The sequence below is a fragment of the Chanos chanos genome, chromosome 5 (assembly GCF_902362185.1).
Source record: "Chanos chanos chromosome 5, fChaCha1.1, whole genome shotgun sequence".
Lineage (NCBI taxonomy): Eukaryota > Metazoa > Chordata > Actinopteri > Gonorynchiformes > Chanidae > Chanos > Chanos chanos.
The window spans coordinates 6,509,337-6,581,425 of record NC_044499.1 but is presented as its reverse complement, the minus strand read 5'-3'; the positions used below and the strand labels follow the sequence as shown (position 1 = coordinate 6,581,425).

At 39.8% G+C, this 72,089-nt stretch overlaps 1 protein-coding gene across 1 annotated transcript; it reads right to left on the bottom strand.

The window, feature by feature from the left end:
- Positions 1-14,714: 14,714 nt before the first annotated feature.
- brinp2 (bone morphogenetic protein/retinoic acid inducible neural-specific 2) lies at positions 14,715-59,340 on the bottom strand. Its single transcript, XM_030775265.1, has 7 exons — positions 59,069-59,340; positions 51,784-51,974; positions 50,074-50,255; positions 43,334-43,439; positions 39,567-39,803; positions 18,242-18,464; positions 14,715-15,834 (listed from the first exon to the last, which is right to left on the bottom strand). Exons 1-7 carry the CDS (start codon positions 59,338-59,340, stop codon positions 14,715-14,717), a joined length of 2,331 nt encoding a protein of 776 aa, XP_030631125.1.
- Positions 59,341-72,089: the final 12,749 nt, after the last annotated feature.

Sequence of the window (72,089 nt, the reverse complement as noted above, 5' to 3'; positions counted from 1 at the left end):
CCAATTAAGGTATATGCCTTCACATACTGCAGTGAAAACTATCTCAGGGGCTGGTGATAATTACCCTGGGGGGCTAGCTTTTCCAATACCCCCCCCCCCCCCCGCCCCCCCACCCCAAACACACACACACACACACACACACACACACACACACACTCACACACGCCTCAATCTTTGACAGGCGCCATATAGCAGCTTCTCTCCAGCAGCATTCTGTCAATTTGTGACCTCGTGGGCCGGGCGGGGGGGGGGGGGGGGGGGGGGGGGGGGGTGTCGAAGGGTGGAAAGTGTGCCGTGGCAAGTCCTTACTGATGCATTGCAGACAAGGAAATGCAAATCAATAAACAAGCTTGCCACTTTTGATTGAAATGTTATGTATGTCTAAGCATTCACATGTGTATACATCAGACGTTTATGTGTGTGTGTGTGTGTGTGTATGTGTGTGTGTTGTGTGTGCTGACATGAAGCTGTTTCAGGAAGGCATGTTGAATCATATGTATTCAATAGATCAGTGAATACATATGGGCCAGAACAAATTAATCGTAATGTAAGATTTGAATAACATACACACTATTTTCAGTTACTCAGGCATGTTCTGTTAGGTAAAGAAACTAATAGCTAAATATACAAATGTCAGCAATGACATTGCTTTAAAAAATTCCAAAATGAATTCTGGGAATTCTGGCCACTGTGTGACAATCAAGTTAGCTGGATGGGACTTAAATAAAACATCTTATCTCAATAATTTCTGACGACGGACTCTTTGAATGCTGTGCAGTACTGTCCTGTCGTTAGGCTTCGGCGGTTCACGCTGCTTCTTTTGACATGCTAAGAGATGCATGGTAGGCCTTTATATCTTAGGTGACTTCTTACAGATGTAGCCAAAATGACTTTCTCCACACACTATCAAAGACTTGTTTCTTTACCCCTCAAGAGCGATTTCCCTGTTATTTAAATATTTCTGCCAGATGGCAACGTGGCTTTCCCTGGGATAAAAAAAAAAATCTTGAACCTTGCTTGCTCCATTTGTCTGCTTTTGGAGGGTGAGGTGATTCTGGCATGGGGAGAAGTCTTCTGGCAATCACAAACTGGGAGGTGCCAGAAAATTGGTTTTTTGAGAGGATAAGCAGTCTTCCATGAAGCCTGGCTAGAAGGTCAACTGATTCAAGGCGATCTAAGGCCACTGCAGTGTTGTGGGCTCAATTCTGTCTATGCACTTCTCAAGACCTCACCTACTTTGACTCTGCTAGCTCTCAGGACAAGCCTGTTGAGCACCGGCTTCCATCTGATTACCTACAATAGCAGCACTGACCATGAAACCAGAAGTCAGTGCGAAAAGAGTGACATCGGTGGATGTCAGCAGTCTCTGCCGCATTGCTCCACTTGTCTGTACAAAAGGACCTTTTTTTTGCGATCAATCTTTTTATTGAATAAAGCAATCATAAAAGAAAGACAGTCTTAAAGCAAAGTGAAAAAAACCCCACAATGCTCCCTAATAGAAGGACAACCAATAGTAGTGATCATTCATATATGCCCAGGTGTAGATACAAAAGTCAATATGTACAGATACCTAAATATACGTTCAAGCAAATATCAAGGCACTATGACAGCATTATTTCTGTAAGATCATCTGAAATTGTGGACCAAGCTCAAATAATATTTCTTAATTTGTTTGACGTTAATTCTTTTTTTGCTCTTTTTATTCCAGCAGTTGAGCATTCCAGCAATACAATACATTACACTCATAGTGCCAAAGAGTGTGCATTAGGAATAATAGGTATCCAACTTTTAACACGAACAATGCTCCAGGCATAGAGTCCTGCCATAGACGGAGATCGATGCCGATTGGTAGGATGCAGAGTTATAGTCATGCTCTCGTCCACTTGTACTCTATGTGGTGTCTCAAAGAGCTTTGTTCATCCCACAGGGCCACAAGCTTCTACTGCCAGGACTGAATGACATGGCACTGTACCCTTTTGGTCGGAGCTGAAAAACCTCTCCATCTGTCCGAGCCAGAAGTTCCATTTTGCTATCAGTCAAAAATATCTGTCTGACGGAGTGCAAGACTCATCTAATGGTGTGTCTGATTCAACCCGTCTGAATTTCAGTGGGAAAATATTTGGACCTGTGCCACCTTCTGTTTGAGAAGTGAGAGTTGGTAGAATTAGAGAGAAAGAGAGAGAGAGAGAGAGAGAGAGAGAGCATGAGTTTACTGTACATGAGTAATAACACCCCCTAACACCCACACACACATAATAGCACAGCTGTGACTCAAGTGTATGTTCACAAAAACGTTCTAAGCTTCTAAAATGTATTTTTCAATTTTTTTTTTTGTCATATATTGATCTGACCTTCAGAAAATCTCAATTAAAACAATCAAGTTTGCTTGAAAACATGTTTGAAAAGAGATGGAGCAAGGAGTCGTTACGTTCAAAGGATTCCACCTATATTTGGACTTACTTCAATTTAAACTGATTTTAAATAAGCTTTGTCGTTCTGAATACGGTTCTGTCCCTGTTCTTCTTACAGCGACGATAATGTCATTAACGGTTGTTTTACTTCAGCTTAACCCCCTCTCACATCCTATTGTTATTTGTTGTGCTGTTGCGAAAAAGCAAGACTGTTCACAAAGACTCAATTTTCTTTCGTTATTAGCCTTCCAAATCCAAATATTTTGTTGTGTTACCGCTCAGATCTGAAGAATAGAAGAGTGAAAGAGAATATTGGAGGGTTTTGTGATTGGCATGTAAATACGATTTTTAATTGAACGTTAACATACGAAAGGTTCTCCAGCGTGTTTTTTCTTTATGGTCTCGAACCCTGACAAACCAAATAATACCTGTCTCTGATAAGGGCTCAGAAAAAAAAAATAATAGGTTAGACAACATTGTAATTCTAAAATTATTTTTAAGAGCCATGTGTATAACAGGGGTGGACAGGAGAGACTGTCGATAACTACAACCGAGTGCATTTTAGAAGGACTGCACCGGTTTGTATTTGTCTTCTAAATAGCTTTGGCTGTCAAATGGGGGTAATGAAGCTGGCATAACAGTAGCAGCCCATCTCCATTCTCATATAAGTGTTAAAGATGTTCCTCTGTCATCTTCTGTCAATATCCTGCCACCCCCCACGGTGACACCGAACCGATTCACTGTCCTAGAAGTTTGCATGTGAACCCTCTTTTAATCTGATCTCCCTAGAGACTATATCTCACGCGGCTGGATATGCGCCAGAAATTCCACAACATCTCTCTATCTCTCTCCCTCTTTCTCTCTCCCTCTCTCTCTCTCTCTCTCTCTCTCACTCTCTCTCTCCCTCTCTCTCTCTCTCTCTGTCTCCCTCCCTGTCTCTGTCTTTCACTCTCACAGAGGAAGAGAGAAAAGGAGAAGAGAGAAAAAAAGACAGGGAAAAGAAAAGAGAGCAGGCGAGAGATGAGAGAAAGAGAGAGAGAGAGCGGAGGAGAAGAGAAGAGACTGAGCTTCAGCGCACTTTCATATGAATTCACATGAGCACTCAGGGCAGCAGCTCATTAAGTATTAATTATCAGAATATTGGGCACACATAGATCACTGAAACTTTTGGCTCTCTCTGGAAATGGTCTCTTGCTGTGTATTCTACAGTATTCAATTACACTTTTAGAAGGTAGCTCTTTTAAATCTCACAATAGACAGTTTATTGCCCGGCTGTAAAAATGTGAATGTGTTATATCACACACTTAAAAATTTTTTTAAGGAGGATCTTCATGGCTTAAGAATGTCATTAGAAGTTTCCTTCGAGTCCTCAGACATACGCTCTCCCGTGCGAAGGGGAACACTCTGAAGATTTAAACGAATTTAATGCTCAGCTGCTGGGAAAGAGATCTGTGGCTCTGATACTCGGAGCGCTCCCACGTTTCTGGAAGCGTCTAATTCTTATTCAGAGGTCTTCTCTGCTGGCCTTTAATTTCAGGCAAAAAAAAAAAAAAAAGAAAAAAAAATGCTTGAGACTTTGTACTGTTTGTTCTTGTAGCGTAGTGTAATGAAAGCGAAAGAAATTGGGTCGGTAAACGATTGATCGTGTGTACATGCCAAAGGCTGGTCTCTCATGGTCCAAAGCTCTTCAGCAACAGGTGCACATAAATTAATAATCTCACTAAATACTTTTGACTTCAGGCATATTAATTCACTCTGTTCTAAGGGACTTATTTCATTAAACTCCACCCCTCCCCCGTCACCCCCACTGGCCCCAGCTCAAAGTGCAAAGCCAGGTAAAGTGGGACCAGTTTGAGAGTTAGCAAGAGAAAGATCGAAATGCTTTTATCCTAAAACTCTGTGAAGAGAGGCAGTGCTGAGAATATTAACCGGGAGGAAGGCTTGGAAAACACGAAACATCAGGGCAACAGAACAGGATAAACAAGAATCAAACAAGAGCTTGGAGCCATGCCAAAAAAACACAATGCAGTCACTTTGAGAAAATGTAGAGAATTATGTGGTTATCTCTCACTGTTTGGACACTATTTAAGCACTCCATGTCCTTCACACGGTTTTTGGATCTGATGAGACATCCTTCTACTTGTATTGTAGATTTTTTTTTTTTATGCAGATGATCCAGTCTACGGTCCAGAAATGTGAGAATCTTCTCAAATTCTGTATTAAAAAAAAACAAAAAAACATTTGATTTCTTATTATTTTTTGAAATCCCATGATGTGGGAATAGCATACGGGAATGGAAAAGCATTCGCGACCACATACAATCACCAGTATAGCTGTATGTAATATTAGTGTTTGATACAGGGTGACTCATGGAGCCACCTAAAGTGGGATAACAGTAACAGCCCCCTGTGTTGTGAAATTTTAATTTGTGTCATATTAGTCTTAAATATGTGGATCTTCTTTTAATTTAATCAGCCAGGAGTGAATACTGAAAGTCTATTAATATGGCCGCCCATCCATCCTAAACCCACTATCGGACTTTCTGCCAAAATGATGTTTGCTGGTTGTATGGTTTCATTTCCTCCTATCAGTATAGAATTCCGTACCGTTGCCTACGGCTCTGCACAGAAGCACAGAAATGTGAACTACAGAAAATGAACAAATATATCCACTTAAATATTAGAGATTAGTCTTTGATCCTATCCTTTCCGATTCATTCAGGAGGAGGAGGAGGAGGAGTGAGAAGGAAATTCACATCTGTTTGATCATCTAGAGATCGCCCACAACGCTTTGTCGCCTTTTGGGCAGTGCGGTTCTCCTTTCATCTCATTTTGTTCACCTTTAAAACCTTCTGTTAACTGGCAATATCTATCACGGCTGCCCTGCCCTCGCTCCCCATTTTGAAATCCTCTGTGATGCTATTGGGGAAGGTGCCGTACCCTTTATGACTCTGTGAAACCCCTCCCCGTTCAACCTTTTGTGTCATCTGTGAGACTAGTGAAACTGGCAGCTCACCCCCGGCCAGTCAGCCTTTATCTGTGTCCGCGTCTCCCTCGTCTCCCCTGCCTGTGCTCGCTAACTCACGTTATGCTGAAACCATCATACGACTGCGCATTCTGTCTATCTGGCTACTCTTCGCCTCGCGGGACAGTCATAATGGTAGAATGGATCCGCTTCTTAGATCTCGTTTATGGGTGTCCTTGGTACTCTTGCTGACACCTCAGATTTAGTGGGACCTTCTCTTGCGTCCACTTGAGGGACAGTGAGACTTCTGAGACATCTTACGTCACTTCATCCCAGGGTGCTCTTTCTGACAGACCTGTCCTTGACAAACACCTCCACCTCTTTGCTTTCTTTCTAATGTGCACTTTTTCCTTTTTTGTTTCCGAGGCATTTCATAAAGCGAACTTACAATAGTGGAGCTGTCTGTCACTTTTGTACTCTCGTTTCAAACTCATGTCTCGATTCTCTGTTTTCTTTTTGTTTCCAACTTTTGTTAACTGCAACCCCCCCCCCCCCCCCCCCCCCACCCCAAAAAACCAATGAGGTAAAACCTTGGAACGTATCCAATTGACTTCTCATTCAAAGGCTGATGTCTCGAATGTACTTGTGTTATATTGCTCAGAGACCAGTATCTGATTAAGTGTACCTTTATGCTCATGGAATGTACATTGTACATGTAGATTCTTGGTTAATTTAACAGGGTTATCAGAACAACCCTGTGCAAACATTTTATGGTTGCAAAAACAAATCATTGTAGCATTTTCCACTGTATGTAGTGGAAGTAATCGTGTAAGTACTGCCTTGAAAGAATGGCTTTTCTTTTAAAAACTGACTCCACAGCTCGGTTTATAAAGGCCTCAATCAGCATTCGATGTGTTGACGCTTCTTCAGCCAGATGTCTGCTGTCAACCTGTCGGCTCACTGGTAAAAAATTAAGTTCCAGCAGTGTTGAATATACAAACACCCTTAACTTACAAATCATCTAATGGACCAACAAATTAATTAAGTCTTTGCTTTTCAACCATCATCAAACACCAGGAAATTTTTTAAAAAAAAAAGGAAAAAATTGAAGGCCGTTTGCACAGAGGGGATTTCCCGTGTGTATTTATTTATTTATTTATTTATTTATTTATTTTTTGCTAACCAGGTTGCTGTAAATGAGCCTCAACCATTAAGGATACCTTTTTTTTTTTTTTTTAACCCTTTTATGGTTTCCTAGCCTGGAGCAAAAGAAGAAAAGACCAAGAGGCTTTCCATTCTATCAAGATTTTCTTTCTTTTTCTTTTCTTTTTCTTTTCTTTTTTTTTTTTTTGTATGGTGCCAGTAACTGTCACGTTCAATACTCCTGAGGACACAGTGAATCAGTGGCCTTGTGGCATAGTGCTTACTGTCTTCTAGTATGGCTGTGGCAGCCTCTATTCTTCCCCCAAAAAGACGAGAGGGCCTGAACTTTAACACCAGGTTAATGCTAGGGAGGATTGCTTCTATTGCATGACACAGGGTCAGAAGAGTATCAGAGGCTCCTTCTTGATATATATCAAGATTTTATTGGTGACACACACACACACACACACACACACACATATATATATATATATATATATATATATGATGTTACTATCAGGTTTACTTATGAAACTGACTCTAAAATGACACTAAAATGTCTTTGATTTAATGCCTTTACATCTGGAAAATTGAGGAAATCTGGTTAATCCAGGGAGTCAGTCCTTTACCTTTTTTTTTTTTTTTTTTTTTTTCCTTTTGATAACTTCAAATCAGACAGCCTCTCTTTAGCCTAGGTAAGCAGTCCCTTCGAGTTTGTCTCTGGTGAGAAGCAGATTTATTGAGCACTGCGAGTTTTTCCTCCATCCAATGCTGCAACTTCCTTTTGAGAAATAATTACTATTCATTAAAGGCAGCTGTCAGATTCTCTGGAACACCCCTCCACTGCTTTCCTCCCTTTGCTTATGTCCTTCAGCACTCTCAGTACCCGTCATTCTGTCAACCTTCTGTCAGCTTATCGATTCACACATCTCTGCTGGTGCAGAGAAAGCCTGCATGCCAATTTCTCCAGCTTCTCTCCCCCCCCCCCCTCCCTTTTTTTCCCCCTGTGTTGACCTTTTTCTTCTTTAAAAAGAGGGGGTTGGGTAAGAAATAAACAAACCGTTTTAAACTATTTACTCAGTTTGAATATTTCTTTTCCTTTCTTTCTTTCTTTCTTTCTTTCTTTTTTTTTGTTTTGAATTCCGTTTTTTGGGTTGATTTGATCTGTTATTTTAATTGCTTTGACTTTGTTTTCTTTGGTTTTTGTCTCTGACTCTCTTTCCATAGTCAAATGGAGAAACTGCTTTTACCGCATTTGAGAAGAAGGATGAAGGTTGTAGGATTGTGGTCTTGTATAACCAGACACAAAATACTCAGTGTCTTCAATAAGACCTTGATTTTAATATAAAATGTACCCAGTAGGCAATTTGTTATTTTTTAACAGGGGGGAATGGCCCAATGGGCAATGCAGGGATGGCCCAATGGTCACTGACACTACTTTATAAATTATACAGGGGGAGAGTGTGTGAGCAAGGGGGATCCACTTTGGGCATTCTGCTAATGGGGGGTTGGCATCCCCCCCTCATCCCACTACAAATCGCCTACTGAATGCATCATTCGATGCCATAACCGACTGGCATACACACCAATAGTTCACTATGATGTAATACCAGCAGTGCTCCAAGAGAAAAACTCATCAAATCTTGAATCACAATAGCAGAATGAAGTCTACATAATACTGAAAGAACAGTCTTCAAAAATAAAATTTTGTTCAAAATCAGCCTCTATGAGTAATTCTTTGAGAAATGATCACAACAATTAGGGGATTCACCAACAAAAGGTTGCTATTACAATAACTTGGATGGCGAAGTGAAGAAATGCAAAATATCTAGCTCATTCATTCTCTAATATAGTTATGCTAGCTTTAAACAACAGTGGTAACAGTGGTAATATTAGTTTGTGTGTTTTGATATAAAAGCCTAAAAATTTCAGAGATTTAAAATGTCAATATACAGTAGAAACACACCTGTTTTCAATAGCAGCACACCTGCTGCCACGGCTAGTTTGCAGTGATTCAAGCAGAAAACAATTAGCTGTCCTCAGTCTGTCATCTAAAAGTGTTATACGCTGGTTAAGACAGCATGGTTGTCTTTTCCAGTCACGAGCTAAAATCCAAAACTTATAGCCCTGCAAATGAACAGAAAAGGCTTTGCCTTTACCTATTGGTTATCATTATATTGTTCGTGTAGCCTGACTACATGAGTATACCAACAAGAAGTGACAGCTAGTCCATAATTAATGAATAAAAACAACAGTTAATTAGCTAGTGCACCATTCAGGTGGCAGCTTGTTTGCTATAGTGTTACTTCAACATTTTTCTTATGTCATCATTTGTTTGTGTAATTAAATATAGAAGAAGGCGACAGAAGGGGAGGAAAAAAAATAACCAGCTGGTTCTAGACAGCAGGTCAAATGACTGTCACTTTGTGGATAGTGCCAATACATAGAGCAACATTTGAACTCCTACTGCTTCTGACTAGGATTATGTGGCCAGCAAACTAGATAACATTGTTATTTGTCTTTGGTGTTATCATGATTATCGTGAAGACACATCATTCTGTTTTGTAGCTTTAAAATAACTGACATTTCCCCCTTTTTTCTAGCATATGTGAGAATGTAATTAACTGTCACTGGAATATTGCTAATAACTTTCATTACAAAACAACCCCTAGGTTAAAGGATTAAACTAACTGTATGATTTACCTTGGGCTGCTGCTGTAATATCTCCGTGCTACTTTCTCATTGTTTTTATTGGTTTGTATGTTCTTTTAGTGTTTGTGGAATGTGAGATCCTACTGCTTCACAAAATGTCTGACAACAATGCTCATACAAAACATATAAAAAAGATTATCCCTAAACAGAACATTGCAAGCTGCAAAGACACATTGGACACGTTTGATTTCAAGTTGGCAGCAGGGCAGTGTTCGAATTATGAGGGGGATTGGGGGGGGTTTGACCCCCCATAATAAAGACTTGGATCCTCCCAAAAGAGGTAAAAACAACAGTTCAGGGGGTCGAAACATTTATATATACTATGCCATACAGCCCTGGAGAAAAAGTTGACCCCCCCCCCCCCCACCGACTGTCATTGTATGACTCACACTCTGCAGCGGAGGACGTTGCAGCACTGAAAAAAAGGAGAAAATAAAGTGTTACCTGGTAGCCTATAGGCTACATTTGATACCATGTAGGCCTAGCCTTTTTTTTAAAAACAGGCTACAGATGTTACAGGTTACAGATGTTTTGTAATATTCTACATTTGAGCAGCTGATGCTTAATCATTACTGTTCATTAAAAAGTCAAACTGATTTGAGGTCTTTGTCATTCTTTCATCAACCTAGGTGTACATTATATTTGCATTTGAAACATAGACTGTTATTGAAACGTGACTGGTAAATTTAAAATTTATCCGGAAAAATAAACTCTTTCCGGAAACTGGATTGGCAAGGAAAAATCCTAGGGGAAGCCTTGATATCTATATATCTATATCTGTATATCTATATCTATATCTATCTATCTATCTATCTATCTATCTATCTATCTATCTATCTATATATGTACATACATACACACACACACACATATACTGCATATAAAGTCCAACATCATTAATCCAGTTTGTAGCCCGGTTTATAGCCATGGTTGCACTTCAGGAGACAGAAGACACAGAAGACAAGTTTAATGAGAGTATGTAAAAATATAAATTGCAATATAACATTGTGTCCTACATCCAGTCTGTGTCTCCTATATGACTGTATATGGGCAGCTGAGATCTTTTTGTCCTGTCTTGTTTACCCACTTTATTATGCTCTGATGTTCCATGTAAAGGGGACTCTGTTCAGCTGCAATAAACAAATAATATCGAGGCTCCCACTGTAAAACAGAAGAGATAACACACTTTTCCTGAATATTATTTTTTCTTCAGAGACAGGGTAAGGGAAATGATTTTACTCGCCATTTTATTATGTAATATAAGAACATTTACACATTTCTTTTTTAACCATTGAGAGAAACAAATCATTTGTTTGAACAACGATTGTATAAATTTCTCTGTTAAATGCCACAGTCAGTCAACTGGCCTGTTAGTTTACATCTGTATGTACAGTATTGTGTGTGTGTTTCCGAAGACATAATTTCTTTTTGTCGTATCAGCAAAAAAGAACCCACTCAATTGGAGTCCATGCTGATGTTACATGCTCTTAAATGAGCCATTTTGTCTGTCATAGAAATGAATGAAATCACCCGAAGAATATTTACATTCAGCACTTTGGTAATGGACAAGTATACATTTCAGAGGCAAACCTAAATTTCATTCAGTCAATGCACATGAGTTGAAGGCATTTGAGAAACTTCCATTTCCACTTTAAATTAAGACTCTCTTGTTTGCAATTTACATATTTCATGCTCATCCCTGCATCATGGCACAAAGTCAAGGCATCTATTTCATGTGTTTGACTGCTTCATTGGAGAAATAAAAAAAAAGATCAAGCCTCTACTAACAAGATTTTGAAACATTTTTTTAAAAAGTTGTCTGAAATATATAGATCATTCAAATACACAAAACACAGCTCTGAAGAGAATTCTCATTATTGAAGTGACTCTTTCATGAGATTCATCTTGGGAAATCTACACGTTCAAAAGATTTCCCAAAACAATATACAAATGTTTGTTTGTTTGTTTTTTTCTATAAAGACACAATTGCATCATCTTCTTTGCATGACTCTAGAGCATTCTGGGATGTTGTCTCATTGTTCATACAATGACTGCTTCATTACCTTTGTGTTATGTTTAATCCCTGTACCTTTTACAGAACCAGGATAAAAAACATAAACATGTTCAAAACCAGACTGGCTGAACCACCTTAAACATTTATGGACTCCACCTGACAAATCATGCAATGACAAAATAGTGAGGCTGTTGATGAAAAGTGACTCTTGGTTGATTGGGTTTCAGTAGGATTGCTAACACACTTTTCCTAAGTATCATTTGATATAATGTTGTAAAGTTCAAAAACACTGTTATTTGTCTTTGTCGCTATCATGACTTTGGTGAAGGTACATCATTCTGTTGTGTTTTGTACCTTTAGAGGGACTGACCCCCCCCCCCCCCCCCCTTTTTCTTGCAAATGTGACGGTGTAATTAATTGTTACTGGAATATTACTAATAACTTTCATTATATATAAAATAACCCCTTGGTGAAAGGACCAGATCAACTGTATAACTTACCTTGAGTTGCTGCTGTAATATCTCTGTGGCTCTCTCTCATTGTTTTTCTTTCTCTTTTTCTTTCTTTTCTTTTCTCTTTTTTTTGTTTGCTGGAATGTGTAGTTTTTCATTGTTCAACCCTCATCAAAGTAATGCTATTCATCTGTGTCTACCTATACCTAATACTATTCATCTGTGTCTACCTATACCTAATGCTCTTCATCTGTGTCTGCCTATACCTAATGCTCTTCATCTGTGTCTGCCTATACCTAATGCTCTTCATCTGTGTCTACCATTTGTCAGCCTATACCATAACTAACAAAAAGTCTTTCATTTATAACATTAAGGCTGTCCTCTGTGAAGATTTTTAGAGACCCAAATGAGAAAACCCCTGAAATTAATATAACATAATCCTCAATCCACTTGACATGTAACCTTATCTATCATGGACGTATTTGCTGTAGGGTGTCTGTGTGACATATGTAACACCATGCAACATTATAGCAAATCGGAGCAAGTTACTGCCATGTCTGCATTTGTTTCTGTATGTTTATATGAATGGTACAAAAAAATAACACATATTTATTCAGGTAAACCTTGCAACTCTGTAATTTCACATCAAAAATATTCCAGAACATTTTTTAGTGCTATTTTTTGAGCTGTATTAATCTAACTTGTTGGATTACAATCCACGGGGAAAAATAACGATGCTAGGACATGAACGTTACTGTATATTTTATGACGTCATTACATAAATACAGTTATACTGCCGATGATTTAACCAACATGAATCAATAAACACAGAAATGTTCAGACTCATCAAAGAGCTTTCTGGAGGAGACCCTGAAAAAGTTTATGCAACACCCTTTGATTGAATGTCCTTCACTGGTTTAATGATTAGCTGGAGACTGAAAACTGATTTTTTAGTCATGAAATTCTCATATTTATAAATCCAGTATGGGTTATATATGGGGTACTCCAATATATCTGGCCAAATGTTCCTTGGAGTATGGACACAACAAGATGAATTGTAACAGTGTGTGCCTTGGTTCTGCAGCTCTCAATTTTAGACTTGTCAAATATTTTCTAACTTTGTAAATGTCAGTCACTGTATTGCACAAAGATCTTTTTTAGGGATGGAATACCAGTTATGGCAAATATCCATAAGGTCTACGTCCGCATTCTTAAGTTTGATACAGAGGATGTTTATATTATGTTCTCTTTTCAAAACCGAAATATTCTGCTCCCTCATAAAGCATGCAACTCATAAATGTTTAGAGGATAGAAAATATTCAGGCGAGAACCTTATGAATACCTTAGTACAGGACTTTTTTTTTTTTTTTATAAAGTTCTCAAGCTCATTTTTACAGTAGCTTTACTTTCTATCCTGCGGCATTCCTCTCTCACCCCTCTGAAAATGCTGTCGCTTTCTTGACGTATCGTGCAGTTTTATGTCTAAAGTCCAACGTCTTCCAAAAACTGAACTTAAGGGTGCTCAAAACTTGAACTGTTTTTGAGTAAAATGCAAGTACTGTAAAATGTACTCAAGTACTTTTTTTTTTTTTTTTAAACGCTTACTTCAGTACTTATACAGCACGAATATTAATATAGATGTTGTATTGAGAGACTGAACAGCATATCTGCTAGCTGCACACGTTTTTAACTAAACAGGCTTTGTAAATATATAAAAAAAGAAAAACTGTCTTCAATGGATGAGTATACGTAGAAATATTTTAATGTTATGAAACACAAAATAATTCAACTGCATTTTTAAATCGAGATAGCGTTTTTACAGAGCCATCAAATGAAGCCTTTCTCCTATCAGTTCATTTATGAACTGATATTATAGATAAGGATTAATAGCTGTTTTTAATTGAAATTGAACTGAGCATGTTGTGGAAAAAATGTATATGAGTTAATGTAAAACATTAAGAAGAAAAAAAAAAACCAAAAAAACCAAAAACAAGTTTTCAGAAGAATACAGTCAAGCAAGTGTGCTTTGAAATCAGAACGTAGACTCCACTGTATAAGGCATTAGATACTTTTTTTTGTAAAGTAAGAAATGTTTTTGGTCTTTGCACTTTTCAAAAAGTACAAATACAGAAGAATTTTTTTTTTCTTTTCTTATCAGATATCCAAGGAGCAATGTGCAGCTTTCACATTTTAAATGGAATGGAGCTATATTTACAAAGCTGTCCACAAACCATGTCAAAACAGTGTTAGAATATAGATATATATATTTATATACTTTTTTTTTTTTATAACATTATCACCTCAAAAGAGATCAATAAACATTTAAAAACAGACATTTTGCCATTTGATTTACTTTCATATTTACCTTTTGGTTCAGCCATGTCTCTGAATAAAAAGCTTCTTTTAAGAGCATTTCAATCCAATGTTAAGTACAGATATACATCTCACAATACAGGATTTGTGACTCCAGATAAAATAGAAAAAAAAGCGTAGATTTAAACCATAGCGTAGATTGTTATCATGGTTTGACCATTTATGCTCCTGTTTTATGTAGAGTAGAATCCTTATCTTTTATTTTCCCCTTTCAGATGAAGCACTGACATCGGCAGAGAGTACCTACATTGGCAGAACAAGAGTGTTTAGAAAGAGTTGGAAATGTTCTTTTTTCTCTCCTCCAGGAACTAGGAGATGGTTCCTTTTTTCAGTCCAGTTTCAATCAAAAGTTCTGATTAAGAATCAGTAATAGCCAGAGTTTAACTCAGTGTCCCATTAACTTTCCACATCCCACACATGTGCCAAAAAAAAAAAAAAAGTTCTCCTTGGATGTGAATATTTAGACAGTTCAGAAATATCCATTTTCAAAACTTAGTTTCCTGTACTTACCACGGCAGGCTTAACACACACACACACACACACACACACACACACATACACACACACACACACACACACACACACACATACTCTCTCTCTCTCTCTCTTTTTTTTTTTCTTTTTCTCTCAAGTGAGTCATCCGAGCTAGCTGCACAACTGGCTTAGCTCTGGTTCTGAGGAGTTGGGCAGCTTGGCACTGAAGCTCTGGAGAGAGTCCCGGATTCTCACCACCTCGCTGGTGGAGAGCTTTAACCGATGCCTCAGCATGCAGGAGAAGAGATCCAGAGGTTGCGCCCCCGGTGGAGAAAGCCTGTTAATTCGGTCCCTCATCTCCAGCAACATTAAGAATGCAGCGTCCTGAGAGCCCTGCGTATAAGGGTAGTCCAACTGCAGGATCAGATCCTTGATTCCCTCTGGATCAAAGTGCATGCTGTAGCCAAACACTTTCAGGCTGTTGATCTTCATGTATCCCAGGTTGGACGAATGGTCATCCAAGTCCAAGGGCTCGTAAAAAAGGGTCTCGTTGACAGTGGGGTCGTCTGTGATCACGCGACTGCGCAAGTAAATGTGTACCGTCTCAAAGAAGGACTTCCACTTGCTACCAAGATTAAGGGTCCAATTGTAGCATTGAAGTGAGGCATCCAGTTTAGTTCTTTCCCAATCTGGGAAGTCCAGTTGATTGACTGGCATGAACCAGCTCTCCGAATGACTTCCCCCGAAGGGGTTGACGTAAATTGCAGGCACGGGCTCGAGGGTACTGTTCTTGGTCGAACAGATCTGGAAAGAAATCCCCATCAGCATGTGGATGAGGTTGGACTTGTTCTTGTTGCTCTTTAGGGTGAGCAGCATGCGTTTCCTCCAGGCCGGGTTAAACCAGCTTCCCAGACGCACGTCGTTGCTGATGTAGATGGCGTGGACCTCCATGCGACTGTCTAGCCTGTGCAGGAGGTACCTCATTTCGGCGTCTGGCATGTCGAAGTCGAAATTGACATAATGGTCCAAGGAGTTGGCTATGTTGGGGCGGCAGTAACCCAGGTGAAGGATACTGCCAGGTTGGCACGTCCCACAGCGGGTAATGTTGTCCTGGGCGCAGGAAGAGCAGGATGTCCCCTCGCCCACTAAGCATGGCACCGTCCCCTGGCAGGCGGCGCTCTGTTCCGTGCCACATATGCATCCCTGCACCTCTTCCGAGAAGGTTCCCAGGATGCCGTGTTCATTGCAGTAAAGCAGGGACTGAGCTCTGTTCAGCCAAAACCCCAGCGTCCTGAATGGTAGAGGACATAAATGAATGCAAATGCAATTAGTCACTGCGGAACACCTGACCGGGCTTTGCTTAAAAAAAACAAAAAAAACAACAACAAAAAAAAACAATGATGTGAATTCACAGACATCGGCGCTCCAATGACATGAAAAATCATTCGGCCTCTAATCTCTGAAAACATTCAATCAGGACCTGACATTGGCCTTATTTTCATTTTAGCAAATGAGGTGTTCATTTTCCTTTTATTGATTGATAAGATTATTAATTGCCTTCAGAGGAGCTGTCCTTTAACAAAGGCAAGCTGTGCTTAACCAGAATAAAATACGACAACTAAGGGCACAGAGGAGAGGATCCAAGCAAAAAAAAAAAAAAAAGACAGCATTTTATTTTCATTTACCATCATCCAATTTAGAAAGTATCAAGAGCATTTAATAAATGGTTTTGACTCCAAAGGCTTTTCATTATCCCGTGACTTACTGCATAGGACTTGAAGGATATCAGCGGCCCCGCACACATAAATTAGATCCCTCAGTCTGCACTTCAATTTTTTTTATTTCCGCCCCCCCCGGGAGGGCCTGTTTTCCTCAGGCCATGTACAGCTCATCGAGTCCTTAACATTTTCATCGTCTGATAATCTAACATGCATACGTGTATACGATGTCCACCAGATGCTTTGATGTCAATTCAAACAGTCCTACATTTGAGATAATCTGTCTGGCATCACGTTATGTAATTCAAGTATTACAACACTGACTCATACCGACAGACAGGGGGTGAAAGAATCTGCCTCAAGTTATGTTATACTTTATGTCATGTAATATATTCTCATATTCAGTGGCTAATAGCATCAGACGTATTCAAGGAATCCTTACTTGCTCTTGCCAAACTGTTTTACTCATGTTTCAGTATGACAACAGAGAATATAGAAAGAGATATGTTCTCTACAGAATTATAGGAAAAGGGTCAGTTAGAAAAAAAAAAAGCGAGTTCTGTTTTGGGGTTGCAAAATTTGAGGTAACTGAAAGATTCGGTATTGGATTTGGATGACATCTATTTCTGTTGGAGGAAACAGAGGTAGATATCTCACATGTTGCCACGGTGATGAATCTGAATTGTAGTGCTTTTTTGTGCGCTGTAGGTTTACCAGTGTACATCTTGAGATTAGAAACAGAAAAATGCACACGTTTTGGCTACAAGCTTCTTTTAACATCTCCTTTAAAGTCCTGAACATAATTATCCCCTCTGTCACACACAGATGTCCAGCCGGGATCTTCTTAATGATCACATCACCAGTTGTGTTAGGGCCAAGGATCTCTCTGAGCTTGTGTTACGTGAACAGTATTGCTCTGGAAACGGGTGATGGTGGTGGTGGTGGTGATGGTGGGGAGGGGGAGATGTGGTTGTCAGAGAGACTGAAAGTCTTCAAAGTGAGGGACGTTAACTACAACCTGCCACACTCTCGGACTGCTTGATTACAGTGTGCAAACACTGACCACTCTTCACGCGGGTCCATTCAGTCTCCGGGAGAGGCTAAACATCTCTCTCTCTCTCTCTCTCTGTCTCTCACTTGCTCACTCTCTTTCTCTCTCTCTCTTTCCCTCGCTCACTTGCTCACTCTCTCTCTCTCTCTCTCTCTCTCACTTGCTCACTCTCTTTCTCTCTCTCTCTCTCCCTCGCTCACTTGCTCTCTCTCTCTCTCTCTCTCTCTCTCTCTCTGTCTCTCACTTGCTCACTCTCTCTCTCTCTCTCTCTATGGCCTTGATTTAGCCCACTTAGCTTAAGCTTTTTTTCTCACAGGATCAAATACCAATTGCCTTCAAATAATGAACAATTCAACCATGTAAAAGTACTGCTTTAATGCCTTTCAGGCAAGCTGTAAATAAACTATGGGACATGGCATATATTGAGTGGTGACGATCTGTAAAGCTCTTTGCTATTTTGGGGCACAGTGCATAATTGAAAGCCGTTAAAAGGATGCTGGAGCAAGCATTGCATCCAATACTGCTTCTAAAAACTTTCACTGTCCATCAATCACCTCTTCTCTTTAGTGCTACAAGTGAAGTGATGTTCATTTATTATCTAAAAGGCCAAACTGCTTTTTGTCAAGATTTTGGAGGTCGATGGATAAAGTACTTAAATTATTTGTCATTGCTAACAACTGAAATTTGATGGGTTATTCACCAAACAAAATGCTTATAGAATCTCTGGTTCAATTCATTTGATATATCAGCACATACATCTTACTGATGGAAAAGTGTGAAAAGTATCAGATACTAACAGTTCAGAAAGTTGAAATAGCATGTATTCCTTCAGTGAAGTTTAGGAGCGGTTATTGCCTTGTAACAGAATACACAAACTTCAGTTCCTAATTACTCATCTTGCATTATGAAGTAAATACCTGTTACAATACCTCTCTCTTGGCAGGCTTATCTTAGGCTGTTTCGGGCAGCGTTTGCTCAAGGTGAACAGTTTGCGGACGATCTTGTGAGCTTTCCCCAGGATGAGTTTAGAGCTCGTCTCCAGCTGGCTGTACCTCCTCTGCAGAGCCAAATCTGACGTCCAGAATTTAAGGATAGCCGAAGTGTTTAAAAAACGATCGGTGGGCAGTTTCTTCAGGAAGGCCTTGAACTCGTCTGAAACAAGCAACCAAAAAAGAAAAAAAGAAAAAGAAAGAAAGATAAATACCGCATAAGCAGCCTTTCATTGTTTGCTCAGCTGGAGTCAAATGAACTTGTCTAGAGGACATTTTAAATGCTGCAGGAGGGAACAACAGGGATGAAGGGTGATAGTTACAGATAGGTATTTATCATAGGAAGTCTACCTAAGAGTCACTGGAACACTGTGTCTGGCTGGTTTGTGCAAATAGAGAGTTATTGACAATGCAGAAAACAACCTGCCAAAGCACCATGAAAATGTGCACAGTTTTAAGTTCAAAGGTCCTAAAAGAGAGGGAGAGAGAGAGAGGGAGAGAGAGAGAGAGAGTGAGGCGGAGAGATAGTGTGTGTATGTGTGGGAGTGTGTGTGTGGGGGGAGAGAGAGAGAGAGAGAGAGAGAGAGAGAGAGAGAGAGGGGGAAAGGTTGCACATGGAACTCTCATAACAAGCATATGAGATGTAATTTCATATAGAACAGCTTTTGACTCCTCACTTGAAATAATGACAGAAGGTTATGATTCATTTGTAGTGGGAGAAAAAAAAAAGAAGACAGACAGTGGGAAGAAAAGCAGACGGATCTTGACCACTTGAGAATTGTTCTTTTCTCTCTCTCTCTCTCTCTCCCTCTCTTTCTCTCTCTCTCTTTCTTTTTGAAATTCGGATTTAAATTCCATCTCGGGTCTCATTGGTAATGTTCTCTTCTCTTAAAAGTTGGTATTAACAATCCATTAAAATGACTTAAACGCGCACGAGTCCTGACACACAGAGAGATGTGCAGTAGCTGGAAAAAAGCAAGTCCCTGGTGTTTCTGCTGGCGAGCGGACGTGGGTGGGTGTGAGGTTCCAGTGAGCAAACTTATGTCCCAGGCCATTACAATGCTCAATGATGCTGAGAGTACTGTACCCGCAGGCTTCCCCCAGATAGCACTAAATGAGAACGATGACATTAGTGCTTGGACAGAGTGTCACTTTGGTCCGTTTTAAAAGCTGCTCTGCTCTCACACATCCCGCTTTGTTCTTCAAGGCTTCCCCCCATTAAGTTAGCGGCTATACGGACACGTCAAGAGACTCAGAACGAGGTCGGAGAAAGCCGCATCGCGCAACGTCTCTCTCGGATCACTCAGTTACATGTGCGACGTATTGTTACTGAAGCGTTTTGGGTTAAAACCGTTTAGTATGCTTGACTGGCATAAGGAGAGATCATGTAAAACACTGCTGTTCCAGATGTGGATGGGTATGTTTGTACTCTACACTGAAATGGCTGTTTGTCTGAAAAAAACACCATGTCACCTTCTTTTCAAGTCTACCGGTGAGATAAAGAATGTCTGGGCTAAGGAACGGTCTGTATACCGTTAAGTGCTGACCGATACCGTTGAGTGGTCATGTCATGTAATGAAAGCTCATTCTGCCATGTTGCTATAGAAGGCGTAGCTTGAACTAGTCTGTCAACTTCACCCATGCAGCAGAGTGAAACACCAGCGTGATATAGCTTCATCCAAAATCATTTAATTATTTCTTTGGGGATGACTTGTCCTTTTCCTATTCATTCTCCTTTAGTCTTTTGTCTTCGTTTTTCTCCTTGCTATGCACATCTTTCTCTTCCTGCTATGCTCTCTCTCTCTCTCTCTCTCTCTCTCTTGCCCTCTTTCATTTTCTCTCTCTATCTCTCCCTCTCTTTATCCCTCTGTTGTCCCGGTGGTAAAGACAGCTCATTGGTATTCATATCACACAGTGGGAATTTTGTCTGTCTATTCTGCTTCTTTCTCTGGCATTTATGACTTTATGTCCAAATTTATGGACAATTTAGCCCTTTCAAAATCTGTCAGACGGAGGGATAGGGTTATTTTCGTTAATAGACAAAGCACATTCTCGTTCTTTTTTGAGGTAAATTAGTATTTCAGATAACCGTGAGCCACACAGAGGAACAGAAAACTGTCTGCAGTCTAAGCATGTTCAATTAGTCGCACAACAAGGAGCCTGCATAACTTGTCTTCCTATGCCTTACAGAAGGGTGCCTGTACGTAATCTCCAGAGACTTGCCTTTAATGCCCACAAAATAAGTCCACAGCACACATTTCTCTTCAGTAACCTGGTTTGTTGCATCACTGAATCCTAATATGTGAAACTTTGGCCGCTGTTCAAATCCTCCCTGTGTGTACACACGACTTTGTGTAGAGCAGTGGGAAATTCTTGATGTGTTGGTACTGAATAAAGTCTTTTTAATGAGTCAGGTAGCAGACTTCACACAATGGGTTTAACACAGCAATTAACCTCACAGTGCCCTCCACAGACAGGTGCATGGGGCTGTAACAAAAAGGTTGCCATTAAAAGCAAAAGAAAAGTTTTATGTGACTTCCGCTGTTTCCGCAAAAAATTACATAGCAACAATCTAACTAAAGGCTCTTTTTTCACGCATTATGCACACTCAATTTCATTTCATGTTTGTAACCCTGTTTCTCATCGGCAAAATCATCTTCATATTTATCTTACTTCTTAAATTTCAATTGCTGCCCTAAACAAAAAAGCCAAAAGAAACAGCCCCGAAGCCTTAAAACCGAAGAAAAAGGATGATTAAACCAATGCTGGCATAACGTATTTATAAGTTAGGAATTTAATCTGGATAGCTTCCCAGTTTCTGGTACAAACAGCAACAAGCAACCATTACTAACTGTCCACACAGAACAATAAGATCACAATTTGTGGAATGGGTTTTGCATAAAGCCGGACTCGAACCCCTGACCTCAGGGTAAGTGGTCAGTTGCTCTTGCACTATGACTGACCATGCCATTGCCTAGCTGCAAACACATCTTTTCAGGTTCAGAGAGAGGCTGAGGTTTTCCCACGACACAGCTCTTAACTGGCTCACTTCCGTTATAAACACACACAATACAAAAAAATCTCAATGACACTAACAAGAACCATACAGGCAAAATCTCAGCACAACTAAACTAAACTGGTGATGTTTGAGAAACTGACTACCAATAGGTGCAGTAGAGAACAGTAGAGATTGACTGCAGACATGCCTTAACCAGTAGATGAATCTGAGAAGAAGTCAAACACAATTTCCACGATTATCTTCGGTTGACATGCACTCCACCTCTACGACTAGGAGGCAGTTCTCCAAATCCAACACACTAATCATTTTTACAGTCACCCCCTCAAATCTGTCACTCAAATCAGACCACTGCAAATGGCCAACTAATCATAAGTAGTTTCTTGGTGCAGCACTGGCAGTGGGACAAGATGGACAACGGACACTCTGTAAATCCTCTCACTGTCTTCGACTTCAGGGTTTTGTGCTCAGCTTTATGCTGGAGGTATGACCTTCGTTACCATGCCAACCTGCCCAAACACCCCTGGGAATTTTTGATCTACAATCATCTTGACGGTTCCAACAGCCGGAACCTCTGTTTCCCTCCAGGTTCGTAAGGCAGGCAGTTAGACTTGCATTACATGCCGCCACAAGTTATCTGTGAGAACCTGACGGGGCTTCGATCCCTTATGACTAGGAAGCTTTAACATGGGACATGCTGCTTGCATTAATGAGAAGTCTAGTCGCCCCATGTCTGAGAGAACTGGGACTGCTACAGTCTGAAACTCCAATGTCTGAGAAAGGTGTTTTCTTCCTAAGCAAGCAAGGTTCTCAGAATGTTCTCTAACACTGTTTATAATTCAGCACATGTGCAGAGTAAAGATTAATGGTATTGTAACGACTGCTTTACAATTTAAATTGTTTTTAGGTTGTGGATAATTTGTTCTACCCACACACGACAAACAGGTGCAACGTTGGTTTGAATCACATCAGCAGCTCTAAATAAGATAAACTTAAAACTGAACTCAAACTGAACTCAGTAAACTCACTAACAATGGTTGAGAAAGTAACCACCAGCTGCTACTATTCTCTGTACCTGCTTGGACACCATTATCTTTAAAAGCAATTAGCAGAGAGATGGTCCTTTATTAGTTTTAAATTTTCCCCTTACTAGAAGTTGCATCTGAGCAAAAAAAAGTTGTATGCAGTTCACACCATCATCTTTCCTAGATTTGCGTGTACACTGGCTGTAATGTCAAATTCATCCAGGAGATGATGCAGAGAGGCCAACATGCTAGCTCTTTTTTTTTTCCTATATAATATTTACTGAACTTGCTAATCTATAATTGAGATCAAGGCAACTGCGGCTCATTGGCGGTAATGGATAAGTAGTACAGCATAGAACTGAAACACAGCAGAGGGAAAAACATAGATAATATTTTCAAAAGCTAGTGTTACGGGGAACCACATTTCATACGTTCTGTGATTATATTTTGTCCCTGTGAACGTTCACGAGGTGCTGCTTTAAAAACGGGGGGAGAGTATGTGAGTGTGTGTGTGGCATTTCTGGTCCTGGATAATTGGCTGGGCTCGCTTTTCCTGTGTGCCGTCGACGGAGGTGGCTGATTGGCCAGATGTACTGCTCAGCAAGCAATTTACGAAACTCCGGCACGCTGTTTTTGTCTGTGAGTGTTAGGCCACATAGCATGATGAACTGAGACACAGAGAAACTAATTAGGATACAGTGTATTCTTGTTCATGCATTGTTTCTAATAGTCCCTTCTCTTGGCTTAAAGCTACCTGCTGTACAGCAAGTGCTCCATCTTAATACTGTGAATACTCTGTGTGTGTATATATAGCGTATATAGACTAATTGTGCACTGAATCATTGCTAAGCCTTTGTCAATTTTTTTTTGTTTCGTGTTTTGAAACACCAGACAGCAGTGCAGCAGACAATCGCTGAGGGCCATTTTGAGGAAGAATCCTCTGCACCATTAGGGTTTTGGTTTAGAGCTCTTCATCTATTTATTTTTTTAATTGTATTGCTGGCTGTTTGACCATTCTTAGATCTTTCTTTCTTTCTTTCTTTCTTTCTTTCATTCTTTCTTTACAAAACTTTGGGATGCTTTAACAAGAAAGAACAAACACTGGCACTAGTACCTATTTGATCAGAAAAGATGAAGGTAAAAGAACGAGTGATGGGTCAAACCTGAAGGGGTTAAAGAAGCTAAGAGCAGGAATGTTGTGATCGATATCATGAAAGCACAGCAGGTTTTCCCACAAGATCTGAAAGCTGCGGCTATGTGACCGGATGAGGGTAACCCACTACGCTCTTGTGTTGACTGCTCGGTTGCTGATTGCATTTCACTGAATTCAGCCATTTTAGGCTTTCCTTTTTAAATTAATTTATTTTTTGTTAGTTATTTACTTTTTTTTTGCTTCAGCTGTTTAACGTTATTGCTTTGGTAGCCTCTCCATGCTGTGCTAGCCTGCAGGTAGAACACATTTATTTGGATAATTACGTGGAAAACATTTGTGTAATGTATGCAGGCTATCCAAAAAGCTGTATTGCTGGACAACTTTAAGTTTTGATATCAGGTGGAAGCCAGCAAATGGGATAAAGCAATCCTGCTAAAATTGCCTTTTATAATGTGGCCTCATGCGTTTTCATCTGATGCAAAATAGGATTTTTTAGATTCATTATACCTTTAATGAACTACTTTGCATCTAAATAGTGCTAAGACATAATTATCATTTCTAACTCCTCTGATGTCAGATTTAATGCTGAAAAGTGCAACCTGGAAGGAGGCTGTACAAGGCTGAGAGCCTGCTTTCATTCATCGCAGGTATTCAATTTTCTTTAATAATTTAATGAAACTGAAGGCGAACATAAAATTATCGAGAGCTTCATCAGAGCGTAAAACGTGAATCAGACCAGGGACGGACATGAATATAGGACCCGCCGTCCTTCGACATATATATATATCCTCTAGCAAAAACGGGTCACTCGTATAATTTATGTAAATAAGCATGTTTCGCCTTCTTCAGGAGCGAAAAGGATCTGTTTCTTTTTTCTTTTTTTTTTGTTGACGTTTTGTAGAACAGCATGTGTGGTCACTGGCCTATATATGTCTTTCGAGTTTTTCGACGTGCTTTTATTTGGTATTACGGGACGTTTGCAGTTCCCACAGGACCTAACATTAATCACAGATTGATCAGACGATCTCTGGCTGCAGGGTGCAGAATTATGGGCTGTCTGGAAGAGTCGACGGTTGACAGGGCCCGTGATTAGAACATCTCTTCGAGTGTTAGCGATGAGGTGAAGGATCTTTTTCCTCTTAATCGCTCAGCTGTATCAGCTGTAGATTCGTCTAATCTCACCTCAGTTATACTCCAATCAGACTCACATGAATCCCATCAACTGTCAACCGTTTCCTCTCATCTCACAAAATGATAACCTGGGGCGTAAAAGCACAAAAATACATTCTTGAGGTTCTGCAACAAACAAACAAACTTCATGCCTGAGGGACCTCAAATTAGCTGTAAACTTGCAATAGAACTGAAAACTTTTTTGTTTATAAACCGTAAATGTGTGAATTTACTACAAATGCCATAATTAGCAGTAATTACCATCAGACTTGCTGTAATGTAATAAGTGCTTAATACATCCGTATGCTCCATACGGTATGTACAATATGCAACAAATACAATGAATTCTATATATTAGGCTGAATGCAATAGTCCATAAAAATCCATAAAAGGTCAAGACATGAGCCCAAATTAGAAACAGTTGTGGTCTCTTTGTCATAGGTCCTGTTTACACCTTGCATTAAGAGCCGATTTTGGTGATCTGATCACAAGTGGATGACCATAGAGAGTGTGACTAATCACCCCACATTTGATGCTTACAAAGCATCTATTAGAAAACTCACTTTTATGTTAATTTGTCCTTCATTTGATATGCTGTTATAATCTCTTTGTTATTATACACTGACTAAATTAGGAAGTTTATACGAATTTTATGTGGCTTAGTTAACTGACCGTAAAAAAAAGTCTCTACCGCTCCTGGAATTTTATGCCCATTTCAACCAGAAGTTGCACATGAAATATACTCCATCTTCTCCGTGTGGCGCTGGTAAAGCCCTAAGCCATAAATTTGTGAAGCTTTTGCTCTTGTTGTTTGGGTGCCATGCTCTCAGATTGCTGCTTATTGTACTCTTGTGGATGCTTACAGCAGAACTCCACAGAGCCTATCAAAGTCACCAATTCTAAAATCTCATAAAATAGATCAGTTCTAACGAACTCAATGATTCTTGCTGACCAAACCCAAAGCTGCCATATAAAACCTCGCTTGCTCTCACGGTTCCCCTTGATCCGTGGGCATTGGGGGATTTACAATCAGATATTAGTTTCATAGAAAGGATATATATGACTGTTGACAGACCTCAGCTTGTTGTGATGCTCGTAAATAAGAATCCAACGAACTAAAATAACTCTAGCAAAAAAAAAAAAAAAAAAGAGTGGAACTCTGAGTGTGAATTTGTGCTGAACGATGTCTTTGGCCCATTGAAGTTTTAGTGACCTACTTTTTACAGTGATCATTAAAGGGTTTATGTAGCATGTCGTGGGTGTGGATATATTTTAATACGCGCAATACCGTATTAGAATTAAAAAAAAAAAAAAAAAAAAAAAAAACAAGGCTTCTGAAATTACACTCGTTGTACATGTCTCATGGGTTTATAGTTTCAATAATTGCAGTCTCATCTCCCTTTTATTGGCTATTACAGGAAAACATATCTGGTACTATGTGCAATGTTATCAAAAAAAAAAGAAAAAAAGAAGACGGTGGGTACAGAAGGAGCATGTCCAAGGCTAAATGGGTCACCTGGATGAATGAGGTTGTTATTACTAAAATAGACACAGGTGGGTGGCTGTTGGATCGGAACAGTCACGAGTCAGGACCAAATGAACTGACCTGTCAGAGAGCTCATTGTTCACATCATTAAAAAGAGAAATGATACAGATTTCGGCATAGGAAGGAAGGTAATTTCTACTGTTCAGTAGCAATTCTGCTATATCTTTAGCTATTTCCTCTGAACTATGTGAATTTTTGAGTTTTCTTTTTTTTTTTTTTTTGCCCCGAACAGTGGGGGTCTTCATGACCCAGAATGCTTTCGATGACGAAGGAGGCCATGTATGGTCATTTAAACCGCAGTGTGTTTCTTCTCAGTGTAATAATTTCACTCTATGGTGCTTTACAGTGTGTCTCATCATAGATAAAGAAGAAAAAAATAGTTGTGATAGCCATTTTACCTTCCAAATGCTCCATTTTATATATCAACGATTAACTTCTTCTAGATATCACGTTAAAAATATTCTGATATCTGATATTTCCTTCAAAGCACATTTTCATAGCCCTGGGCTTTCTATCACGGAAAAAAAAAACCAAAAAAAAAAACCTTCTGAATTCAGATGGCTCATTATTTGTGTTTGAACTTTCATCATCTAATATGACTTTAAGATTAACAGGTTGAAAGTGATTTGTGAAAATCAGTGTATATAATGGCGAGATTAAAAAAAAAAAAAAATGCATATGCGAGGCCTGTGGTGATCTTCAAATGATATACTTTTAACCGGTTGCGATGTCCTATTTTTCCAGTCACGCAGAGAAGTAAGAATCAAATAAGCCGGTTGTTACTTGACGAAAACGGTTCATACTTCTGGGCAAATATTGAGGGAGAGATATTGTCACAAAAAATACATAATCTATCTTAATAGATATGACCGGCAGCCTATATCTGGCCTCCCAGCGAACGCCGGCTGCTTTTGACTGTTATTTTCTCGGGCTTTTAGGAAGCTGCAGGATTAAAACCCCAGGGGTACGGCAGTGGAGTTGGGTTTAGACGCTGCTCCTCTCTCATCTGGCCTAGGCACTGTTTCAGCAGGATCATATGTCTGTGTCAAAAGGGGCTGTGGTATCTGTAAAGGCGCAGCACTCACAGACGGTTTAGCCCCTGGGCTGCAGTGGTATCATCAGTAATGCATTGACTGGGAGCTCACTATCCTCCCTTAATTAGACTGGCTGACAGCAGGGGTGGCATCAGATGTTGGGGAGGAAGGCGGTTTGGTGACCCCGATGTGATATCTTCCAAGAAACAGCACGAAGACGGATCTATAAGATTTGCTATGCCCTAGTCTGTGTCTGTGGAGAGCCTCTATGTGTGTGTGTGTGTGTGTGTGTGTGTGTGTGTGTGTAGAACTCTCTCCTTTAGTTTGGTGCTCACCATTTGAATGTTAACTGCTCTCAGGTGATGAGGCGGTTTCAAAGCGTTGCTCATTATGAATGCGATACAATATCTGGTCGTAATGGTCAAAGGCTAAATATGTCTATGGTAAGCATTTATGGGCACTTATCGTCTGCTCAGTGACTGCGCATTATTTGTTTCAACTGATTAAGATTTTTGATGTGCATCTTGAACATTCTCGAGCCGAAGATGCATGAGAAGCCAGATGGTTGATTCAATAGAACAGGTGTGATATCCAAACATTGTTCTGTCCACATGCCGTAAAAGATAAACTGTTTAGAGCCATCAACATCAAAATACAATGAAGCCAATTTAACTGTATTCAGTCCCAAAATGCATACAACTGAATGGGAAGTTAGTCCTTTTGTTAGTCTGAACACAATCAAATTGATTTAGCAGCCATTAAGTATAGCAGAACAGCATCATTAAGAAGACAGAAATGCCTCCAGTATTCCTACTCATCAAAGCCACTTGTTTCCAAGTATTTGCTCTTCAAGACCAAAAGATGAACTACTCTGTTCCTAAAAAAAATTAAAAAAAAAAAAAACAATTTGTCTTCTCTGTTTTTCCAGGTTGTTGAAGACAGATAAGAGAAATCACCTCAAACTTTCCACTGAGGTGAAGAGGTGAACTGAAAAAAGCTTATTGTCACCCAGGCTTGATTGGTATCCATTAAACCATATGATTTCATTTCCCTTCCCAGTGGTTCAGGAGTGTAATTTCTCCAACATGAGGAACATCCCTCAAGGACTGTTGAAGTAAGAAAGAATGATTGAGTCACCTGATATATAAATATATATATATATATATATATATATATACACACACACACACACACACACACATATATATATGTATGTATATATCACGTATATAGCCAAACATTGGTTCATTTCAAGAACTTCAGTAAACTGATTGCAAAGGATCTATCACAGCAAATGTTTGCGTTTACATGTTTATCTGTCGCTGATTTTATTTGCTCTTTGGATTTTTGCCAGAGTGTAGAGCGAGTAATACCACCAGCAGAGGATCCTATACAGCATGTGGGAGGCCCGCGAGCTTAAAATCAAACTAAGCCACACCCGGGCTGCTGGACGTGCCTCCCAACACTAAGCCAAGGAGACAGCTTTACAGAGGAGATGTGCAATGTAGAAAGAAGTTAAAACACTTTAAACCTTTATACCCTCCTCTGTGTTCACAGGGAATGCTCATTTTCATTTACTAGCTCATAAACTGGACAAGCTAGCAGCACATGCTCAGCGACGGTGTTTGATCTCGCAATGCAGTCTGCTTAGTTTACAAAAACATGTTTATGGAAATCATATACCACCATTTAGAGGTTTTTTTACTGAGCAAACCAGAAATGGACTCGACTAAAGTTGACGTGTAGTGGTTTCTATCTTTACGTAAAGAAGAATAGGCATCATGCTGACCATGTGGTCTCCTAATATGGAGATGCTATCTGTTACTGTATTATCTACCCTGGGAGCTTTTCAAAGGGGATTTTCATTTACATCCTTCTGTCACCTCATTCAAAATTGGCAACAATGTTCCAACTCATTAGTGAGTTCCAGCAAAATTCAACCAAAGCTCTTCCCCTAATCCAAAGGGATTTCAACCATTGTACTCTTTTGCCAAAATGTCTGCAATTTTGGCAGCTTGTCCACAGCCTCACTAGAAATGATAAGACAACTGCCTTTTTTTTTTTTTTCCATTCACGGATTAAGTAGAAATACAAATCTGTGGCACCCCACTGTTGGGGGAATCTGACCATTACTTCATGCAGATGATTGCAAACTATTCCCTGCTTGTGCGTCAGAAGTCCAGCGCAACATTTACCACCAGGTGCCACGGGTCAAATGCACGGTCGTTTTCAACTTCAGTCCACATATTGGAAATTATTACTGAAACAGATGATGATGATGATGTCAGTGTACTAAGCTGCGTGGCTGACTCTATTCATTTCTGCCTTGTTAACGACATACTGCAGCAGTTAGCCGGTAGTTAGAATTTTTCCTGTTCTTTTTTAATACCAAATGTTCTTTAGGGGTTCCAGAAACTGCACAGATAGAAGTAAAAAAGGATAATGAGAATGGGAAAATGTAAAAAGTTAGAACAGCAGTGAACAGCAATGCAGCATGAATGAGTATGCAGGCTGTTATAGGTTTTGACCCCTGTATCTCTGGAACATAATGTCTTTGGGGCTGGGATGCGATGGGGTGGGGGTGGGGGTGGGGGTGAGGATGGTGTGGGTTTATGCTGATGAAGCAAACCTGTCATTTGCAAGATCTGGGAGGTGCAACTTCACTGGACCGTCAGCCGGTATGTTCTATTATGTCCACCTGCAGAGGATGGCGACATCTGTGCACCAGTTTTACACTCTATCAATGAAGTCTGTTGCCAGCAGAGGCATATTACTAATACTAATAGGGCCTGAGGTTCAGATGGTGTAAAGGCAAGAATACGGTCTGATGAAGCCTGTGATGTGTTGTGCTTAATGTCCCTGCCCTCATGCTTTCACAAGGTAAAATTTCTTGTAAAAAGCGACAGCTCCCAAATGGACCCAGTTTTCAACTGAATTGAACTGAAAGATTTTCAAATGAATTTTGACAAATTGCCACAGTCTACTGACATTTTGAAATGTTTAGAGAGATTTTGAGTTCTAACTAGGCTAGATCACACATCTCAGGAGCTCCTACAATTTGTTTTTAGATGCAAAAGCTGAATTCGATGGTACCTCGTTATAAATATTGAATAGTAAATATGCTCATTTGAAGACTCCCAGCAGGTCTGTCAAATGAATGGTTTTTTTTTTGGTAAATATTATTATTTGATTTATCACTTCTAATGTGCTTCAGCCACATCTTTGAGCCACAACCCCCCCCCCCTCCAAAAATCAACCAAACAACAACAACAAAAAAAATATATCAACAACATGTCAATATAAATTTGAATAGAATCATTATGGCTTGGACAGTGGATTATCTCGCAGCTAGACCCCAATTTGTAAAGGTCAACCAGAACATCTCAGGGACCATTTTTACAAACACTGCAGCGCCCCTAAGGAACTGTCTTATCTCCTTTTCCATTTACACAGTATAAAGCTGATTGGAGGCACAGTAGGACATCCTGTCATCTGGAGTAATTCTCTGATGATTCTGCAGTTGTGGGCTGCATTAACAATGCAGATGATGAGGCAAACTGACAAGCCACGGAGCGTTTTGTTTCCTGGTGCGATAACTTCCTGGATCTCAATATCAGCAAAACAAAGGAGCTCTTTATTGATTTTGAAAAAAAAAAAAAAAAGAGAAAGAAGCAGCTGCCAGGCCATCTTAATTAAAGGACATCATATTTAAACGTTAGCCACTTACAATTACTTAGGGGTTTATGTTGACAATAAGGTTGATTAGAAGCTAAACGCTAGTGCATTATTTAGCTCAGGCAAAATTGTTTTCCCTTATGAAACCTAAGCCTTTCCAAGTGTCTAGTAACTTTCTCATTAGGCTGTATTTGTGTGTGGGTTTTTTTTGTTTTTTTTTTGAGTGTTTCACAAATAGAATCTTTAAGCAACTCATCAAAAGGCAAGTTCGGTCACAGATATATCACTCGACTGAGCAGGGGTGAATGCAGAACAGTGTGCTATGAAACAACAAAACAAAAAAACTACACTCTCGATCGAGAGTTGTAGACATTGGCTCCACAGCATCACATCAATTGTTCTCTTTACCTATGACAACTATTTTTAAAAATCTCAAGAATTCTTTCAATAATAGATTTCTTTTGCTACAGTGTGAAGGTGAATAATGTAGGCATTCTTTTTTTTTTTAGCCCTTTTTGAGTTGGGTTTTCGCATGTATATTTTGGATTTACTGGAATCACTGTACTCTTTTGCGATATGAGACTGAAACACTATTGTGCGTTGTTTTGAAACGCTCTTGTCTCTATTCTGTATATTCTCTTGTGCCGGTTTGCCTTTGCTTTGAGACAATATGAATTTCCCTTTGGGTGATAAATATATTCAGTCCAATTCAACTCAGGTCTGAAACCCAGGATATTGTCTCTGACTGTGTGTCAATCACACATTTCTCTATCTGACGGCAGTTGAAGATGACACTTCACTGATGGTTTGGTATCCCTAAGGTATCACGCGATAGCCCATTAAAAAAAAAAAAAGGTATCATATTGCTAAAGAGCAGAAATGAATTCCTGCTCTAAAATTAGGTCAGGAGAGGACTGTAGAAGGGATTCAGTTTTCATACTTCCCTAGAAGAGAAATTGTTTGCCTGTAAATGCAAAGTTTAGTCTTTATTTATCAATCAATACGTATATATTATTCAAGAGGGAACAGGCGAGGAACACTCGGATACCTCCTGTGTGCGATCCTATGGTGAAGCACAAGCAATTATATGTAATACTTCACTGGCAATGAAAAGCTTGTAGCGAACCATAAATCTTTACTTTCACAGCGTGGAATGAGAAGAAGTCTCAAGCCCTCCTCGCCAAGAAGAGTGATTATAGCCTCGGGCGACAGATGTGGTGAATGTTTGTGAGGCTTACTTTTGTACTGTAAACTTCTATTGAAGCGTTGCTGCATTTGGAAACCATGCTCTGGAAGCAAGATGTAAGAGAAGGATCTGAAGGTTTTTTTTTTTTCTAATAGGCAAAAACCCGGGTCATAGCTACATCTTCTGACCCTGGTTCTGATGATATTTGTGCTTTTGGAAGAAAACAGAAAGCATCCATATTTTGGATGGAACTGATGGTGTCATTATTATTCTTCGTCAAACACAGTTCTTTCTTAGATTTGGGGTGAGCTAAAGAGGATGGCAGCTAAGATGTTTCTGGAATGTGTAGTAAGTGGGTTAACCACAGTTCTGCTCTCGCTGGAAAGAGTTCTATTCCAGTGGAAAGAGTTCTATTCCAGTGACACCCTGCTATCAGAGAGAGACATCTTCAGCTCTGCCAGCCAGTTCAACCCCAAAATCATGTTTAATGATCCACAACCACTACAGCCAGAACTGAATATGGCTTCTGCCTAATATTTTGACTCCTTATTTCTAACCACTCTTTGGAACAGATGTCATCTAATTACACTGGTATTAGATGATAACTCAGATTAGATTTTATATTGGTGCCCTTTGCAGACCCAAAGAACTCTGAGAGAGGTCCAGACCTTCTTCTGAGCAGTGGTTAATAGGATCAATTGTAAAATATATTTTTTGTTCAGTTTGTTCTGCAGCTCCATCAGAGAGGGACCTTTCAAGTATTTACCGAGACCAAATATTGAGTTAGCGGCAGTTTTAGTGCAGTTTAACAGCGAACTGATGTACTGCTCCATATTCACAAAGTACGCAATTCACAAACGGGGAAAAAAAATACTTTGTTTGTTCAAAAAAAACGTCAAACTCGATTGAGGAAAATCACTCAGTATTTCCCTTAATAACTTCAGCAGAGAAAAAGAACACTTTCTCAGAGGGTGGACAGCCAGTATTTGTTGTCTGCCTGATCAAATTTATAATAACTGCTGGGTTCAAAGCTGAGCCTGACCCGTTCATGTCTGTGGGTTCAGCTGCAATGACACTTGTCAGACTGCATGGGCAATATTTGACTGTTCTGTCACCGTTTTATTGGGCTCATCCCTATTGCCTCGCGGCGTCGGAAGCCCGGCAACTCTGATGACTTTCTCGGAGTGACACGCACAAGCCCTGCCGACGTGATAATGGAGTGTTGCGGATTACATGTGTTTGTCATTTGCAATTTGCACTTTGGTTCTCAACAATGCACGAGACTAAATCGTTTCATCTGATCAAGTAGTGCTTTTCAAAAGAGAGAAATATTGATGCGAATTGTGAGATGATGGAGTTGACAAATTGAGAGAGAAAAAAAAATCAATTAAAATATACAGTCCCAAGATATTTAGAACATTCGGTGTAACAAGTTGGCCATGACATAGACATAGATTCTGCTCCAAGTGCTGAGGATTTCCTTATTGCAATGGTGAAGCATAATTGAACAAACACATGACATACTATGGACTGACACTGTATTAAAGGACCTCAGTAGTAAAGCAATTTTTTTTTTATATCTATAAATAGAATGTTAACCACAATATCCTGCGCTAATGAGAGAAATGTGGAATATGTACAGTCTTTTCCTTTTTTCAAAATATCCTTGCAACCATAGCACACAGACATTCTTCCACGCTGTTGTTTTGTTTTTTGTTTTTTTCCCGAGAATGCTACGGTTCCTCTTTCCTGTTTCCTTTAACGTCTAATAATTGAATGAATCAGGACAGCTAAAATTAGGCTGGCTTACGCTCTTACCTCCAGCTATTCTCTACAACAACAAAAAGGATGCTGACAGTGTCAGTACCGCAGTTCACTACCGTGATGTGCTCTCTTCAAAAAAAACCCCTTTTATACTCCCCCCGTTCCTTTGTCCTGTTTGCGTGTGGTCCTTTTTGCCTTTATTTAAAGGTGTGTAAAAGAAAGACTCTTGAGGAATGTGACCTGAATATATATATATATATATATTTTTTTTGCAGGATTTTACAACCCTGGTTAAATTACCCCATGTGAATTTGTTATCTCTCCTCCTTGACAACAGCTCTCAGTCAGCCACATAAAAAGGTGTGCATCCACTGTCTTCCACATTTGTCCGTTTCAGGAAGGGACGCTTTGCTATCTATAGCATTGAGAGGGTGGAAAACTATAAAATAGAAAAACATTTAATGCTGTTTTCAAAGAAGACTATTATTCTCTCTTACAGAAACTTGTTTTCTTCCTTGTGCTATATCACATCAACCCACCATCATTTGAAATTCTCTTTCCAGCGCAACTTAGCAGGTTTAATCGGAGCAACACTTTCATGCCAAAAATAAACATGCCTCTTCAATAGTGCTGCATCAGTTTGTTGGGAATTCAAACGGTTAGCCTGAGAGCTGAATCATTTTCAAGGGATGTTCTGTATAAGGTGTATATTTGCGTGTTTCAAAGCTCCGATGCTATCATCTAATTTATTTATTATGGTTTGATATTGCATTCTTTGATAGGCTTTCTTTATGTGTCGCTTTACATGATGGAGGACGCAAGAATTTGACAGAAACTTTATGTTAGTCTGAATACTCATTGAGCCTGTGTGTGTGGGCGTGTATGTGTATGTGTGTGTGCATGTCTCTGTTTCTCTGTGTGTGTGAGCTCGAATGTTGCTCAACTATATGAAGACATCATTTCTAACTCAGTAGTGTGGAATGAAATGTTTTGCACAACACATCCAGGCACAGAGCAAACAACATCTGTTCTTGAAATGTTCAGTGTGTGCATGTGAGTGTATGTATGTTTGTTTGTGCATGCGTGTCTGGGTTGTACCTGGTGTGTCAGAGAGAGATTCAGAACAGGTGTTTTCCTGTCCTGTACCACACCTCCTGTAGGAAGGGAATGAATCTGTCGAGAGTGTGACTAAAATGCGTGTGTGTGTGTGTGTGCGTGCGTGCGTGCGTGTGTGGAGCCTGACAGAGTGACATGTCCTGGGCTCAGGACTCCCTGTCGGCCCGGGAATCTTCTGGGACTGAAGAACGCTTTAAGGGTCATCGCTCACAAGGACGTCCAGAGTTTCACTGGATGTGCCTGACAGCGTTTCACACACTTCTCCCAGGAACTCTATCACACTATTCAGTTCGCTTAGGTGTCCTTATCCGTATCTGTCTGCTTCTCTCTCTTCCCCTCTCTCTCTCTTTCTCTCTCTCTCTCTCTTTTACGCTTTCTTTATTTCCCTCTCTCTCTTCTACCAAAACATCTCTAAAAAAACTGAGTGCTGCAGCACTGAAATGCATGTCCCTCTTCTTTCACATCTCACAAACATGCTGGACTTAACTGGAATCCCTCACCCAACACTTATTTTTCATTTATTTATTTATTTACTTATTTATTAAGATGATAGTGAGCAACGTCTGATGGTGGGTCTGTGTAGACGCGAAATAGCCGCCAGCATTGAAGGGGAGATGCCTGTGCTGAATATGGAATCACAGGCCTCATCGACAGAGAGCGAGAGGCCCATCTCCCCCCTCAGACCTAACGTATTCTGCGCCGTAATAAAAACACTTTCTCCTCACCCGGTGGACGCAAACATCCAGAACCTACGTGGTGAAAAAAAAAGAAAAAGAAAAAAAGTTGTGTTGTCCTGTGTGACCTTCGGAATGCGTCAATAAAATGAAATAAAACACCGAAACGAGCAGAAATGATGTGGATTTGTACTGAGTCATAAACGTGATTAGATTCATGTTTGTTTAGATTTGTTTGTTTTTATCCTATGTTGATACCAACATGTCTTCAACTACGACTTCTCAGATATATCTAAGACAGAATACAGGAAAATAAAAGAAATAATATCACTGAAGTCTGTTCAAAGAGTGAGTGAGGATTCATCTATAAATAACTGGTTCTTAGACTCTTTTTTCTGATGTGGGAGACTCAAAGATCGCCATGACAATTAGTCTTGATGTGATAATTGATGATTGATCATTTACTCATTGATCTTAATGTCTTCCAAACTGCTACTGCACTCACATTGCTTAAATAAATGTCGTACCTCCAGTACTTGAATTTAAGACACATTAAAAAAATCTTTTATTACTGTCAACATTAGATCTGTTTATGTTTTCATATTCACTTCATGTAACATGGAAACATGCAATGATTGACTTGCTTATTCTGCCTTGTGTGTATCTGTTACTGAACATGCAGTCCTGAGATGTGTGTTGGGTTCCTCAGGGGTAAGCAGAGATTTTCGCAGGATTTGTGGAGGAGAGCTATCGTGTTTATGAGAAGAGAGCAGTTTTGTATAATCCCTGCTTAGATAAACCACAGCAAAAGCAGAGGAAATGCATTCGTTTTGCTTGCCTATCTCTTCTTAAGTGAATAGTTACTGAAATCTGGCCTAGCTTACGTATTTAAAAAGTTGGAAAAGACCATCATTCAGTCCTTGAAATAATATCTACCTTCCATGCCTGGCTAATCTATTTCTGATTTAGTCAATTAACTGGATAATTTAAACCGTGACTAAACTCATTAAGAACTCTGTTAACTTAATCATACACGGCTAAATTAGGAAATGTGTATATTAATTGTGTCATATTCTAATTATATTGACAAAGCATTCTTATTAGCATTCAAGTGATCATGTGTAATAGTTAGCGTATTGTTGTAATCATGTCTCACTGTAAACTGTAACTGTCCCCCCCCACCCCCCCAAAAAAAAAACCCACACACACAAAAAAAACAGAAAATAAAGCAGGTTTGCCATAAAACACTACAGTGATATAAAAAAAGAGAGTGAGACAGAGAGAGAGAGAGAGACAGAGAGAGAGAGTGAGATGGTTCGAGAGGAAATCTGCAGAGTGTAATCTGGTCTGCAAATGAGAAAACAACTCCGAGGTTAGGAGGTGGATGCCAGTTATTGAACCACAGAAATCAATTTATGAAAAAAAGAGGCTCTTCACTTGTTTTTTATAACAGTCTGTCACATTCAAATTGTAAAAGTGCCACATCTAAGCGTTCACACTGCGAGCTTTATCGTGTAATGAAACCGTAAACGGGCAGAGCATCAGTGGAAATTTCCACTGGCAGCCCATGATGTGGAGGGGAACTGGTGCCAGGACTATTTTGTTGGTGATGCCATGTATCAAAGAATTCCTTGTTACTTGGAGGCATGTTTTTAATTAACATAATGGAATAGTTGAGACAATTAAACGATTTTTCAGTGTATCCGGGGAGTGTTGGGGGGGCGGGGGAGGGAGGGTGGTAAACATTGCAGTCTTAATGTTGAGAGACTGCTTGACTTTTTAGGCTTGGATTTATGGCTCTGAACCGGATCAATCATAATGGTTTATAAAAGAAATTGCAAACATAATTCTGTGGCAAGATTAAAATAAGCTATCCATTAACTTGTCACGGAAATCGTTCGCGTCGTATAAACATGTTGCTTAGCACTTCGCCACACAGAGCTAGCAAAAAAAAAAGAAAGAAAAAAAAACATTTCTTTTGTAAACACCATAAAACTGTTCACAGCCAATGCTGTGCACATTTCGACACGTTGCTGAGCAATTTGCTCTCTGTATGAATATGTTGAAATTTTAAATGACTCGGTTTGGCATGCATTTAAATCCTTCAGCAAAATTAGACGCTCAAACATGAGACAAGACATGATTGCTGAAGCTTGGTTTTAAAGATCAACTGTCAACTGAAAAACTGAGGGTTTTTTTTCCTACCGACCAGCTTTATTAAATCATGTCCTGACTCGCCTCATATACCAAAAAGAAAAAGTAGTTTCCAAATCAGTGCCACTGTACCATCCAAGTGATAAAATCCGTAATGTCAAGTTGTATCAGTTTTCTGGGGGAAAAAAAAAAAAAAAAAAGTTTATGTATTAAGTATTTCTGGAAAGGTTTGAGCACTTATAATATCTGTATACCGGCCGCCTGTATAAGATTTAGTTTTTTAAGAATCTAGCTTGTCAGAAATCTATTTTTTTTTTTTCCCTCCTCCTCCATTTTCATGGCTCTGGCTGTGAACATCATCTGCTGGCTGTCTACCTCTTTGACAAAAAGAGGGGAGATTTCTTGGAGTTTGGGTAAATACAGTGCTGCAGCTAAGGCTTTGCTGTGGTCGGAGAGTTTCTTTTCCAGAGCCCGCCGCTTCACCTGCAGAAAGGCGATATACGCATTCTGATGAGTGCAGCGTCACATTTAAAGGGATTAGGCCTTCTTTCATTAATGCCCCATCACAGAGCAGGGTGGGCTTTTTTAAGTGCAGCCAAGACTTATCTCTATGAAAGGATCACTTCTTTTTTTTTTTTTTTTTTGGAGGGAGAACTGGGTTATGGAGAAACACGATGTGCCAGTGTTTCTTTCTTTTTTTTTCTCTCTCTCTCTCCCTCTCTCTCTCTCTCACTCTCTCTTTTTTTCTTTCCTTCTTTTGCTCAACCTCAGACTTTATCAAACAAATCTAATCTTGACACAACCAAAGCGGGGAAACTGGCTGAGCCCACTGACTGTTTTGCTTGGGTTTCTGCTCTGAGGGTCGAATCTTTAACAAGTCAGTTTCAACGCTCACCTTCATACACTGCTTTTCATTTTTATTGATGTACGTATTAAAGCTCTTTAAAAATATGCCCTTCAATAGATAAATACGACATCTTTTACATCCACCTGTCTTTGAAATGAATGCAAATTTCAGTCTTATTTGGACAACCGGCATTGAGTAGAAGATCATAATTTGTGTCGTGACTTGCTCAGCACCTGAATGCCTCGCTGGAAATGCCTCCTCAAGATTTCTTTTTTCTGCAATGCATTGTCACTTTCAATGCTCAAAGTAATTCGAGTGTACATAAATATATATATATATATATATATATATATATATATATATATATATATATATATGTTTTTTTTCTCTTTCTTTGCTATGCAAATTCAATTTGTAAAAGTCTCTCCAACTCCAACAACTGCTCTCATCTATTGTGGCGGATAGGGAAAGAATGAAGAATGCAAACAGGAAGTGTCAATGCGAGGACCATATCAATCATGTCAACCTCAAGAACTGCACTCAATCAATCAAAAACCCAGAGGAGTGCTTAAGACATACCTCACTGACTACTGGACAGATTCAAACGTTTAGTCACCGTTAAGTCATTCAATAAACCTCAGCTGAAATCAAATGAACATTATGACAAAAACACCAACAACATCTCTATTGATCTTCTTTACGTGCACGTGATGTGGAATGAAGAAAGGGTGTGCCTTTTTGGACAGATGAGAAATATTTACGGAGTGACAGTCGTTTAACGAATATTTCATTGAACTGAACATTCCATCTTAAGTATCCAGTATGCCATTTTGTTGGCTGAAAACTTTTGAGACGAAAAAAAAAAAAAAAGATGAGGCACTGTTTTAAACAGAATATATCCCTACCTGATTCCATGAACTCGTTGTTGAAGTTGGTCCAGGATTCCTTGCTCTTCTGGAGGCCGTCCTCCATGGCCTTGATGTCGCTGAATGGGCAGTTACAGTCTGGGAACTTTGGCGAACAGTTGCACCAGCAGTCATTGTTACGACACAGAAGCTCCCCCTCGGAATTACACGCCACGTAACTGAGGGCGGCCTCCACAAAGCGATTCCGCAAGAACTCCGGAAGAACATCCTGTAAACCTGGGTTTTTTGGACAAACAAGAAACAGAAAGCTGAAGTATGTTTGCTGTCATATCATATTCAGAGGCAAGAAGAAGCATACATCTGTTCAGGGACACCATATGGATGTAATTTGATGTGTTGCATGTGTTTTTTTTTGCTATGCAAAGTATGCTGTAGATTTAATAAGGTACAAGAGCGGATTAGAGTAACAGTGTAAGTTAAATGCATTATATGATTACGGGCTTTTTAACCGTAACACAAAGAGTATAATCCCATAACGAACAAATACAGTGCGCGTGTGTGTGTTATGCCAACGTTGGCTTAAAACAATAGGAACAGTTTTATACACACGAGATATGAGGTAGGCCCTGCAGAATCACGCAGCCAAGTATGATTATATTTACTGAAGGATAAAAATGATCCATCTTTCTTTCTCTCTCTTCTTTCCAAGTAATATGTTTTCTATTTTAAGTTCCTCTCTGTATCACGCAATCGAGCATCCATCTCCTCTTCCATTATCCTTCAGTCCACAGCAGAGATACAGAAGGGGAAAAGCCAGAAAAGCGTACAACCCAAAAAAAAATGGGTCAGTGCAGTAGGCTGCTGGGCCAGGATGGCTGGATCAGTTCTGGGAGTTATATTTGGGATGGAAGGCTGGCGTGTTAGTGCCGTAATTGGGTAATGGGACGAATAAAGACCAGCAATGAGAAAATCATTCACCCACGTACAACCACGAAGAACTAGAGAACTCGCTGCAGACAATCTGTGCAACAGGTTCAGAACTCAGAGATGCAGACAGAAGGTTTTCAAAGTATTGGATTCAGCCATTGACTGTTTTGGAGACTTGAGCATGGTATAACATGTTGATAAATGATTAAATGCGTGTAGGAAGATGATATTGGTTTATTCTGAAAACTGAAACCATATTTTTTTAAATCAGCCCATCCCTATGAATTGCTTATGAAGTCATTTGATAAGAAAATTCATCAAACCTCACGCTATATCTTGACCTCTTTAAACTAAATTCAGATTTCACACGCCGCGCGTGGGCGTAGAGCACCGGTTAATTATCTTATCTGAGAAAATGGTGCCACCCTGCTATACACCAGGTTTTGACATCTCTCAAGACAGAATCAATTCCTTTTGGTTTTTTTGTCGCGGTGAATTCTCGTTCCAATATGAATATTTATGATTTGCTTGGTTACGATTTTATACTTTGAATCGTGGAAGACAAGAGACGTAATTAGATGCAGTCTTCCTCTCCAGTCTTGGCTTCTGTTAGGTACAGTGCCAAAAGTGTAGGGTGTCTGACAAAAGAGACCGGCTTGGATGGCTTTCATTCCGGAGACAGCTAAATAACAGCTCTTTATCAACCTCCTCCTCAATCTCGGCCTCTTCGGGGATAGATAAAAGTAAAAAGAGCAACTTGTATTTTACTTCTGAGTTATTGCTGGCTTAAATAATATCCAAGGACAGAGGCTTCCCACGTTTCAGTTCATTTTTTTTTTCTGTGTGTGTGTGTGTGTGTGTGTCTGTATGAATGGCCAGAATTCCGCCCTCTCAGAATCAGGAAGGTATTTGCCAAATTATGTGTAGTGGAAAAAACTGGGTAAACAAATGGAGTGGAGGAAGTGCAAAGTCAAAAATACGACATGCAAACATGCATAAATATAGAATTCAATATGCATTTTTCACTTTTCTCTTTCTCGTTCTCCCTCTCTCTCTCTCTCTCTTTCTCTCTCTCTCTCTCTCACCCTGTCTCTCTGCCTCTCTCTCTGTCTCACTCTCTCTCTCTCACCCTGTCTCTCTGCCTCTCTCTCTGTCTCTCTCTCTCTCACACACACGCTTATAAGACAGAAAGAATGAAAATTCCACACAGTCCTAGAGGAAGCTGGTTATGGTAGTTACAGAGTCAGACGCACACAGAGGGGAAGAAGGGTTGCTTTAGGTGATAGCAATATTAAGTGGGTTGATGACTTAAATGTCAAACCTGAGTAAGACTGTGGATGTCGGCACAAGCAAAGTATATAATTAGTAACAGCCAGAAGACTAAAAACCTTAGGGCTTCTTTCTCTCCCTCTCTCTCTCCCCACCTCTCTCTCTCTCTCTTTCTTTTTTGTGCTCTACTTACCTCAGACTTGTGGTGACATTTCTGTCAGGACTATGTGAAGCAAATTAATGCCAGTTTAAATGCCTGTCATTCGACGACCCCCAAGTTCCGTTAAAAGTATGGAGAAATGCCGTCTTTATTGGACGGTTATTAGCTCCTGACATGTTTTAACCATGCTGGCCACAGCGACGTTGTTACTGGTTACCACATCGTGGCAGAGACCACACAGAGACAGGAGGAAGGAATGACGTTATTAAACCAGCACTCCCAAAATACATCAGCCCATGTTTCATCTCAACAAGACTCTTTTATTTTTATTTTTCGAGGAGGCAATGATGCTGAACGGTATTTTATGCGGGTTTATTCCGGATGAAACCGCAAAGTCATAAAGAGAAAAGAAAACTCCCTAAAAAAGGGTAATGAGAGGATCCAGATTCAAAGCCCGTAATGCATCCACTTCATCCTAATGACATGATCAGAATGGAATGAACAGCGATTTAATTTTCTTATCTACCACTGTGTTTTTAATTTAAGAGGAACCAATTGTAAAAACAAAAAAAAAAACCTTTGCAGGCGAATGGGACCATCTCTCACAGTGAGAGGGATGGATATAGTGGGGTTTTTTTTTTGAGTCAATACTTTTGAAGTATATAGGGTATAAATCTTAGAAGCATTCATCTGTGCTTATCAAAATCACGGGAGTAGAGGTATGGATCAGGGCTTATGATGTGGGCAGAGAGAACACAAAAGCATAGTGCATGCTCGGGGAATGGATGCACATTGTTCTCAACATCAAAAATGATGGGGATGTGAAATCAGTGCCATTCTGAACTGCTCCCTTTGAAGTTTCCCCTGCGCCGGGAGGAACTGTTTATCAAGGTGATTTTGGGGGGGGGGGGGGGGGGGGGGGGGGTTCTTATATTGTATATCTGCATACGTATCGGTTCAACGTTCAGATCAGTTTTTCCTTTTTTCTTCATACTTTTCACTTGCTTTTTTTTAAACTACTGTGTTGTAAATAATGTGAGTGTGTTGATGGAAAATACAACTAGTGATAGGGAAAAAAAAAAGTTTGTTAAATATCATAACTTAACTCTAGAGGTCTAGCCTTGCCTTGGAAACCTGTACAAACTAACTATATCTACACAGCTCTTATTTTCTATTTCACAAAATCACAGTTGTATTTTACATTACGAAACGTGTTTGGTATCGTAAACACGGATTACATAAAAACGCTCTCGTCATTCCGTGTCTGTTTGATTTCTACTGTATATGATAATATTTACATTCACAAAATGCCCCATAAGAGTCTGCATTCACTTCATGTGGTCTATTTTCATCCTACACCAGATTCTCACTGTGCAACAGCACAGTCTAATGAGAGCAGAGCTCCTGTAGAAATGTTCTCTGTGTAAACATAAGCAGAGCCTTGACGTACCTTTGAGATGGATTTTATTCTCAGGGCTGTGCACTAAAACGGAGCTCACGGAATCCAGACTGTCATAGTTGCTGCATCCAAGAGGCCCTGTTCTGGTCTCTGTTACCTAGGAAACAAGGAGATATTTTAATGCCTTATTACCGGTGAAATCATGCACCTGTTTGTTCCTCTTGACGAGGACTATAGCACTGAGCATATGCTGTTGTCTAAAGCAAAAACCACACAGCCTTTGCAGTTGGCTCGAGTCAATACTGAAATGTCACCAGAGCTCAGCTCAGCTTCCGAATTCTCTGTTTCGCAAGGACACATGTCAAATGGAAACTTAAGCCTCAGAAATTTCAGTACTCACTGCCAATTTAATAACGCTTATAGCTTAACAGGAATATTAATTTTTCAGTCAAAAGCTGAGTGATTTTTGAATTTGGTAACAGCTAGAAATATTCCTGTCAGTGTACATCACTATGGAAAAATGATAACTTCAGTGTTTAGGACTATCGCTGATAAAGAAATGAACAGAGGAGGATAAAAAAGATCACTGTTAAATGTTTATGAAAGTATATTATCAGACATCATTCATCTTCACCTAAATGCATGTGACTTTTAGACATTAAGCAGTTAGTGTGACCAGAAACCACAAAGAGACTCTTTGGCTAGAGAACATGTTTTACTAAAGTAAAAAAAAAAAAAAGAAGCTGTTGTCTTTTTATAAGCATGTTTTTTTTTGTCAAAGCAAAATTGATTTACATCACTAAGTAAATCAACATTTTTCAAATTACAACTGAGTGAAAGACGCGGGCAAACCTAATCAAAACCATTAAGCATCGGTTGCAGTTCTTAGTACTATATTCAAGACACTTAAAACATACTGCTTCTAGTGACAGATCAAACTACTAGAATATTTACCCTTTGAAAAATTCTTTTGAAGTTGTATGCCTTTGCTGGAGTGCTTTGTACATGCACAAACAACATTTATTTTTAGTTTGTTGGCAGTCAGATTCAGTTAAAAAGTATTGTAGGCTCTGTGTTCTTTCTCTCTTTCCATCTAGATACAAACATGTTTTTTTTGTTTGTTTGTTTGTTTGTTTTTTGCTGAGTATTCTTCTCTTTAGCTCTACCTCTTTTAGCTCTTGAGTTTCCATAAGTACCTCTCTTATCGCTCACCATGGGCAGTGTAGCAGCGGAGGTCTGAACACTCACTCAATGTAACCTTCAGTCGTTGGTTTGTTTTTTCTTTTCAAATCGGTGCTATTTGGTAAAAGAATTTGAGGTCTAAAGTGTTGTGAGCTGGTTAGATGATACCTTTGCATCGCAGAGGACCAAAAACCTTAAAAGGCTGTCGGTCTTGTTGGTTTTTAAGGTGATGTTTAAACGAACAATACTCAGTTTATCTTTCTCATAAATCATAAGACACATCTGTATCCAGGTTTGTTGTTTTGAACAACAACAACAACAACAACAACCACAACAACAACATTACCTAACCCAAAAACAGCACCAAGCCAAACAAGGTTTTTCTCATTGCACAAGGTGACATCAACCTGATGGTGTTTATGACTGCTGACTGTATGTTGCTAATAAAAATGCAATGTGCCTTCGTACTAAAGTAATAGTATTATGAGACACAACAGACAGTTCTCTTTTTATTGCCCTTTTCTTTCCACAACAAACATTATCTCTGAAAAACAAATGTGACAATGCATTTTATTTCTTTTTTTTTCATCATTATTTCTTTTCTCCATAAAGCTAGAGGGTTAACATAAAGCCTAGAGTTATATACTTAGACAGTCTGCGGATACCCTATTCTCTCATGGGTGATTAGCTGAGCTGGCGGTGAATTGAGTCGCAGGTGGAATGCATATTGAAGAGACTCATTTATCAAAACTGTAGCCATTTTCCCTGCTTGAAGCAACTTTGGCTAAGTAACGTTGAGTGTTTACTGAAAAGCACGAATACAGATGTTTTGGAGTCTGTGGCCTGTGGCAGGATTTCAAATGTAGCTTCGTAGTGCTTCAGTGGAGCTGACAGTTGTCGTTATTTAGACCGCGCTGTCAGTTATCTCGACCAGTGTCAGTCAGCTGGCGCTGCTTCCAGACTGACGAGGTGAGGAATACCTCTGGCTCTCTCTGCTAAATGCTAATGCTGCCTCCGTATTGAGTCGCCGATTACTTCAACCCCGCAGCGACATGGGGACGTATTTTCTATGACTATCATCCCTATGGGACTGCAGTCATCATAACTGAATATTTCTGTACGTTTACCCTAAAATTCAGCGAACCGAGAGAAAAATACAATAGATGCGGTGCATTTGATATGTCAGTATGCACTTACAATATACTCAAAAGCATTCTCAAAGCCTAGCCAACCCAACACGGTTTAAGATATTACATCTCTTCGGTGTTTCACACCACGGCATTGATGGTATCTTAAAACCCCTTGTCCTAGGCAGAGGTGACCGTTAATAGTGTGTCATCATGACAAATGGGTGTAATTGATAGTCCTTCATGGTTTCATGTTAAAGTATTGCTGTGCCACAGCTTAGTAGAGACGCAACATACCTGTGTCATGTGGATAAGGATGTATAACTTTGGGCTGAATCATGCGATATGCCTCCAACATCCTTTCCATTATCGCAGTAGAACACATTGTGTACATCTGATTTGCCCAGAATGGTAAACCTTAACATTCTCATAAAAGTTTGAAAGCTATTATGGATGGTTCTGCCTTAAGGGTTTTTGCCTTGGTATATAGTATGTGCCTTCCTTTGGAGCTTCATTTTATCAAAAAAAAATAAATAAAAAATAATATATATATATATATATATATATATATATATATATATATATATATATATAAAATTTATTCGGAGGATCGTTCGATTTGTTTTTAAGACTGTGGCGAGGACTTGCCCTCTGGGACTGAAAGCTTTGACTAGCCTTAGAAGAACAAACAAATGCGTAACAGAAAACTGCAGTAAAATCTGTGTGAAAGGTTTGATTACAATTCCAAAAATACTGATGATTTTGGGCAACCTTTTCAGCTTCTGTATTTCTCTAACAAAAGCAATCTTGTGTTAAACTTCTTCAACCGTGGATATGCGAGTTATTGGTCATAACATTAAAAATTTGACTCTGTATAAATGACTATCTCACAAATTCATAATTCACTCAAAACATTAGAAATAACACAAGGTTACATGAGTATGTGTGTGTAACCTTGGGTGTTTAAAAAAAAACGTGCATGTGCATAGCCCGGCATGCAAGTCTTTGTATCAGAGTTTACCACAGAGGAGTTCATTTTGTTGCATGAAAAATACAGCCACTTGCCAAAGTCTCCAGGAAGAGTTGGCTATATTTGCCTGTAAGTGTTCTCTGATTACACTCAAGGGCTGTGACATCACTAAAAGCTGATCCTCATTCTGCTGAGTTGTGCTCCCATTTGGAACGTAATTGATCGCTTGTTATGAGCATATTGATGAGTCTGTTATGAACCAATTTTTGCATTGGTGCCCAGTTCATCAGTGTTGCTTGTAGGCTAAGTAAAACAGTCTGAGAGAGAGAGAGAGAGACAGAGAGAGAGAGAGAGAGAGAGAGAGAGAAGACGTGGTGGTCCTGTAACGTCTCATTACCTCCATCCTAATAGACACCTGGCAGGTGTGGCGGAGCTGCTGGAAACACTTGTGACAGCTCCATCACAAAGCTCTGTCACAAAGCCATAAACACATGACGGAGTCAGCTTATAACAGACAGCTCTCAGTGGTTGCCATGGTAAAAGCTTATTATGTATGCATACAAGAGTGATACCACTCCTTTTACAACCACCAAATGGTTGTGGTTATACGATATTGGGTTAAACCTATAAATTAGCATAATGTGGTAATAGCTGTATCCGTATCATGAGGTAAAATTGATGACGCGGTGGATTCTTAATGTCCTCGTTGAAGTTCTGTGCATCGAGAGCATATGTTCGTTGTTTGTTGCTCATGCAGTTTAAGATAACGATTCTCTGTTAATTCTGCTGCCATGCAGTTTGATGGAAGTTGCTAGCAAGTGTGAGCAGCTCAACTTCCTTGCAGATGCTGTTTAGGAGACCTGAGAAGAAGCGATGTCTAATGACATGCATGGTACTGCCCAGAGGGGAAGCCATTATCCTCCGACAGAGTCAAAGCCCCCCGCATTAATTTTAACCTCTTAAACGTTCACCCCCTTTTTTTTATAGTAAGCTACACACATCTGCATTGCATATACTGAAAGACTCATTTGAATAAGCCCAAGAAAAAAAAGTATTTATTGTTTTAAGTATGATCACAGGGCATGGATTTATTTTTGAGCTGTTGTCCAACAGTGAGATTGTCTTGTAATGCTTGGTTGACTCATAATGACTGTGGAATTGAGAGTTTAAGGATTTGCGATATTTGAAAATATGTTTTTAAGATGATAGTAACAAAATTACTTGCAATGTAATTATATATTTTTTTCCAAATTCTAATATATTTTACATAGTTAAAAAAGTATTTTCCTCATGTTTTACATTTTACTCAAGCACAATTTGTCTTACACATATAAACACACAGCATGCAGAAGTAGATCAGTCCTTTACTGATTAATCTTACAGACTAGTAGTCATTTTGATATTTTGATAACACCTTTGATTACCCGTGGAGTACCTCAAGGGCCAATTTTAGGGCCAATTTTAGGGCCAATTCTTCATCAACGAGCTTCATTTCAAACATATCATATGCAAACTCGCATATTATTTTGAAATATCACCAGGTGATATGAAGACTTTGTGAGCTTCACTTGCTTGTCTGGAGGACATTAAGAACTGAATGGCTTATAACTTTCTACAGTTTAAAAAAGAAAAGAAAAGTTGTCATTTAAGGTGACAAGGAAGAAGAATCTGGGCCAGTATTCATAAAGCATGTCAGAGTATTAAATCAGTCCTAAACGTAACAATTTTTGAGAGGGATGGCATTTTGCTCCTACTTTTGAACTTGGGAATAAAAGCTATTCATAGACATTCGTATGGCTTTAAAGTACTTCTAAATCGATTAAAATTTGGGACACTCACGAGATATCCTAAGTACTTTGGAGTTGGCATAGCGCCAGCGATCTGGTTGCTGTCTGAGAACATTTTATGAAAGGAACAATCCCCGTCAATGTTACAATGATCAAGCGTTATTGTGAGGGTAATTTTTGAGAGAGAAGCCATACAATTTCTGACAACTTCAATTAGACAGAACATTAATTCAACCACGTCCATAGATTTGGCACTGAGCTGAAAACCACTATTGCATTGTGATTCCTGTTTATCAGACAAACAGAATATAAATGGAAAAAAAAATGGAGCCTTCCTGATTATTTGTCCTTCATACTAAAAAGCTAATACTCGCTGTTTCAGCTGAAGACGTTTGTTAAAGTTAGGCAATCCTAATCTGTTGCAGACAGGGTGAAGATCATTTGTACTTTTATTTCCGCTAGGATTAACAACTGCAATTCACTTTTGATCCGCCTGAACAAAAAAGGGATGTGTCCGATCCGCTATTACTGCAAGAGATCTGAGGCTAGACTTTCGACTAAAAACAGGCAAAAGGAGATCACGCTACACCATTCTTCCCTTATTGCAGTTGCTGCCAGTTTCTTCCTCCACAGTTTTAAACATGTTCTTATTTACATTCAAAAGCAAGACCAAAGATAACCTTAGATTACACTGCAGAACTTTTTGTCCCATATGTTGCGCTTCCAACAGAAAACCAGAATCAGCCAACAAAGATCTCTTGACTATTGCAGAGTTTAGACTTTGAACAAAAGAAGACCAGAGTGTTCTCTGATAGGCTCCCTCTGAAACAGTCCCTTCCACCAGATAAAAGCTTGTGTGTCTGTGTCTTCCTTTCAACCCCTTTTTGAAAACTCATTTCTATGCATTAGCTTTTAATTAATACCCTTTGTAATCCTTTGATTGCCTTATTTTGTTACAGTGCTTTTATTTTCTTTTAATGGTTCTTATTAGCAATCTCACCCATGATTTTTTCTGGACTGAAAAATATGTTGAGATGTTCACATGATAAGGTGCTAAACAATAAAGTCAATACATTGCTATGTAATATTACTTTTAGAGACCAAGCATGAAAGAAAGAAAGAAAGAAAGAAAAAGAAATCATGTTATAATGAAACTGTAATATACCTCAAGAGTTCTGTGAATGATGTTACCTCTTGAACAAGTCATCCTTTGTCTCAGTGCTGAAATCATGTTATTACATTAAGAAATTTTTCCTTTATTTTCCTCTTTTTCCCCTGTCATGGGGGAAAATCAAATAATTGTTTTAAAAGTGCACTCTGTAGACCACATCATTTTCAATCAGCCCATTACGGTGGTAATGGTAATGTCGCTCCAAAAACATGTTCAGAGACCTAAAATGCTGCATAATTACCGCTGCTACGCACTTACACCTGTAATAGCAGTTTACACTACCGAAGCATGGATAGCTGCTCCTCTGAAAGCAAACAATCGAAAACACACCCTAAATGACAAAAAATGACACCAAACACATCTCGCCAAATGAGAGAAACATTCAACGTATTCTGTTAGTGAAGAGAGAGAGAGAAAGAAAAAAAAAAAGACCAGTGAGACAAACATGAAAGGTGAGCAGATGGACTCATTATTCCAAAGATAAGTTGATATAAGTTAGTCTAAGTGTTGGGGGCTGTGTAATGCATACAGATAGGGGAGCTTCTCTCTGATACCTTGATGGCAGAAGTGGCAATCTGCAGGTGGTGTAACCTCCTCAGGGTGCTTTCCCGGTCTGTGAAGTAGGAGGCTGCCAACTGGTGCAGGATTTCCAGAGAGACCACAGAGCTGTTTCCGCTTCCCTCCGACTTCTTACTGAGCTTTTGCTTGTCCAAGAAGATTGTGAGCGACTCCTCTCCTATTTTTTTTTATTTTTTTTGGAAAGATCAACACGTCGCTTACAGGTGAGTTTCAGCCGTTAGAAGTAGAACAGTTTTAACCTCACGCTGCGCTGCTAGGCAAAGTGACACTGACTTCTACCCAGACTGTCAGTTAGTTACTAGAATGTTCTGTTTTTAAGAGATGTAGTGATTTAAACTGAAGTGCAGGCACAAGGCGCAAGCCCCGCACTCACACAGTAACAGGAGCTCATAAAATATGTATTACAATATGGAGTGTAGGGAAGAAACCAAGCTAATTCAAAAGCAGAAATATATGGTACGAAGGAACACTGATTCTCATTTAAATGATCCTGTGGCAGGGTTGCTGTCTGAGGTAAGCATATATTTCAACTTGGACCCAATTATGGGCTATAGATTGCCGTGCCAATCATGCATTCCGACAGCATAGCGTTTTTTTTTCTTTCACTGTGCTCAACTGGAATCCGACGTTATTAGAAAGCACTCGTGAAACCCTCAGAACTTCTAGCAACCGAGTTACGCAAACACTGGCATGGCATCTGTATATGTTTTTTTTGTTGTTGTTGTTTGTTTGTTTGCTTATTTTGGTGTCTGTCGCGAAGCCCGTACACAGAGCCACATCCTTAAATTATTAGCCTTGTCCTTCAGCGACAATGGTGTAATTTTTTTTTTTTTAAAGTCACCTACGCACTAGATGTCCCTAATAACAATGAATTTGTACACTGAACCCAGTAGTGAGTCGTAATGTCAGTGCGGATGCAAACTGGTATTTAAGGCATTAGTTTCGTTCTAAACACAGATAATTATTAATCTGTTACTAAACACATTATTGGGGTACAGTGTAATAATACACAGGTACACAGAAGCTACATGTAATTATTATGCAAATGTATCGGTATTAGAAACTGAATGGTGTAGAGTGAGGCCTTTTTTTTCTCCCCACAGCGTACTCTCTCAGTTGAAAGAGGCGTTCTCACCCTCCTGTTGGCTTAGAACTGTCTGAGCTTGTGTATTGTTCTCTGCCTGGATCTGATTAGTATGCAGTCGATAGTGCCTTCCCTCTTTTCCTTCCGTTTGAGTCGTTAATTACCCACTCTTGCTATAGCTGTGCGACTGCATTCATCTCCTCTGTCACTAGGAGTCCGCAACTTCAGTGCATATATCCACCAATAAGTGACATCATAATTAGTGTCTAGATCTCGCAGACAGAGCATTCTGTTAGTGTCACCGCTAGCGTTTAGGCGCCGTCGGTAGGACAGTTTGCCCAATTGATTATTTAGATGCCAGAGTAACAGAAAAAGATAGGTCTTTGTCGGGCAAAGTGAGATCTAGCGTAATAGAAACATGTGATTGAACTCAAATGCCACAAAAAGGCAATAAACTGAGCAGTTCTACTTCATACTCCTGTGCTACGTCTTTCTGTCACACAAACAAGCTAGTCTGGGGCGATAAGGAGGATGGATACCAAAAACGCCATAAGGTGGGTGATTCTAGGTCTCTGTTATGGGTTTTGTGAAACACACTTACCACCCAGTGTAGCTGACACTAAGAAATGGGTGCCATATTTCTTGATGAGGTTCTCATGGATCTGCTGGATGCTTGGCCTTCGTCCGAGGAGCCTGAGGTTGCGTAAGAACTCGGGAGCCAAGGGCAGCGGGGCCTTGAAAAAATCTCTCTTCTCTGTGGCCAAGCTGTTCACTTTCCAGTGACTGAACTCTCTGCAAGAAAACACAGAAAGAAAGAAAGAAAGAAAGAAAAAAAAACTAAACTCAGCTGAAAGTAGAGTAAGCACTGAGCTTTGGGATACATTTTGATTTATGGGTTTGGGTCATGTTACTGATTACTGGTTGATTGGAATGAGTGTGTGTGTGTGTGTGTGTGTGTGTGTGTGTGTGTGTGTGTGTGCGTATGTGAAAGAGAGTGTGTGTGTATGTGTGTGTGTAGGTGGGGCAACACAGTGAAAAAGATAGTGAACGTGTGAAATGTTAATATCAGCAGAAAATATAGCTAACCATGCATAAACATGCATCCAAATAACGTACTGAATATTGATGCGTTTGATTTCACTCTAGAGTCAACAAGACGCACTTTTACAAAAAAAACAAAAAAACAAAACAACTCCACCAATCTGTACTGGCCATATCGACTTTCAGTCGTTCAGTACATAGTAAATCATCGTTCAATACATTCTTCAAGTCTCAACAAAACCAAAATAGTGCTTCTTCAGTTTTATTACTTGGTCATATTTTCCATGAGCATATGAAGACTAACCACTGCAATGTAAATTTGTGACTGTTTGTGACTTTGGAAAAGTAGAGATATCTTTGACTCTCATTAAATAAACAAACCAATAAACAAGGCACCATGATACATTTTCTTGAGTTATGAAGTAATATTTCTAGTGTTGTGATCAGTTTTCAAATATTCAGAGAGGTCTTTCTGACAGAGCAACCTGTCACTGCAATAAATTACATTCATTTCAAGACAAAAGAAAGTCCTCAAATGTTCCTGAATGGTTTCGCTGACAAACTGGATTTTCAAAGTAAGCGGTATAATTAAATAAACTCACCAAACCTAGGATTATGTTCATAAAAAAACTATTTATATCAAAAAAGTGTGCCGTTAGAAAGCAGAAAGTGTTCCAATGCTGACATATTCCACCTCAATGGTTTTAACAGTTTTCAGAGATATTTTTCTTACGACGTTTAGTACCGTAGACTTAATTCATAACTATCTGGAGAAAAAAAAAAGAGAAAAAAAAAAAGAAATACAGTCTAGGTTTAATGTAGTCAACGACGATGCTTTGGTAGAGTTAATTTGTAAACACACTGGCCATCCATGCATATGGCATGGATGATAGATGGTCTTAATTAAAGTGCTTTAACAGGGGTAGAATGCACCTGCAGCTCAGTAGGGTTTCAGGACACTCTCCTCCACTGCATGCTCCGCTGATTCCTTGTTTGGAAAGGGGCTATTGCACCGGGGAACAAAAGGGTGCTTTGGCATTTGAACGTTATCGGGCCCACCTATCTGTATCTTAATTTACTTGCTTTGAATTGCACTGAATGCGTAAATTTCCAGCTCACACGTCTGTCTTTATTAGCTGCATAAATGAAGTGTGAGAGAGAGAGAGAGATCAGGGATTTTAATATCACCTTTGCTTTGTTTGAGCCAAAACGGCGTAAGGCGTTTTTCCCGCCGTGAACAAAGTGTTAAAGTGATTCTGACACCACGAACAAACAGTGAAAGTGGCTAATTGTGCACTGTTTTCCACATTAAAAGAAAATGTTCAAACATATGGCTTTAACTTGCTACTTGTAAGTAATACAAAGCTTTGTTGTGGTAGCAGGTTCAGTTCCCTTTAGTATGTTGAATGAGGGTATTGTTCCTTCATAGAAATGAAGGTGATACAGTCACTCTGCCCTGCTCAAACTTTCTGCCTTATTTGCATAAATCTGAAAAGGAAAATTGCTGAGCTGCAGAATTTGCACAGAATTTGCAATTTTCCACTGGATGGAAACTGGGTCTCCGTTCCCTTGTTTGTTTGCCTGTCACTCATCCGTGTGAGGGAGATGCGTGCAAAGAGCAGCAGCTCGACTTGAAAATTAGTCTCCACTAATTCAGCCTGAGTGATTCACCTATTCAAAAAGCCCACCATCGCTTGCGAACCATTGATGAAAAAACGTACCAAGGCGGCCCGCCTTCTTCCTGGGGAGGGGGAGGGAGGGGGGGGATGTCTAAGCCACCACTGTACATACGCACAGAAAGGCGTTCCATTCAGGGATGGACTCGTTTTATGCAGAGTTTGGTTTACAGACTAAGAAGAGACGTGAATGGCAATTAGTGGCAACCCTGTCTCCCCTGCGAACCATCTGCTGGCATTGCATTCTACCAAGAGCGTTACGACTCAGCAGAATACATGTACCACCACACACTCTCACTGCTAATTTGAGTCAGTCGAATGTTTCTTCACAGACAAACCCAAATTGTCCTCTTGAATAATATTTTTCTTTTCTGTTCCATTCTTTTTCCTTCTTTTTTTTTTTTTTTTGGTGGGGGCAGTGGGAGGGGGAGGGGGGGCGAATACAGTAGAGCTTGGAGATTTTGTAAGCATTTCCTTTTGCAGTAATTGGAACATTTCCTCTTAATGGGATAAAGTATTGTGTAGTGCACCAATGGCTCAGAGCGTTTTTTTTTTTTACACTCCTCCTCTCTTTTCTCTTGACAAGTTGAATAGCCAAGACTTGGAGTCTTCATTGGAATTAAAATGAATCTTCTTAATTGCTCACTGGGAGTCAGAGTGTTGAATCCTGTAATTAGATTTTCCAGTTTAGTGCCTTTAGGGATATGAACGATAGGAACACCATAATAACAAATTTAATTTTTTTGCAGACATTAGTTCATCACAGATCAACAGCGGACTTACACATAAAAGTATTAATCATATGCATGAGGACAACACAGGTAATGTATATATATATATATATTTTTCTGATTAACATCTCTCAGCTAGATTGAGCCTGTAAAGGAGGGAATCGTGTTTCTACATTGTGCATACTTAGAAAAGATTGATGCAATATGCATTAAAGTATTATAAATTAAAATGTATGTTCTATTTTGTATTACTTAAATCAACTATTTGTTATTTTGCCCAGAGTCTAGTAAAGCAATTACATCCACAAAACTTTTCACCTGTACGTTTTCAGTGATTTATTATTTGAGGAGAAAATCTGTGTGATTGATAGAAGCTTGTAGCAATTATTGACAGCACGGTGCCCTCAGTCCTGACCTCAGCACTCTGCCATGGAATTCAGTCATATCTGAATTGACGAGTCTTTGACAGGAATGACAGAGGGTCCACTCTCACAACTCCATTGCCTACTTTGTCTCTGGGAAGGGGCAATATATCGGTACCATCAACTGAGCTTATAACGACATCGATTTCTTTAATTTCAAAGCACATTGTACCTGATGAATTGCTGTTTTACGCAGAAAAAAAAAACGTTTTATACAAAGCCATGCAAGTCTCTTACATGGCTAATGTCTTCAAATAAATCTTATTGATTATCTCTTGAGATGGTTAACTATAGTTAGGATTTTTTTTTTTATCTAATCCGAAATGAAGGGGGATAGACCCCCCTTTTCATTCCTTCTGATTAGAAACAGTATGTGTAGGTTAACTGCCCTGGAATATGACTAAACTGACTACAGTGAAAGGGCTATAAGCCACCCCCCCCCCCCATTTCTTCACAAGAAGACAGTTTAGCTTGTAATATGGAAAGATACAAATGCACTTTTGACTCATATGCTTCATTTTCAAAAGTTTTCGTCCCTTCCAATAATACCACGTGAGATAAGCCACGCACCTGCTCCAGACTGCTTTGAGATGTTGGCTAAAGAGACAGATTGTTTAATTTTTCACTGCCAAGCTCTTTAAATAAAAAAAAAATAAATAAATGAAGTTTGTGTTTCTTTGTAGCCCATATGGGTTCAATTCTGTCACTGTTCCTTTGTGTGAGCACAAAATTGTACCATGATCTTCAAACCAATTTAATTATATTTCCACCTTCTGTTTGGTATAAAACTACAGAGTGCTCTGTTCACTGAACTAAAACCTGGACGTGAGCTGTTTTGAAAGCATCGTCTTGAAAATAAGCTTAGGTGCTTTGCCTTCTGAGGGCTCTATTGTATCTCTAAAGCTGGGAGCTTTAACTATGAATTTTTAAAAGAAAGATTTACTGCCCAAAGTAGTCAGAGTTACACAAATATGAAATGACAAAATAATGCATTCAGCAAAAAACACCCTTAAAACTATACAACAACAACAACACACACACACACACACACACACAAACAAAAAATGGCTACTCAGCAACAAAAAAAAAAGAAAGAAAAAAAAAAGGCTCTCTAAGTTACAAAGGCAAACATCAATTCAGAATATGAAATTTGGTTCTGGCCAGTAAAGGCAACAGCAACAATATTTCTGAAACGCTCCGTTGTGAGTGATTGAAGTGGTAAATTGCATCGAGTCAACGGAACACAAAAGCCCTGCCCCTCAAAGTCCCTCACTCACCCTCTCCCTCTTAAAAAATCATATTGGGAGGCACGGTTCCCAAGGTTACCAGGTATCATATGTCACCCATGAAGTCTAATATGTGGACAAACATCCATAGCGTTAAAAAAATGAAACAGCTACAGTGTACCTAATCAAAACAATGCTTTGTTCTATGTAAATAATCTTGTCAGCTCCTAAGGTCAACATTACATTCCATCTATGTCAGTTGCCCATAAGTTATGGCCATGGTTGTTTTTTTTTTTTTCAGGTCTTATTTACTTAGCACTTCTTGCTGCCTCCAGAAAATGGTCGTTACTAGGTTACTTGTCTCCCGGGGGCGGACCTTGCTCTTCTGGACCCCCATTGGTCGTCATTCTTGTCATCTCAAACGGCTCAAAAGGCACTACAGTCGCCAGGTAACGCTACATCTGGGACTTGATCCATCTTAACAAAGTTCCCCTGAGGGAAACAGCATTACTGTTCCTTCCTGTCTGCTGCTGTAAACATCCCTTCCCTCTGTAATTACAGATCTGATGAACTATGGTCAGAATGATAACCTGGATGTTTTATTATATATTTGATGTTACCGCAAAAACGGAGGTCTGACAGATGATGTGTTGTTGAATTTTCTTTTTGTTTTATTTCGTTTTGTTTTTGTTTTTGTTTTTTAATTTCCGACCAGCTCTCACTAAGTAAACATGACATAATAAATTTTACGATGGAAAACAAAAGCGATGGGTTTGCATTAGTTGATCATTTGATTGGATTCCCTTATTACAGCTTTCAGCTGCATTTTCATTATACGCACATCATGCCTAATTCAATACTTTAATTTAATGTATACTAAAAATAGATTTCAATGACTTTGGCTTGGCAAACAAACCCAACCGATGGAAACACATCATCCTTCTCATTCAAATAAGCACAAATCCCCCATGGCCCTGGCAGTATGACTAAGGACCATTGAATTTGCTCAAATGGGATTCCTTTGGTGCAGCGTAACACCCCCCCCCCCTTCCAGCCCCCCCAGGAGGGAGCCTGTGACCGGGGAGGCAATGAAAAAGCCCCCTCCTGGGGTGTTCACCCACTCGTGTTGCTGCTCGTGATGTGTGATCTTGGACGACCCACCAATCGCAGAGCAAAGATCCAGTTTCTGCCTAAATGTCCTCTTAGAATCTCATCAGTTATTGTATCAGAAAAACACAGGCTGTATTAACAGCTTGTTAGGCAGGGGGTGGGGGGGTGGGTAGGGGGCTCAGGCAACACATCAGAAATAGGGAACAATAGGAAGGCACACACACAGAGACACACACACACACACACACACATTCACACAAAGAGAACCCACACATACACTCTGGCCTGCAGGGCAGCCTTTCAAACAGAGATGCCAGCATGTCTGGTCTCCCTCACTGTTTCCGTCGCAGTTCCGTGGGCCTTTTTGCGGCCAGCTGCTCTGATCACGCTGCGTTTTGGATTTGCTGTGCAGTGGGAGTTGGCCAGTGTCAGCTACACACAAGCAGGGGGGAGAGGAAGCAGGCAGAAAGGCTGACCTCTACCCACTGACACTGGACAATCCACAGCGATGCACCAAATTGCTGTCGTTCTCTCTCTCTCTCTCTCTCTGTCTCTCTCTCTCTCTCTCTCTGTCTTTGTTCAAACGGATTGCAGAGCTTGAAGTCCAATCAATAACATTCTCAAAGATTGAAATTTAAAAAAAAAAACAGCCAGAATTTGCACTGCGCAATATGATTCATGTAAGAATATATTAAAGCTTTAGCCGAACTCCAAACCAAGCTTTGTGGTCCTTAAATTTAAGAGTTACTTTGTGCAAAAAGATTCTTAATGCTTGTAAATACTCATGACCTTTTGGCAAGTGTCAAGGTTATCACAAAATTAATTGATCTGATTTTGGAATACAGTGCTTTCAATGCTAAATGACATTCAAACTAGCAGCGAACGATTTCACCTTAAATTTCATCTCCCTTTCCCTAACGGGCAATGGTTAGCGAATGCGACAATCTTTGCTCTTTATGCCAACGCACGTGTTATATAAACTGTATGACTCACGGCTGTGGCGTTAAAGTCATAAGTAAGACTGAGCGTGTGTCACTGCCTTGTCCCAAGCTTTTCACATGCTGTCACAAGCCATGAGTGGGAAGATCTGTGAGCTCTGACCCATTTCTGTCAGTAAACTCCACCTGCCCCTTCATGACTACTCCACAACCAGCTGATACTCACGTCAGTGGCTGACTGACCATGACAACTAAATCACTCCAGCTTTACAGCAGTGCCCCTCCAACGCCCCCCCCCCCCTTCCGTTGTTTTTGTTTCTGTTTATTTACTATTATAAAATATGTTTTGGGGACATTAAGTATGAAGGTGTTTTGGGTGAGTTATACTTTTTAAATGAATGCACTGTTTAGAAGAACTCTGCAGTTTCTTAAAAAAAAAAACAAAAAAAATGGAGAACATTGCTTTTTTTGGGGGTAAGAAAAGCTTATTTAGAAAAAGTACCTTGGGGAACAAAAACAGTCTATGATAAAAATCAATGTTCATTCTTCTTTCTTTTTTTTTTTTTAAATCAATGAAATCAGACAGGAGCCAGGTGGCCCATGGGCAAGTGAATGTACTTACCGACGTGGATCAGTCACGAGGCTACATAAGAGTCATATTCAAATCTTTTGAATTCTTTGTCAATGGCGGTGTCAAACTTACACAAAGTCAGGCCAAAGTGATTGAGGACAAAAGTCTCACCTGTAGATTTTGTAGCGTGTGGTGAAACCTTGCTGGAAACGCTCTTTAAATTCGGTGTATTCCGGACAACGGTGGAAAGGCCCTTTGTCGGACAGGAGCCAGTCCAACTGGCCGCTGCTCCGGCCTGAGACAGTGGAGAAAGGCGATGGGTTCTGGTCCAAACGTTCAGCCAGGACCAGAATCCAACTTAAGGGCCCCAGGGCTGCCCAATGCCATAGGAGCATCAAAAGGAACCATCTAACAACTACAGCTCTCTGCCAACGCAAAGCCATCCTGCCCCTGGGCACCTGGGACCAGCATTCTTCTGCCAATCCCTCCTGTCCTATGGAAGACAAAAAGGAAGGGGGGAGAGAGAAAGAGAGAGAGAGAGAGAGAGAGAGAGAGAGAGAGAGAAAAAAAATTTTGTTGTTATTTGAGTGATGATAATTCAAATAAAATTAAAAGACTTTTTTTTTTTTAAATGTCATTACTCTGCTATCCTCTTTTTCAAATTTATGGCAATTAGTGTCACGCTTTTTAAAATGTAGGTTTTTTTTCTCATTTGAAAAAAAAAAAAATTAAACCAAAGGATCTTTTCGCTGTTGAGAGAAGAGAGAGCGTCATTGGAGAATACAGAAAATTCAAAGCTTTGTGTAAAACCGTTAACGAATGTTACATGCACGGACAGGTGGAGTAAGGGTAGGACACAAAAGACTGTAATAAGAGTGAAAAAGTTCTTGTCTAGTTTGCTCTTCTTCTACATCTACTTGACCTGGCTTCAGAATGAACTGCTGTGGTCTGATAACTTTCCTCATTTTCATACCCTCCTTACTAGGGAGGAGATGAATATTTGAGTTTTGCGAAAACACGGCAAACTGTCAATTATTCAGCACAGCACGGGGGAAACACTGAGTCCGAGCATAACGTTTGATGCATATGTCCAAAAAAGTGGGGCCGTGAGGGATTTGATACGGTGTATACTTCACAATTTGCAATCTTATACAGGACTGTTGTGCGTCTGCGTGCGTGTGCGTCTGTGTGCATGTGTGTGTGTGATGGGGAAAGGCAGGGCAGATGCATATAGAAAGACAAATATTATACATGGGATCAGGGACCATCCAATATTCCCTGACATTGTTTTGTAATCTTCAAATTCACGACGAGAATTCATTTCAGCGGGAGCGGGTGCACGTTTGGATTCCCGACGACGTACGGAGTTGTGTACATTCATTTGTAACCGTTGCGGCAAGGGACTATTGTGAGTTTTTTAAAAGGCAATTAGCAAGGAGGAGAATTCGTGTAATGTATTCAGTGAAGATTGGAATTAACTCTGAAAGACCAATGCAAGACATTCATTAAGTAATAAAATTCGAACTGCCAAGAACAGGCTCCGTCCAGGCACAAGTTGGAAAGGCTATACGGGAACGCAAACGCAAGATTGGCTGGTGTAATTTCCAGGCCTTTTTTCCCCCATTGCTTCTCATGAGGACATCATATTTCCTCCCTCACACTGCTAGTTCTAAAATGAGAAATTTAATTATACCCCATTTCTCCTGGAAAATATATTTCTCCTCTTTTTTTTTTTTTTTTTCCTCCCTCACTCCCACTCTCTACTTTATGCTCTGCAATCCTCCTATGACTTTATCATGCCATATCTAATTCCCCTCTATTGCTTTTCTCCTCCCTCTCTCTCTTTTATATTTTTCATCATTTTTTCTCTTTTATTTCTTTTTTTTTCTCCTCTTGTCCCTTTACACGTTTTTTTTCCCCTCAGTGGAGTTGAAAAACTTCCCTGGCCTCTGTGATTTTGGAACAACTGACTAAAGGAAAACTTTTTTCTTTTCTTTTCTTTTCTTCTTTTTTTTTTTTTTTAGAAAAAGCAGAATATTTGCCTGATTTTTTTTTTTTTTTTTTAGTGCACCTCCATCTGAACATTAAGTTTGCGATGTTAAATACGTCGACATTCTGAAAACCGCAGAGACAAACGAGCAGAATCTTTACAAAATATGATTAATAAGTTCTTTTCTGCTCAAAGTACAGCTGATGCAAATACACTGTGCTTAACAATGTTTGGCACTCAATAGCATTCATCTCTCATATAAGTGATACGCTACCAGAGAAGCCAGCATAATGATAATGGAAGTGATAAAAAGTAATGCTGAGAGAAAGCTGGACGAGGCAGTGCAATGAACCACATTAGTGAACAGATAACATTCATCATAGCCTGCATCGAAGCCCGAGCTCTGCTTTTACCCTTTTCTGAAGCGGGAGAAAATACCATGCTATTTGTCAAACCATGACTAAAGGAAGGCCAACAGCCTGCCTTCCTTAATCCAAAATAGCTATACATCATCCTTATTACCATATAACAAGTTAAAATCACCACCCTCAGCTGTCTGGATTATATAGTCTTAAATGTCATTAACCTTTCAACAGAACTACAGAAAAGCACGTCACTCCTATGCTCAAACCTTTACTCATTAAAAAAAAAAAATATATATATATATATATGTATGTATGTATGTATCCACACACATGTTCAAGTTTGGATGTCTTACTTAGTTCTCATTTTCACTCAGTTCATTCTGCTGGAAGTACAAAGTAAATTGCACACAGCAGTGCAGGAGCATCGGAGATGATTTTCAGCTATCTAAAGTTAATGCTGGCGAGCTGGACCTTTTCAACCCACATCATCTCTGTCTCTTTTTCTCTCTCTTGCTTTTTTTTTTTTTTCCATTCATGACCTCACTTTCCCCTGTTCCTCCTGCCGACGAGGCCCCGTCTCAGCGGCATGTTAGCAGAGGGTATGATATGGGGAGCGGGAGATAAGAGATTCTGATGCTAATTCTATCTCCTGTTACCTCTGTCGCGAATGAAACCAGGCGACCTTCAAGAGTAACGTCTCAAGTACTAATTTAACGCTGTTTACCATATTTGACGGTGTTCAGCTTCGGAGAAGGGAGGCTGGGTGACTGGAGGGGAGGGGAGGTGGGGGTGATCTACAGCCCATTTTAAACTGAAGTACCTCGACTGACTTTTCCATCTCCCTTGAAATTTGCCTTTCAAATGAGCCAAAGTTCTAAGATGTGTCACCTCCAACTGAGATACCAATGCACAAGCTTATTGCACCAGAACCTCTCTGGAGGTTCTACCTAATTATAAAATGCATAAAACATATTGAAAATGCCAGAGAGACAATGGAAGAAATACTGAATTTAGCCCTGACATTTTAACATTCATCTTGCATAATTCAGGTTGTTCTTTATATTTACTCTCCCTACCCAGGAGAAGATCCAGAGAGGAGACAGAAGTGCTTGGAATTTAGTCAGAGCTAATTGGAGCACACAACACATCCTCACACAACCCCTGTTCAGTCAACATGCTCTGGAGCTTATGAGGCCTAAAAAAAAAAAAAAAAAAAAAATCATCCAACACGGTTTGAGGCATTTCAAGGCCCACTGCATGAATGCTTTAGCAGTTGGAGCACTGTGGAAAGAAGCATTAGATGTAATTGATCAGATAATGATCATCAGGTGGTTTTAAGGATTGGCTGAAAAAACATGCTGACACAGCAGCCCTCCAGGATTAGGAGTGAGTAACAGGCGTGGAGATTGGTGAGCGTGCCCAAAACTTGCGCGTTTTTTTATCTAATTTTGTCCTCTGCGAGCTGAAACAGGTATACCATCTGGTTGAAGATAGATTTGGCAAATGGCTGGATTGAACTATGCCCTGTAACATACAACACCACGCAGAGAGAAACCTGTGCGGAGTACATCAAAGATCTGTCCTTGGCTTAGCTATGATTTGATTTTCATACCATATGTTACACGCTGAAAATATTGGGTTAAGGTACGGAGGGAACTTCTTGGCTTCCCATCCCTTAATGTTGCTAAAATACCCAAACATGTGTTTTTGAAATTTAAAGAAAATAAGTTTGGATACGGGTTTCCACTGTGTGTAAACAGGTAGAGGTATTATCATTCCTTGGCAGTTGTGCATTGTGGCTCTCAATATGCAGTTTTAGAGCGATGGCCGTTAAACGGAACAGGGTAACATTTTGTTGCAGAAAGCTTGCTAATACGCAGCTAGCTGTAAAATTAAGAGGGTTCTATTTGTAGATGCTTGTTACATGCTGTAGGGACTGTAAGTGAAGTCAGGTAATTTGTGAAAAAATGTCAGGTATTTCTGCCTTTTCAAACCAAGCTGACTTGCCTCTGTTAACCAATACGCTAGCAAAGGCACTACACTATTTCATTTTGATTTAAATGCATAACAGTCACTCCATGTTCAGGTAGGGATTAGTGATGGATTAGTGAATACTTGGGTCCTTCTGTTTGGAAACATAAACTAGTGAACATGTGAGTGAACAGCTTTTTGTACAGTGTGTGAGGCTCAACAACAGACTAGCCAAAAGGAGAAAAAAAAAAGCAACATTAAGGATAGATAATGCTGCTATTTATTTAAAAGGAGTTAAATGAGGGTATACCCATGATATATTACATTAAAGAAAAATGTACAGCAATGGATAAGGCAGCATATCTGGTAACATGGAATTGCTGAAACCATCACTCTTTCTATGAAGATGTGAACTGTTAGCTCATCAATGAGGTTTGAAAAGTATTGAGTATTGAGCCTACACACAGTGTGTAGAAATGACACCCTGCAGATCATTTCCACACTCGACTTTTCAGTGCTTTCCCTACTTTATGTGTTGTTTTCCCCCCAAATGTGATTTTCATTTGGCCTAATTTGGACTGTTCCCTCTGCCCCACACAACAGTTGGTCTTCTACATATTAGCATGAGCATGGAGCGTAAAACCTAGTGCTCGGCTAACACACCCACATTATCCCCCTTCTTTCAATTTTAAGATTTGTAAGCTTTTCTGAAACTGTCATGCTTGTGTTAGTCGGCTAAGTATTGTGAGGCTTATGCAAGAGGCTGGATTGATAGTCATCCTTAAAATACTACGCATGTTTTTTTTTTTTTGTTGTTTGGGTTTTTTTTTTTTTTTTTTGACACAACCAGGGAGCCCAGCGTTCTTCAGGGATAGTTTCTCCACCAGCAAGCAGCTTTATGTATTATTCACCATGTAGAGTGGAGGTCTAGGTACCAGGGCTGAGGGTCTTTATTGGGTCTGGCTGTGCAGGGTACAGCTGTGCTCCCATTACCGTAAGACTAGCTGTCCTTTTGAACTCCACTACACCTACTCAGCGATCTAGCAACTCAGCACACCCACCAGCTGTCTCTGTTCAGCTCTGGATGCTGATTTGCCAAGGGCTAGATATACTCTGATTAAAAAAAAAACAAAAAAAAACATAGACTGTAAGCAAAAAATTGAAGGGGTAAAATAAAACAGAAGAAGAAAAAAAAAAGAAAGAAAACATGGCATTGAAGAGCATAAGTTACCATCACTTGTCAGAGAACAATTTGATTAGATATGTTTTGATGATGGGACAAGAATCATTATGAGCCAAGCTGTCTTTTCTTTTCTTTTTTTTTTCCTTGAATATAGTTGATTTTATACCTCCTCTGCTTTGAAACGCTCTACCCTGATTATTGTGACATAAGACCCCCCCTCCCACCCCCCCCTTCAATACACAAAAAGAGATGTCTGTCTGACCAGATATTTCCAACTCATAGGGGAGGAAATGAGACAGGAGACTGTCCCCTCCAAAACAGAAACAGCCCTTGAAAAAGATATCCACATCATGCAAACCTTGCATCATTCTGTTATGATAGTGTAGCTTGTTTACTAGATTTAAAAAAAATGTCAAATTATGTCAAATTTTGTGGACTGAAAGTAGTAACAGTACTTTTTTGTTGATGTTTTTTTCCAGTGAACTTTTCTTTAGGTCAACAACGAGACTCTCTGAACATGAATATTTTGTGTGCGATTTTTAACTCCGTGAAGATAATTAAAGCCTTGTTTTTACACGAAAAAAGGGGGGGGGGGAAGCCTCAGGTGACTGTTTTGCAAGAAGCAAGACAAATGCATAAAAAGCCATTATTCCAAAACGGAAAGGGTAAAAAAAAAAAAAAAAATCGGTTAATTAAAATGTGTAAGCGTGGCAAGTTAATCAACTAAAACAATTACGCGGGCGTGAAAGAGCATTAATGTGAAAGTAATCGTATGCGCAGCTCCTCCTTTTTGGTCGAGGGCCCTTTTGCATGTGCGTGTGCATGTGAGCGTGGGTGTGAGTACCTTAGCGTGTATGTAAATGTGTATGTGTGCATGCACACATGCAGTGCTTTGGGTGGGATGTGAACATCTTTGAAAGCCATCAGAAGTAGCTGAAGCAGGTGTTTAGCCATATCCGCAGATGAATAAGTGGTAAAGTCAGCAGTACGTAGACCAGATGCTCACGACAGTCTGTGCTCTGGTAAATATTCAGAGGAATATTCCGCGATCACTGAAACCAAGACTTCAACTGAAGTTGCAATAGCACAATAGCACATGGGTAATTAAGCCTCGTCAGTGGCCCCTCTCTTTTTGGCTACTTGGTAATTAAAAAAACGGCTATGCGTTTGTAGAAATCATTTCAGCCCATCAGGCCCAGCTGTTTTTAGGATGTCAAAAGAATTAAAGAAAAACCATGCACCCTGGGATCAGAGATCCAGTAAAGCCCGGCTGTCCAGCTGTTGAGTCTCCATAAACACATTGCCTCTTTCCACGGGGTATCATCCCTTGTACATCACTTTGAAAAACACACACACACCCAAGATAATTACCCAAGCTGCTTATTAGATTAACACTGCTTCATAAAAGCCCATCTGCATATTGCGGGAAACTCTTTATTAGCTGGTTGCCTCATCCCTGAATCAGTCCTAGCAAATTCACTGCCAACTGTAGGCGAGTTTCAAAGGCTTCTTGCCAGCGCTTGTGCAAGCTCAATTTGGTAATTGAGGAGAAAGAACGGCCTCTGTGCAAATAACCTTCTCCGTATATACCTCCGAAACATTCACTATCTTAATGAGAGGATCATCGACAGAAACTGTGGATCAATACACCTTCCGTGACCCTTTTGCACGCAAGCCATGTACCAAGCTGGAGGACCGCTAGCGCGGTCGCTTCCCGACACAGAGGCGATTAAGGGTCGAATGCAGACACTATGGTCATATTGTACTGGGTGTTTCATAATATTTAATGACCGTTGTGACAGAACGGCTTGAAAACAGAAAAATGCACCCCACTGCATTGGACATAATGTGCTTTGTGCGCCGCTTTCTTCTTTTGTTCTTCCAATTTTTTTTTTCGCTGTTGCTATTGACATATTCTCTCGCCTTGTGGCCTGCACGAAATGACATTTAAGGACTTTTTTTTTTTTTTTGCTTGGAGATAATGACTAAGAGGTGTCATAATAGAGATGACAGCTTCTGTTTGTTTTGTTTGGTGTCAAGCTGTTATTGCTTTTCCACTGCCAAAAGTTCCAAGAGAAGCCCAGACTTCTCGGGTTGGGGGGGGGTTGGCGTATTGAGGCAGCGGCACCTGTTCTGCTCTGGCTCTGGTGAAAGGGCGAATCTAAATGGATGATTGTAATTGCTGTAGCTCGTTTCCGTCATACCCTGCGGTGCTGTTTGAACACACCCCTCTCACCTCATTGGAATGTATTTAAAGAAAAAAAGGAAAAAAAAAATCACTTCTCTCATCCATGGAAGAAGCCTTGCAGTCTCCAGAGTATCTGATTTTTCACACTGCAGATTTAAAAACTCTATCCAAATGATTTTTTTCTTCTTTTTTTTTTTTGTCACCTTTGAGATTTCTTTAGCGTGTTTCTTGCGACGCGTCAGCTTTGCAGGATCCCGACTTGTAACCAGAAATGATTTCTTGTAGTGAATTATTTCTTCTTATCTCTTTACAAAGATATCAAATTGTGTTAAGTAAATTGGAACCTCTTAATTGTTCATTAATTGTTGCAAATTCAGTCAATATATTAACTTGTAAACGATTTAATTTCTTTTCCTTTTCAGTCTCCAGCGAGGCAGAACAGGTCGGGCCTTTGCATAATTATCGCGACTTGAATGTGCTTAAGCAAAGCTTTTCACATTAGCTCATCTTGCCTTCGCGAGGCAGATGCTTTGCTCAACATGAAATCTTGTATAACTTATACTACCTTGAATATCAGAACATGGTAGCCTTGTGCCCCTAAAGTAGACATGCAGCTGGCTTTCATCTCATTTACATGTCATTCTCTTCAGCTTTACTGAAGCCTTGTAAAAAGAATAAAAAAAAAAAAACTGTACTCTGTTCCATAAGTAAGAATAACTTTCTTGTGCTTTAACTCTTTTTTGAATTCCCCCAAAGAGGGAAAAAATGATAGAACAAGAAGAGTGGAGAGTAGATCAATATGAAGTTGTAACACAACGGCAGACCTTCAACTCAGCCCTGTGCTTTTGGTGTTATGCTCTGTATGCTGAGGAGCATGCGAGTATCAACTGCCTGAATATCATGTATGTGTTTAATAGAGGCCATGCTTGTATCTTCCACTGTTCATGCCTTTATGTTCATTCGGTTAATGAGGGTATGTGCATTTATTTGTGTGTGTGTGTGTGTGTTTGCGTGCATGTATGTGTGTGTGTGTGTGTGTGTGTGTGTGTGTGTGTTTGCGTGCATGTATGTGTACGTGTGTGTGCATGCGTGCGTGTGTGTATGCATACATGTGTATGTGTGAATGTGTGTGTGCGTGCATGTGTGTGTGTGTGTGTGTGTTTGTGAGTGCTAGCCTCTGTAATAGGAGCTGGCGTACAGCGTGTGATTGCTAAGCCGCATATTCACGTGTAATAATCAGTAGAGACAGATGTACTGTGAAAAGACAGAGAGGGGCATCAAGGTTTTCAGATAATCAATAAATCTTACACTGAACAGTGAAGAGGTCTATTACCCTCCAGCGCCAGAGAAAAGATTCCCCCTAAAGATTGTTCTAGAGAGAGTTTGACTCATGGCCCAATCCATTAGGTTTTTTTTTACTGTTTTAAGCAGAAACAAAGGTTTGGCCTGATTGCTAAGATGAACATCCACTGCAGTTTGGTGCTTGAAAGTTGAGAGCATTTCTTACATAATGTGAAGTGCAGAATTTAGCATTTTCAAAGTAATGTTTAAACAAGACCCGCTCTCTCTGAAAACTGGCAACACAAATTAGTCATTTGTGATTCCGCTTTGTCATCGCAATTGAATACTGTAGGAACTTTTTTTCCCCTCCCTCTATTTACTGCTTATTTGAAAAACACTCTATGGAAACCAAGTCTGTGATCACTTGATACAGCTTACTGGAATCTTACACAGCCCCATTGGATTCCTGTAAGCTGTATACAAATTGAAATGCATTGTAAACACTGTATTATGAAGAAATGCTGGCTAGGATACATTAGCTATATGTCTATACAGCTATGACAGTTAAGTAAACATTGTGTACTTTTCCTAGTTTTCTCTATTCTCAGTTAAGGGTGAGTGCCAAGTGGTACACTATTCCATTTCTACATTCCCTCTTATGCAAGTAAATTGGTGTTTTAATTGCTTTGAGAATTAAATTAAACTTTCCCGTCATGATATCCATGCAAATTGATAACAAATGCTTTCTGACATTTTCAGCCATAATAACTAAACCACAAATTGAAGAAGTTCCAAACAGAATGAGCTTCTTTTAAGTTTGTGTGTGCGCAAACATTATAACAATGACACTTTTTTTTTTCTTCAGATTGGATTGCTTAAAAAACAGTGCTACCAGACATCTGCCTTGGGAATAAAGATCAGAGTATCAAGAAACATCAGCCTTTTAAGTTAGATTAAAGTAAACTGGAAAGAAATAGAAATAAATAAATGCATTTTATGTCATCAAGTCATGACATGATTCCTGAAAAATGGAGTGTGTCACATCCAGGTAAGCACATAGGGACATTCACTTCCTGCCCCTACAGTCAGTGGCTCCTGATGCGTTTAGTGAGTTGAAGTCTGACCTCCCAACCCCCTCACCCCACCCCCACCCCGTCCCCCCGAGTTTTTGACTCAGCCGTTTTGGTGTCCTTTCGACTGTTTATCATTGTCTCTACTGTGTAAGATCATATTTGAGGCCTTAATAAGAGTTGATATTATTATGCCTTGCCTTGAGCCCATGAGCTCTGATCCCGCTGTGGACGGGATTGAGGACTACACTCTATTTCCCCTCCCTGTCGTTTAGGTAACACAAATCAGAGGATATTACACCCAGCCCCAGAATTACAGACATCGTTTATGCACGTTAACACAGTTTGCAAAACCAATGACACCATCATTCACTGCTTTATTACAAAGGCCAGGGCTGGTCATTGGCAACGTTACTGGTTGTGCATGTGGGAGTGACTAGAACGAGGGTTTTTTATTAAGGAGGCTTGGGGTGGATGTGTCCTTTGCCACCGCGGCCAACTTTTGCGGCATAGTTTCTTCTTTTCGTGTTTAAAAACTTGTGTTTGATGTTTTGTTTAAAAACTCTTTATGCGGTCTTGGACCCTACGTGGACCCTGGGAAGTAATTTAGCTCGCCTGGCTAAATTTAGTGAGCTAATCTGGTTGATTATTCCCGGCATGTCCTCTAAACATGAGGCCAGATTACCACAGAATATCTTTGAGCATCTCCTTATAGCCATACAGTGGCAGTAGTTAGAGATTACAGCACGCTATATACATATACAGGACGAGAGAGAGAAAAATACATGAAATCTGATGGACCAAGAGAGAGATCAGTTTTGATCTGCCCCAAACAGAATGATTTTTCACCAGTAAACCAGCTTCCCCTGTCATCCTCTCTGGTACATTTCGAAGTGAAAACCAAAAGCTCCTGGAAGCCAGAAAATGGCAAGAACAATCTCATTCCTCTGGAGGCTACTGCTGCTTTTTTTTTTTTTTTTTTATGATAGCTAAGCAACGCTTTTATTACATCTTCCTCACAGGCACACACAAGATAACCATGTTTCTACGAAGTGTAAATCGGAGCCTAGCATTTTAGCTCCTTCATTTACACAACACACCATCGCACAGCTGCTATCAAGGCAAGCGGGTGGATGGTTTTGTATTAGACCTGAAGAGCGTTCACACACAATGTTAAAACCAGCTAGCTAAACATTCTAAACGTTCAGAACCAAAGACAAAGACAGTGAGCGAGAGAGACAGTGAGTGACTTTAGGTCCTGAGTCTGATAACGGGATTAGATAAAAAAAAAAAAGGCGAGTTTTTGTGTTCGTTTGTTTTTTCCGCTACGCTGGGTACATCTGACTCTCTGTCCTGGAGCACATAAGAGTGACTGTGGAGATGTAGAAAAATCATTATCCATAGCCGTGGCTTAAAGTGGTTGTGTGGATTCTCCTGTCCTAATGAGTGGAACAGGGAAGCACTTTGGGCTTTTCGTTAGCTTATAGATGAATGGCTTTTTCAGCTGCATTGGGATTGTTCTGTCAGGGTCGATAGACACAAACGGATGAAAACAAAACCGGAGAAGAGAGAGAGAGAGAGAGAGAGAGAAAAAAAGCAAAGCGACAAAGCTATATGATCCATACAAAACTATACCAGTTACTGCTGCTCTTGCAGGATGTTGACCGTTGAATGTGGATTAGGAGATGACAAATTCATCGCAGCGCGTCGGCGATGTACATTCGCGGTTGTGCATAAAGCACAGGGCGGGGGTGGTGCTGGTGACGACGGGGTGTAATTGGTAGAAAACACTTTCACTCTTGTAGTAGTTTACCAGTTTTAATGCTACCATAAATGTCAAACATAAAAGAGCCCTGTTTGACACAATGTTATTACCGCTCCATTTTTTTTGTTGTTGTTGTTGTTTTTTCGCTAAGAGGAAATATTGCTGTGAGCTATTTCTGTGTTTATGTATTTGTGTATGTGTGTATACCTACACTGAAAAAGGGGTCTTTTGTATGTAAGTATGTACATAGATGTGCCTACACGCCGACGTCAGTGCGCACACGCCTGCATTATTTCTATATTTGAATTTATGACTCTTGCGTGCGGAGAAACCTTGTTTCCCGTGATATCAAAGCCTGGAAACCATTTTAAAGCTTTATTATGATTAAAGATCAATATAGCACGCTCTTCCAGCACGGGAGTCCAGGGGGAATGGAGCCAGTGCGTTTAGTCCGGAGGGGTGGGGGGATGGGGGAGGGCAAAAGCAACGCTGCTATGCCAACCCCACTCATTCGCCTCTCCACAAACCATTCAATCCCCCTGAGGCTGCAGCAGGCAAGAAACAAACTGCTCTATCTGTGTATGTATGCGTGTGCACTCATCTGGAGGTGTGAGTGTTGTGTACGTGTGTGCGTGTGTGTGTGTGTGTGCGTGTGTGTGTGTGTGCGTGTGCATGGGTTCATGATTTCCATGTCTTTGTTTATCTACAGTTTAGTAATCAGCCAAAAACACAACAATGGCATCCAATCTGCTGTACAGCCCACACACACACAAAAAAAAACTCCCTCCCTTTATCCTGACAAACATTCAGTCATCCAGTAGTCTGAACTCTCATCAGGGCTTTTTGGAGCCTCTTCATCTCCCCTGTTTTCCTAGTATGCCAAGTGACAGGAAAAAGTCTTCTCTGCATCAAGGCAAACCTCTTGTCTCTTTTTTTTTTTGCTTTTTTTTTTTTTTTTTAATTTCAGGGGGTTTTTTTTTGAAGCAGGGACTCGTCCGGCCGACAGACCGCTTCCCAGCTTACAGCAGTAGTTCCCACATCAACAGTTTTCCAAAGATAATGACATCTGTCCTTCCTCTTTTGCATACCGGCAACGGGCTGTCATGCCTCCATACGCAATGCGTGATTCTCCAACACCTACAGGCAGGCTAAGCTTTTAAAGTTAAAATTATATTTTAAAAAAATAACACATTCAGAGATAAGGGAGCCATAGCCATTTTTGCATGCAGGGGGGGAAAAAAAAGAGAGGGTATCCACAGGCGGTTTTTAACCTTCTTTTGGCTCTTCAAGTTCAGCTGAGGACTCTGATAAGCACACACCCTGCAGTAGAAGGCACTGAGATATGACAGTGGATGCTCGTCCATGTGCACTTGATCTGC

Coding starts and splice junctions, on each gene's coding strand:
- brinp2 (XM_030775265.1), bottom strand. CDS start 59,340: ATGGCTTTGCGTTGGCAGAGAGCTGTAGTTGTTAGATGGTTCCTTTTG. Junction 39,804..43,333: donor GAATAAAATCCATCTCAAAG/GTACGTCAAGGC, acceptor CAAAAAACCCAG/GTTTACAGGATGTTCTTCCG. Junction 18,465..39,566: donor CAACGAGTTCATGGAATCAG/GTAGGGATATAT, acceptor TGCTTGTTTCAG/ACGAGTTCAAGGCCTTCCTG.